Source organism: Sardina pilchardus, chromosome 16 (assembly GCF_963854185.1).
Source record: "Sardina pilchardus chromosome 16, fSarPil1.1, whole genome shotgun sequence".
Lineage (NCBI taxonomy): Eukaryota > Metazoa > Chordata > Actinopteri > Clupeiformes > Clupeidae > Sardina > Sardina pilchardus.
Window position 1 is genome coordinate 15,727,447 of NC_085009.1, and position 71,155 is coordinate 15,798,601.

Consider the following 71,155-nt stretch of genomic DNA (forward strand, 5'->3'; position numbering starts at 1 on the left):
TTCAATATTAGTTTGGACTCCCAGTGAGCTGGATTTTTCCACTGCAAGTGGCAAAACCATGCAGAGGTTTTTGTTTATAGTTTATGACCCATTCTATCTAGATAGGTCACTATTGACCATATGTCTACAGTACAACTGCAAGCGTGAGGGTAGAGATGTATTGTTGCGCTCTAGTTTTTTCTAAACAAAAACATCTCAAGGAAAAGTTGGAATAGTTCACATTGCACTAGACAAAAGTCTTGTTTTTACTTTTCTCTGCAGAGAGAGCAGACATTTCAGCCATTAGGCTATTCTTAATGCTCGCAAGCGTCACATAGAAATACCATTTTGGCTCTCTGGGTCCCCCACCTTGTGTTAATCTGCCATCATAGACTAGTCTTACTGGTAAACACATGTCCATGTGTCTCAGTTTTGGGTTTATACTTTCAAATGGCTGCTTGATTTTGTTTGTAGAGATTATAGTCTCACCACACAAACCAGCCACTTTGAGCATCTTTAGCCACAGTCTCAATCTCCATCATTGGTGTGTGCATGTGCATGCATGCTGCATGTGTGCTTGTGTGAATAATATGCATGCGTGTGTATGTGTGTGTGTGTGTGTGTGTGTGTGTGTGTGTGTGTGTGTGTGTGTGTGTGCATGCGTATGTGTGTGCCTCTATTGCTGCTGCTGTATTGGTGTGTGTGTGTGTGTGTGTGTATGCGTGTGCGTGCGTGCGTGCGTGCGTGCGTGCGTGCGTGTGTGTGTGTGCATGTGTGTGCCTCTCTTGCTGCTGCTGTATGGCTGGGGGGGGCTCATAAGGGGCACATCCAGGGTTCACATACAGGAGCATGAATGAGGAAAGGCCAGAGATGGACAGGGGCTGCAGCAGAGGAATAGAGGGAAGGAGAGATGGAGGGAGGGAAGGAGGGGGGGAAGGAGGGGGGAAGGATGGAGGGAGAGAGGGAGTGGGTGAAATAAGTGAGCAGATCAGCAGTCCTATTGGCTCGGCAAAGCTCTGTCGGAAGGGCTTTTTTCTCCTCCTTCAACCTTCACGTTGTTGATCCTTTTCTCTGGCCTGACATTCAGTTTGTTTTTCCGTCACATGGTGCACCAGCTCTCTGTCTCTGTCTCCGACTCCGACTCTCTCACTACATCTGTCTGTCTCTCTATCTCTCTCTCTCTCTTTCCCTCCATCTGTCTGTCTCTCTTTCTCTCTCTCTCTCTTTCTCTTCCGTCATTCCTCTGCAGGTCTCTGAAATGCTGAAATGTTGATTTTCTGGCTCAGTGATACCCCCCACTGATCAGCCAACTCACTTCAGACCCTTTATCAAATACACACACACACACACACACACACACACACACACACACACACACACACAGAGTGCGTGGTATTGTGTACACACAAGCATAAGCAAGCACACACACACACACACACACACACAGACACACACACATACACACACACACACACACACACACACACACACACACACACACACACACACACACACACACACACACACACACACACACACACACACACAGGGACTCTACACACACACCCCGCCGATTACTTTCATTGAGACTACAATGTTGGCTAAACTCTTCGATACTGTTCGTTAGGCTTGTGATTGTAATGCTCTGTGTGTGTGTGTGTGTGTGTGTGTGTGTGTGTCTGTGTGTGTGTGTGTGTGTGTGTGTGTGTGTGTGTGTGTGTGTGTGTGTGTGTGTGTGTGTGTGTGAACTGAGAGTCAGACCTGTTTCATTTGGTCCCCTACCAAGCATGAAACTGTGGTCACATCTTGTCCCCCCAAAAAAATGTAATGAACTTTGGTGCAGGGACTTCTCCTCCAACAAAAGCCTGTGACACTTGGGATGCATGGATTTGATCCAGAGGTTAAATATTGTCAGCAGAAGAGGTGACAGTTGCAAGGAATCAACAGCCACTACTGAGAAATAGGAGAGCACTATCGCCATCTAGTGGATCTTTAGAGAAAACTGCATGATATTTTCTTAGTGTGGTTACTTTCACATTTAGATTAATACTTTAACATTTAGATTATATGTTTAATACATTAACATTCTTCTCGGACTTCTTTGGTGATTGGCAACTCTGAGTGGTCAACAGAATGCCTTGTTATGTAATATAAAAATCACTAATTCTTCACAAGAAAGCAACTCAATTTGCATCATGATGCTCAGTGCAGCCTGCTCATAAAAGCCTGTTTCTAGCATCCCAACATCCATAGTAACAGCTTGCATGTTCATCATGACATGAACAAAACTGTGTTTAATAAACTCTTTTATTGTCATTATCTAGACAGTTTCTGCACGGTAGCTATCAGGGATAGATTGAAAACACATAGAGAAAATAAAAAAAACAGGGTCAGAAGACATGTGCCGGAAAAAAACATCAATGAGAAAAACAGACACGTACTGTACTAATACAGCAATTAGCTTTCATCAAGTGATTCATTTTGGTGTTGTCTTTAAATACATAATTGTGTGAGGTCATGTGCAGGACAGATACTGTATAATCCAGTGTTCCCACCAGATACTGTATGAACTTGCTTTGTGTTCCGGGCTGGGCTACAATATTGAAAGTAAACCTTTTGGAACCAAAAGACACCAGTTAGCGTGTTGGCAAGCTCCTATAGTAGGGCTAACAAGGTTCTATGAAGTATTTGCAACATTTTGCATGTCTTTACAGTTAGCTTACTGAGGCACTTGCAGTAACCAGTAGACGGCTCAAGAGACCATGTCAGAATTGGAGGCCACAGACATCAGCACTATTAACAGGAAGCTCTGTGTGTGGCTTTTGTGACCCGAGTTTCCTGTGTTCTGATTGGTCCCCATCCCCTCCATGCCGTTACACAGGTTCCCCTCGCAGCAAGCCAGACCATCCGCCACGCTGGATAGGAAGTGATTCGAGCCCCTCGGCCGGCAAATGGATCTCGATGCACATCCTTTCTGAATACCCTCTAAAAAAAGACAGCGGGTTATTTTTATTTTCGAATGTTTGCATTTTCAGATTCTTAAAGTTGACTCCAACAAAGAGGATGCTCTGCGACAAAACATAAACAATCAACTTTTTTTTATTTGACCTCACCTGCAGATGTGGATGTGACACAGAAATCTTCATCGCCCAAACACCGTATAATTGAAGTGCAATCTCCATTTCTGCAGGTGTAACATCTCATCCCATTAGAGATGTCTGTAAGAGATTCTATAAAGACAAGAACACAAGTCTCCTGTCATGTGACGATTACTTTACAAATATGTAAGATACAGAATGATGTGATTTAATGGTAGTTTTGTGTTTCGCAAATTAAATGAAGTACAGTGCACCATTCAGAGCTGAATCAAGTGCTAAAGAACAACAGACAGAAAATATATGCTGAATGGGTAAGTTGAGACAGTAGCCTACAGTTTTAGAAATAATAAAGATGTTCTACGGGGTCATTTTCTTGCAGAAGAGACATGCTCAAAGATGTCGGACCCCCTAAAAGAGCCCCTGAGTTCCTGTGATGGAAACAGCAATGCAGCAGTATGCAGACTGAGCTGTAAGGCATGTTTATAAGGTTACCTGGAGGAGCTTCGTCATTGCAGAGGTCCGTGCCGCAGCAGGTGCTCTCCGCTTTAACCCTTGAGGTGCCAAAATTGAGCGAGCCTGTGACACACATGTCAGAGGGCGTACAGGTCTTCAGAGTCATCACATCTTTCCTCCTGTAATCTGTAGATGAAACATATACAGTATATAAACCTTCAACTGGTTGACCTTTCTGCTTTACTGAAATTAGAATTAGTGGTAAAACTAAACACAAAGTTACTCATTAAGGTCGTCAGTGAAAATCAGCAGACCATTGTGTTTACAATAACCATTTCTTTTGCACATAATACTACAATCAAATTGGTCTCTTGCTGTGCAAAGGTTACTTTTAGCAAACTAACAGCAAATGTCACTAGCATTGTAAGACCCTCAAAGCCTACTCTTATCCTAACACACATGAAAGTCACATGAAATATCACTTTTTCTGATTTCCGGCAAAGGTCATTACTGGAAATGGGAAATAAAATACAAAATAAAAAACGCAAGGAGTTTGCTTCTTAAGAATTTACAGGGAAATGTTTTTTTTGTTTTCAAGATGCATCTGAAATTCCCATACGTACATACAGTACCATTGACAGCATCTGACCTTGGTATGTGGCGATCCTTACACTGGCACACTGATCAGGGCAGGGTCCCTGGACATCGTGGCAGGTTCCAGTGGCGTCAGAGAAGCAATTGTTGCACATCAGGGAATAAACTGAAAACAGCCAGAGGTGATTAGTTGTCGCTGTATTGTACTCAGTGGGCTAAGAATAGTGCCCATATTACTAGTGCAAAGGTTATTTCTGTGACAATAAGTATCTTTGTTGTAAATTTCAATGAATGCAACTGTGATGTCAAATTAATAACTCACTCAGTGACTATAAAGTATTCACTCCCCTTGGATATGTCCACCCTCTATTGCAGTCAAAAGTGCATCTACTAAATAAAGACTTGAAGGGGCTGAATATTTATGCAGCCACTTATTCTACATGTCACATTTCTTATAGTTGCTTAACAGTACTTTGTAGAACTCTGAAATCTCTGTTTTCACTTTGACATTATTGTCATTTTTATTTATTTATTTTTAAAGGGCCAATTAAGTTAATCAAGATTCTGTTAATAAAAGGAAAAAACATCCAAGGGATGCTTTACTTTTTATAGGCACCGTATTACTAATAATTCCTTATCACTATGTATTAATTTAACACACTCAAGGTCGATGTCAATGTACTGTATACTGTAGGGCCATAGCTTATTGTTATCTGACACAGAGTACATGAAAGAATATTACAGTATTACATGCAATATGATCATGGATAAAACAATTGGCGCATGAATGTGGAAGTGAATGGGTCAATTTGATATTACTGATATGTGTAAAGTGCCTTGAGTGCTTAGAGGAGATCTAAGCTTACGGAGTCCTTCTATAGTTTATCATTTTACTGAAACAACCCTCTACTGCATGGTGTTGCCATATGGCAACAGTTAGTCATTCATAGAATTTCTAATGGGTAGTAACAGACAAACCTATATTTTACTATTTAAAACTAAAGAAGGAGACATTAATTTGTGCATGAAAAAAAAAATTACTGGGATATGTTGTTAGTACTTTAATATTTCTACAGAAAGGTACTTTTATTACCACAACCACCTGTCCATTACCTTTGGATATCCAAAATTCAGAATGTAGGCGTTATTTATTTGAAAAGAAAAAAAACCCCACAGGATAACATAGCACTAGGATAATAGGAAAATGTACAATGTTCAACAATATTTTAAAGTAAAAAAAACATTATTTGCACTTTTATTTGTAATTCCAGAGATTTTGGAGCATAGGATTTTGTGAATCTTTACAAATTTGCAAATCATCTGCAGAATAAGGTCCAGATATTATAGTGACTGGAGCAGTAAGATGTGTTTTGTTCACTATACAGTCAACTAGACATGATTTTTCATTTTGTTTCATTATTTCTGGATTTTGGGAAAGATAAAAGCACATTGTTGGCTCTTCCATCAATGAAGTGTCAGGAGAACAACATTGATATAGTCATGGCTGAAATTGTTGGCACCCATGCTAAAGTTGACTAAAACGAGGAATATATAACCATCTTTTGGAAAGTGATTTTAATGGCTTAAGTTATAAAATGAGGAAAATCCAACCTTTAAGGACACCAATTTTCTTTGTGAATGAATAATGTATCATAAATAAATAAATGTTCTTCCCAAAATGCCGGGGGCCGGCTTGCTATAGAGCCATCCAAGGCATGCCCAGTGCCTGTAGTATAAACACACCGGGGACCCCTAGGTTAGGTTGATCCTTGTGTGTGGGACTCCAGATATGGATGAGGCATGACTTTACTGGGCAGGAGAAATGTGTCAGAGGGACATGTGAAGGATACCTATCTCTCTACAGCATATATTTGCATGCTTTCTGAGTGGGAAGGCTCTCTGACTGTGATAGAACCCTATGAATACAGAAAATGAAAGTCATCATAATGAAACATAGTCATCTAAATGATGACTTTATTTAGCATAAACTGGTTTCGATCAAAACAATTACTTTGTGTCCCTGGGTTATTTCTCTTCCAAGGCAGACTACACTATGACAATATGATATCAGTTTATAGTCCAAAATACTGTTGAATTTGTATTACGTTAGGCATTACCAACTAACTTTTTTTTTACGTTCTGTTTTTTTAATTTATTTAAACCATTTGAAAAATACATTAAAACGTTTTTTTTTAAGTATAGGTGATAATTCATGCAGTAGAAGTATTAGCAGATTTGTCACTTAATTTATGTATTTATTTACATCCTCAAATAAGAAGGAACGACCAAAATATCATTCATCGCCGAAAACGTCACAAAGTCCTCGATGGAGAATTTGATAGCCTGATTAAACAACATGTTGTGGTGAGATGACCTGTGCCCTAATGCGCCAAGTTTTCCTGCTCTTTCTGATGGTATCCTGGCGGAGACCTCCGGGCCTTTTGTGTTAGACTGGCCTACACTGCCATTTGACCCTGAGCCAGCCAAGAGATGTGGATCAGAGGTCGGCACACTTCAGCATGCTAACAAAGCAACAGCTTCCTCTTTCTCTGACGCTGTCCTTCAACCCCAACCCCCCCCCCACACACACACACACACACACACACACACACACACACACTCCACCCCGCATCCCCAGCTGTATCAGTTTTAGTCCTGGAGTGAAATAATGAGTGAGGGTTTTTTGTTGTTGTTGGTGTTGTTTATTTCTAAAATAAGTAGCGTCTCCTCAAAGCTGCTGTTTATAGCAAATATTGTTATGCTCATTTTCAGTGGCAAATTGTTTCCTTGAGTTAATGACACACTTGCTCTTGTTAGGTCTTAAGTTTGTTAAGTTTATCTTGATGTTTACTCTAAAAACAATGACAGGAAAGTAGAGTTGTGACAACAATACAGGATTTGTATGTGAACACAGAGATCAAGATGAGACGATACTAAAAACTATTAAACAATCAGTATTTAATTTAAACCAGAAACAGTCGATATAACACTAAGCCATCTTCTTAAATCATTTAGCAAATGCAAAATGCGTATCACTGCTTCAAAAAATATGTGTTTTCATTTTGTTACCTTGAGCGATGAGTGCACTTGTCAAAATGAGCACAATCCTCAGGTCCATCTTGCAGGGGCAGCTTTGGCAGAATGAGAAAGCTAATCACACAACCTAGAGGTCTTGAGGGGAGTGGTTTTATAGAGGGATAGGTCAGGACCTCTGGCATTATTAACACACAATGCCCTATTACTCTATATTACAGTACACTGACTGCTCAAGTGGTGGTCTATTTAGGAGCACTAATCCCAGATCATGTTGAGCGCATGTCTTCAAAAGTATTTTTTTCCCCAAAAAAATAAACAGATAGATAAATAAATAAATCCCATTACATTTTTATTTATTGAACCTTGTGCAACACCTTTGTTGAACCTTATCACAATATGGACATAACTTTGTGTGGTGGCAGATGCAACATCTTATCATAAGGGAGAGGTCAAGTGACAGCATAACGTCATGTTACCGTGAGAGCCGAAAGTTAGATGTCATCATAGCCACATGTCAGCATGACAGTTAAAGCACTCTAAACAGTTCATCATGAGATTAACATCTGATGATATTCGATATACAGATATTTTCAAACTCATTTTGGCTGATTGCCGATACTGATGTATAAACACATCTTTTTTTACATTTTCTTTAAGGGTTTGTTCTGCACTCAAATTAATGTATTGTGATGGTCTAGTTCATGCATATACAGGCATACATCTTCCATTTTCATTCATTTTGCCCACTTATACTTTACATCAACAATAAGGACATCATTGCAACATGGTGTAGATGTAAAGTATTTAATTTTATGTATTATATTTTCAGATAAAAATCAAATTGTAGATCTCATCCTATTTGAACAGTTTTGTGATACTTCCTGTGACACCCAAGAAGGTAATGCCGACTATAGTCTTGGTGATTTATCTGATGGGAATATCTGCAGAAATGTTTAACACATGGCATGATATATTTTTTTTTTCGTATATCACATACTAGTGTTCAGTTACGCCGTGATATGCTATATTGCTCTAGTTAGCTAGCTAGCTATAGTGTATATATGTCATGCAATAGTGTGACCCAAGGTGCATTGTTACCAAAAACTACAAAGCATAACTATGCGCACAACACTTGAGTATAACCATATGAGAGAAGATTCAGGAATGGAAAAGAATGTAGTCCCAAAAAAAAAAAAAAAAAACCATAACAAAAATTGAGAAAATGATGGTCCATGGACATATGGAGAGATCAGAGAAAGACAGGGAAAGAAATAAGGGGGAAAGGAAAAATTAAGAGAGGAGAAGGACGATTGCCAAAGGTGCCAGTAAGGCCTGTACTTTCTGTCCAGTTCCCATGTCTCTGTTTGGCGGGACCGTCTCACCGCAGAACCGATCCATGCAGATGGGACCCAACTCAGGCTTCTGCTTCTATGCACAGATACACCAAGGGAGGCATGCCTTAGCCATCAAACCTTCACCATTTCAATATGCTTCGAAAATTCAAAAATCTGTTCGCAATTCCTCTCGGGCAACCCCTCAAGATCATTTTAATGCTCATATGACATGATTTCGATAAACCATCTAGGAGAAGTGTTTCAAAATACATGATGTGCAAAAATCATAATCATAATCATAATAACTCAAGTTCTTCTAAGATTCACTGTGTAGTTTCAATGTACAAGTTGTTCAGATTGATACAGCACATATGCCCGTCACACTAACCGTCTCACAGCAGAGCCGATCCATGCAGATGGGACCCAACTCAGGCTTCTGCTTCTGTGCACAGATACACCAAGGGAGGCATGCCTTAGTATCAACATGGTCACCAACTGATGGAGAGAAGAATTTAAAAAAGAGAGAGAGAGAGCTAAGAAGGGCACACACAACGGTGATAGGCATGCAACAAAAAATCTCTTGGTTAAACTCACTCTCTGAAGACAGACAATGCTCTTCACTGACAAAAGAGAGAGAGAGAGAGCTAAGAAGGGCACACACAACGGTGATAGAGAGAGAGAGCTAAGAAGGACACACACAACGGTGATAGAGAGAGAGAGAGCTAAGAAGGACACACACAACGGTGATAGAGAGAGAGAGAGCTAAGAAGGACACACACAACGGTGATAGAGAGAGAGAGAGCTAAGAAGGACACACACAACGGTGATAGGCATGCCAAAAACATCTCTTGGTTAAACTCACTTTCTGAAGACAGACAATGCTCTTCCCTGACACATTCCAAGGTGCATGGCTGGACTTTTCCATATCGGCTAAGACATTTCTTCAAGTCCAGAGATATGTTGCAGCGCAGTTCTATGTTCAAAAAGACAAATTGATCAGCAGAAAATAACAATGTTTATTTTTTTTATTATTATTATTTCTGTACATTTCTTCCTTTTCCTTGCAAATGGACTATCTCTCTAGGCTTATGGTTTCTGCTCACAAATACTGATTCTGAGTCATTAACAGTACAAAACAAAGAAGAAAGTCTTTTGAACTTTTTTCGGACGGGTACCTATAATTCTAGAAACGCAGCACAAATGCAGCACACAACACTTGCACTTTTTCGGAGACCTCCCATCGAACCACAACGGACAGTCCGCACACTCTTTACATGGCGTAAGACTCCTCTTGCACAGGTGCACTTCTTCTCCGCAACCTACAGGTGAACAAACAAGGTCAGAGAACGTAAATCTCATTATTAACATAAAGTTGCTATTTTAACACAAAACCTATTTTAATGAGTATGGTGTATAGGCTAATTTTATGTTGAATATGTACATATTGTTATATTGGAATGACAAAACCAGCAAAAGTAGAGTCACAAGATTGTCAACCACTCACATCAACAACAATGATTATCAACCATTCACATCAACAACCTTTAAACTGTTCTTTAAAAGATATATATCGTTTCTTTTTACATGTATTTTTACAATGTACTGTACCACATGCAATTCTTTCCTCTTCCACAGAATGGCAGATGATTTTGGCATAAATGCAAGCAAAACATTCCCTTTCGTCCACATCTCTGGTGGGTCTGCAGTCTGCTGGACAACAACAGCAGGCCAGGGACCACACTGGAAATAAATCAAGTTGTTCAATGTGATAAACACCTCAGTGAAATAAGAACAGAAAACAAAAATCCTGAAATCATGTCCACATTACATTGAAAGCATTTAATGTAGTAGGCATGTTGGCACAGCCTCTAAAAAAGATTTACAAAAGCTAACTCCTAAAAAAACATAATGTGTGTGTTACCTGCAGTTAAAAGTGGTGACATCAGAAAGAACATAAGAGTGAGCTGCAACTCCATAGAGTCTGAGTTCAATCTTCAGCCTGACTGGCAGAAGTCAGATGGGATTCCTCCTAAAGTAATACTTGTAGTGTTCAGTCTGGTGTGAAAAGGCATGTAGAGGCAGAATAGCGGTGGCTGATGTGGTTCAGTTAATTCTATAGAAGGATCATGTTTCACTTGTATCAACATCTGTAAAGTGCTTTCATTTACTACTGATGTCATGGGAGGGTGCAAGGGGCCTGGATCAGAGTTGTTGGCTCGTCAATCTCAGACAAGACAAATGAAACTCTCTCAACTAACTTGTTTTGCTCCACTATGGAGTGGTTATGGACTGGCAGATTAGGGGTGTCAAACTCATATTTGGCACATGGTCACATTTGTTGGAATGAGCCCATCAGTACACTGAACATGAAATCATCAAGCTACCTGAGATTGTGCAATAACTGTGTTTATGTTTACAGCCTGTGTACCTGATGATAGAGTGAGTGTTGGTGTGTGAGGAAAACGTTTTACTGCACACTAGGTGTGCACATTATCTATAGCCGTTTAAACCATTTAAACCATCTGCTACATTTTTAACCATCTCCTATAGAGCATAGGCCTACATTTAGATAGTTAAAATAGGGCCCCAAATGTCACATCAACAAAGACATTCTCACCTTCATGACACTTATCCTGAGACTCAGTGGTATTTCTGTCTGCCAAACCACTAGAGGGAGACAGATAGCAACCTAAACAAATAATATCTGAAGTCACCAATGAAAAATATCTATGGGAATTTGTATTCAAAGACAGACAATACTCTCTTGTGCAACCAAGGGGGCTTTTGGCCACATTAAGGAATAATTGAGTAGACGCTGTTAGAATTGTCTGGGTTACTTACTGGATACAGAACAACACAAGACGCAATAAATGGCAGAAAATGAGAACACATCTAGCTGAGCCTCTAGCTGTCCACTCCTACACTGTAAATGGGAAGCAAACAAAATGGCACATAGAGCCATAAACAACTTCACAAACATGGACAAGAAGGCTGATTGGCTGTTGAGTTCAATTCTGAAAGATTCTCAATTGTAGAATCGTTGTCTGTGACTATAATCTCTATAAGGAAACAATATAAAGTTGTTGGTATAAAAAAATCTATGAGAAATGGACCTGAAATCTCTGAAATCTGAATTGCACAATTTACTCACTCCTGTTATCAACAGGAACTGAGTTTCTGAGCTGTGTTGATGTGGGTCTCTCTCTTCTCACTCCCTGACACCATATGTCCCCTCATCAGAGTCAGTAGCTCTGGTGATGGTGAAGTTGCTCCCCTGAATCACAAGATTGTTTTCCGTATCCCTGTACCACTTATACAGTATGTCCAGTTACTGTGTGACTCACACATCACACATTTCAGAGTGACCAATCCCCCAGTGGACAGTGGACACGGGACTGTGTGGCTCTGCTGTGAGCTTAGCTTTAGGTAAAACTGTGGGAAAACAAAGGAGTTGCATATTTTCAGCTTGTTGGTTACAAACACACGCCCTCTGATATGCAGGCCTCTATGGTTATTTATGGGTGTATCCGTGTTACCGAAGTAAAAGTTTTGACTCAGCTGACTTAACTCACATTTTCCATATTGCCCCATTTTAAAATTATCTTCTGCAACTTAGAAAGGTTGCTAGTTTGTGTCCTAGATTCCCACCTCTACACCAAACATGGTGGTCAATTGGGTTGAAAGGCTCTGTTAAAAAGGATATGACAACAGAGAGGTCTGCTCTAATACAGCTGTGCTGCATGCATAAACTAGGACTCGAGACCACAACTGAAAACAGTGATACATACAGAAAGGCTTCTCTCTCTCTGTCTTACAATTGTATTGGTCACTAAAATATGAAACTTTTTTAACTATATTAAAATGTTTACATGTGTGTTAACACACTGTTGTGTACTATAAAAGTGGACATATAAATAGCCTGAGGAAGCGCAAGGCCTGAGGAGGCACATGGCGAAACGCATTGCTCAGAAATAAAAGCTTAAAAGTGTACTCCAATGGTGTGTGGTGATCCTTTTTTCTTTTTTTATTATATGTATAGATAGATAATGGGCTCTCAACAACAGTTAACTTAAAGCCAGACAAAGATGGCAACTAGCAGTCATTTTTAATTTGGCAAAGTATGTGTATGTCAACAGTGTACAGGTCAAAATGTACACATATGTGAACATTTTTAGAACATTCTGAGAAATCGCGTGTCCGATTCTGCAACACCTCTCCACCCACTGGGCATCAGACAGGAAGAGGAAGGGGCACAGATGTGTGACCTGTGTGACTGATGATATCTTTCTCTACTTGTTCAGTTACAAGGGAAGCGATTTAAAAAGTACACATTCAGGTTTTGTTTACCCTTTCTTAAATTAATCAGTGAAGAAAATAACATTGCAAGACAAATAACACTAAATACTGACATACTTACATTCTACGTGTGATTCACCTCACTGTGTGTTCACTGTGTGCTGTGTTCACTAATTCGGTTAAATTGGGTTAAATGCAGAGAACTGAATTTCCCTCACGGGATCAAAAAAGTATATATTCTATTATATTCTATTCATGCACATACACATCCATCTCCACACCTATTCTTCTCGGCTGCATAGCTCACAAACTCTTCACCCACCCATGACCGTACATAGCAAAACCAGCATTATCTTATAGAAGCTTCTGAAGGCTGATGTATTTGCATAGAAAAGGCATAAAAAAGAATGTGACGTGACGTTCCTTGCTTGAAAGTGAACTCAAACATTCTATTATTAACTTGATGCCTTTAAGCACAACAAACAGAAAGTACTGAAACATTGAACTGTTGGACTTGAGCATTCAAATGTTTAGAGAAGGTCACATTAAGTCCACCTGTAAAGGTGATTTTTGGCTCATCCTGAAATTTCTCCCGAAAACCAAATATCCCTGAGTTTTTGTGAGTAGTGTAAATCATACAATAACATTACACAACATACTGAAAACCAAATATCCCTGAGTTTTTGTGAGTAGTGTAAATCATACAAGAACATGACACAACATACTGCAACATTAGAGTATGTATAGCCTTTAATAACACATACACAATGACATACACAATGTACGATAATACTGTATAATACTGAATTGGGTTGTGATCTCTATAAAATATGAATGTGGTAAAGTGTTCTTTAGCAGTAGGCCTACACTATAGAAAAAGGAAAGGAAAGCTTGTGAGCTTGTGAGCTATTTCAGCATTAAAAATCATACTGTTGCAAAGCCTTCAACAGGGAAAATGAGTAACAATAATAACGACAACAACAACAACAACATCTACAACAACAGCAACAAAGCTCACATGAAAGTTCACGTGCACACAGTGAATACTGTTCACATATCAAGTAGCATACATACTGTATATTATATTGTTTACATATCTACTTTCATCAAAGTGAACAGACCACATGCATTCTGCTCTATTCCATTCCCAGCTTGTTCTCCTCAGAAACACTCAGAAAGTTCTCTCACTCTGCCAATGAATATGGGCTAGACAGTGGCAGTAGCATTTCCTAAACACGGGGAAAGATGCACAGAGGCATGAAAGTATTAAGATGGATATGATGTAGTATTGATAAAGTATATTACTGTTTAACTATGGGCTTTGAATGATTTTTTTTAGCAGTTTAATAGTGAGGAAGAAAACTAGCATTACAGTACTAACTTACTCACTAGACACACACACACACACACACACACACACACACACACACACACACACACACACACACACACACACACACACACACACACACACACACACACACACACACACACACACACTATTGCACTCTAGGACTCATACACTATTCCACTCTAGGACTTTGTTGCTACAGTCCTTACCTCCGAAAGTACATAGACCTGCATCCAATGGATCCTCTAACATTCCTGCTGAGAGGTTTAGGAAATATATTTTAGGGTTTAGAGAGTAATCTTCTCCCACAATAGCATATAAAAACATACAGTAATTATGAATCAGACAAATTTAGCATGGTAAATGTAGCTCCTTGGTGGTGCAGCTTAAGTTTAGTACATATAAAATAATACTGACCACTTGCAAATCTGGAAATGAATTGCAAATACTCTAGTATAGTTCATATACACTGTTTATGTTTAGTTTGCAGACATTTAGAAAATATCTTTGCTTTACAGGCAGGCTACATCAGGCAAGTAATTGAAGCATTCTGTGTAGCATATTACTTGCAGCATACATACATACAGTATATACATACCCATTCTGCTCAAAGACAGTTTGTCATACACGGTATCCAACACTGTAAAAAAATAGATACCAATGAGTACTGATACTGTACAGTAAGTGATAAATAAAGCTTTAGGTTGTCTGTTGAAACTTCACCTGGTCTGGTTGGTTCTGTGAGCTCGATAGTTTCATAGATAGGAAGCCCTTCTAGAAAGAAGAGCATTTCAAGTATTAAATTACAGTGCAAGTCATCATACTACCTTTGAAATAGTTACTTTTGATGTCTTACAACCTGAAATCAAAACCCATTTTTAAAAAAAATGTAATCCAGTTTTATTACCAAATTTAGCTGTACAACATAAAAAAAGAATGAAAAAAAGATAACAGTTCTGAAAAGTAATAATAATAAAAAAAAAAATTACAGGGTTTGGAAAATTCATCATACCCGTGATTTAATACTTTGAAGAAGAGCTTCCTTTTGTTTGCATTACAGCAATCAATCTGTTTGGATATGTCTCTAGCTTTGCACACCTAGATTGGGGAATATTTGCCCAATCTTCCATGCAGAATTGTTAAAATTCAGTCAAATGCGGGGAACGGTGATGAACTACTCTCTTCAAGTCAATCCACAGATTTTCTATACGATTTAAGTCAGGGCTGTGACTTGGCCACTCAAGGAGATTCACTTTCCTATCCTTAAGCCACTGCTTTGTTCTTTTGGCAGTATGTTTAGGGTCATTGTCGTGTTGGAAAGCGAATGACCCACACAACTTTAGCTGCCTAGCAGAGGGACGCAGGTTTTCCTCAAGAATTTGGGTGCACTTGGCAGCATCCATTTTCCCTTCTAGCCTGACCAACTGCCCAGTCCCCGCTGAAGAGAAACATCCCCAAAACATAATGTTGCCCCCACCTTGCTTAATAGTAGGTATGGTGTGTTTTGGGTGGTGTACTGTGTTTGGTTTTCGCCAAACATAGCGCTTGGAGTTCAGTGCAAAAACACATCTGGAATATTCTGCTATCATGTGGAAAAACATTTTATGGTCAGATGAGACTAAGATTGAACCTTTAGGATTGAACTCCAGGCGCTAACCAAACACAGTACACCACCCAAAACACACCATACTTACTGTGAAGCATGGTGGGAGCAACATGCTTCACAGTACACACATGTTGTGGTGATGCTTCTCTTCAGCGGGGACTGGGCAATTTGTCGCATGTTACCTACAGCCGTCTTCAAACCATCTGCTACATCTTTAAACCATGTCCTAGGGGTCAGATTATTGAAAAAAAGGTCACAAATGTCACTGAAACAAAGACATTCTCACCTTCATGAAATTTATCCTGAGACTCAGAGGCATTTCTGTCTGCCAAACCACTAGAGGGAGATAGCAAAATAATATCTGAAACTACCGAATTAGTTCAGATCTAAAGACATTCAGCACAGCATACAAATATCTATGGGAAATTGTATTCAAAGATAGACAGCTATGCAACCAAGGGGGATTTTGGCCACAGCAAGGAATAATTGAGTAGACACCGATATAATTGTCTGACTTACAGTGCTGCACTGGACGTTTTGGACACAGCACCTGCAGTGACGAAGACAACACAAGACACAATCAATTAATGGCAGAAGGAGAAGGAGAGCACATCGGAGTTCTGAAAGGTGTGTTTCAGCTGTTTCAGACAGCCTCTAGCTACACACCTACACTGTGAATGGGAAGCAAACTTAGGGTGCCTCTCATTTGTCCTCCCTCGCTCCTCGGGCCTCGATCCTCACTGATCGACATAAAGAATGATGGGGCTAAAACAATTGGATAGTCTATCCAGTGTTAGTTATAGATCAGTGGGAACGCCCCTCGAGGATCGAGCATCGAGGATCGAGGAGGCATGTTGAGAAGCACCTATAATGGCACATGGAGCCATCAACAACTTCACAAACAATTGAAGAAGGCTGTGATTGGCTGTTGAGTTCAATTCTGGAAGGTTCTCAATCGCAGAATCGTTGTCTGTATAATCTCTATAAGGAAACAATGCAAAGTTGTTGGTAAAGGTAAAGATAACTATGACAAATGGACCTGTTTACCTGTCTGTCTTCGGCAGCAACATGGTACAACTTTTAAAAGGATGATAGTGAGGACCACTCCCCCGGCCACACCCCCAGCCACAGCCACACCCATTATAAATAGACTGGAATCAGAATCTGAAAGACCTTACGTAAGGACAAGTTGCATAATCAGATTTCAGGGATTTCACATCATATATAACAATTAAAAATTACCATGGAATATTGAATCACAGTGAAATGTAGAATATTAATTTAGCTTAGCTTTAGCTTACCCAGCTAATCTTGTCTATATTTTGGAACAACATGAAATGCACAATTTACTCACCCCTCTTGCCAACAAGAACTGAGTTACTGAGCTGTGTTGATGTGGGTCTCTCTCTTCTCACCCCCTGACACCAGTATGTCCCCTCATCAGAGTCAGTAGCTCTGGTGATGGTGAAGTTGCTCTCCTCAATCACAAGATTGTTTTCCGTATCCTTGTACCACTTATATGTCCAGTTACTGTGTGACTCTATCACACACTTCAGAGTGACCGTCCCCCCAGTGGACACAGGACTGTGTGGCTCTGCTGTTAGCTTAGCTTCAGGTAGAGCTGTAGAAACGAAACAAACATTGACACATACTGTAGAAGAATTGACGCTGTTCTTCATTGAGTAACTATAATTCTTCAATATGATTTGAGCCATTTATGAGGTTAAATAAAGTAAAATGGCTCTTCTTTCAGCAAGGGACACCAACTTTAAATATTTTGTACGTAAAAGAAAAAGTGCATTGTTTTAAGACTTGTGGATTGTGAAATCCATGACATGACTTGCAGGGCTCTGGTCAAGTCAGCATGAAATGACCGGGTCTTAATTGACTCACGCATTATATGAAGATGAGCTTCTTTACTGGGTTTTGATGATATGGGTCTGTCTCTCCTCTCTCCCTGACACCAGTAAATACCAGCATCGGTCTCAACAACGCGTATAAAGGTTGTGTTGGTGTCTGATGTAGCGACTGGATCAAGATTGTTTTTTTTAAACCATTTATATTTCCATCCATTTGAGGACTTAACCTCACACTTCAAAGTGACATTTTCTCCAGGAAACACAGGACTTGGGGCATCTATTGTTAGTTTAGGTGTAGGCAGGGCTGTGGGAATAAGCATGTTGGGTATAAATAGAAGCATTTGATGTGCATATCATGGATGTGGAGTTTAAGAGAGTGTAATCAAAAATAATGGATACACTCACCCTTCACACGAATATGAATTTCATCACTCAGTTGTGATAATGTGTCTCTGTCTGTCCTCTGTCCCTGGCACCAGTAAGGACCCTCATCAGATTTAGCCACCACTTTGATGGTGGTTGTGTTGCTTGTCAATGTAGGGATTAGGTGAGAACGGTTGCCTTTATACCATCTGTAATTCCATCCAGGTTGGTTCTTAATCTCACACTTCAGAGTGACGTTCTCTCCAGTGAACACAGGACTCTGGGGCTCAATGGCCAGTTTAGGTTTTGGGAGAGCTGTGGGAATAAGCATGACATTAGAGCAGAGCTTAATCTACAGTACATGTCACATATATGAAACTAAAGACACACACACACACACACACACACACACACACACACACACACACACACACACACACACACACACACACACACACACACACACACACACACACACACACACACACACACACACACACACACACACACACACACACACACACACCCTTCGCGTGAATAGTGACTGTATTACTCCCTTGTGAGGCTGTGGGTCTGTCTTTCCTCTCCCCCTGACACCAGTACTGGCCTTCAACAGATTTGGCATCATTGACAGTGATGGTGATGTTTCTTTCGACAGTTTTATTCACTAGTTCAGATATATCTCTATGCCACGTATACATCCAGCCCTCAGGTGAATCTATCTCACACTTCAGAGTGACATTCTCCCCAGGGAACACAGGACTCTGGGGGTCTACTGTTAGGGTAGCTGTAGGAATGGCTGTGGAAAGAAGAAGGACATGTTTTAAGGTTTGTGCATCTCAATAAAATGACTGCAGCACATACACAAGAGAAAGACTTGAAGTAGCTATGTGTAATCAGGTAGAATTGAAAACAGCTACACAGCAGTCTAGTGCTTGCATTGCATTTACTACAACAGCCATGTGTTATAACATGGTCTTACAAAAGAGCCAGGCCATCGCCATCTACAGTGATTTGCTAACTTCAGTAGACATCACATCACCAACACAGAGAACATGCATCACATGCTTTTGCTTTTCTAGGTAATTTGTGGATGTTCTAACTTCGTAAGGGATATGCCATTTCATCAAATCAAATACATTTTTATCAAATGCTTGACCCCTGTAGAATATAATTGTTTGTTATGAAACTACAGAAATAGCTGTGTGAAGTACTGGAACAGAGCGGGTATAAGCTCTGGAACAGAGTTATAGAGGCTAGAATATGGTTTTTAATTTCTACCGGGTTACACATATCTACTGTATGTACTGACCACATTTCAGCCCTCTAAGTCACTTGAGTCACACCAATGTCACTGAGAAACACAAATAAGCCCTAGCACCAGGTCTTGAGCTGGGTGTAAAAGTAGATCAATATAAAGTAATAAAAGATGAGTAGTTTACAAAATTATTCTTAAAGGTATGTCCATGTGTTTTGCTCAATGCCCTGTAGAAACTATCAATAGAAACCTTTGTTATACCAAAATGCAATCGTGCCATTGGAGGCACATTGCACGCCAAGAAAACTCCAAATAGAAGCTTTTAAAACATCTTTTGAGCAACAAATGGATCTTTAATGGAAAACATACCTCGGAAAAAGATAGGAACACCAGGACTGTCATAGATTCGGAAATGTCTCCTTATTCCAAAGCAACAGTAGAGACCACTTTCATTAGAAAGTGAAACGGTAATGGTTCTGTTAATCAAATCCAGTAATCTACTACCATTCCTCTTCCAGTGATACTCCCAGCCTTCACCCTGTGTGAGGTCACACCTCAGAGTGATGCTGTCTCCACGGTAGAAGGGCTGTTGAGGACTCTGTATGATGATTGTAGGTTTAGGTATTCCTGTGAAACATTTCAGACAACAAATGTGCTCATCTCTTTTTTGAAAATACAGACTGTCAAAAGTAGTTTGAAGAACTCTTAATAACCATGTGTTTCATGGCTAACAAATAAATGTACTGCACACTGGACAAGCGACTCACCCATTACAGGAATTTTCATAGGTTCACTTTCGAGCTCATTCCCAGGACGCTGTGATGCTGTACATTTATAACGACTGTGGTAATCCCTCTGAATTAAAATTACTTCCTTCCCTGTGTCTTGCAGTAGAGAACCATCTCTGTACCAGCGGTACCACCACGGACCATTGGTTGGTTCTCCCTGTATGACACATTGAAGGCTGACTTTCTCTCCATAGAAAACTGGCAACAAGTTTGGCTCCATAACGACTACTGCCTTGAGACTCTCTGGAAAAGAGATGCATTTATAAGCGAAACTTTTCTATGCAAACAGTCTGTGATGTGAGATTAACAAGATGTTCTTTTACCTGCTTTGTAACAATAACATTGGAATCCCAAAACTGAAACAAAGATAGAATCAGTGAATAATTTTAGCATCATAAATGATGTGTCTGTTGATTAATTTTGATCTAATGCATCAAACCATCAGATCCTCTCTAAAATTGTCAGTAATGTTAGCCACTGTAGTTTGTTATGTGTTTCTTATAAGTTTCGGTTTGTATGTCATAGTATTTATTTATTATGACCGTCGCGCAGCGAAGCGCAGCAAAGTCGCTTTTTTTTTTCTTTTTTTCAAAAAAAGGTGGAGGTATGCTCACCCTGAGCCAGCAAAAAAATCTAAAATCCTGTCTGGTGAGAGCAGTGAGGGAAAAGGAAGTTGAGGAGCAGTTTCTCCTGGTGCAGCTGAGGGGAGTGGCCTGATCCTGGACCACCCGGCAGGGAAGAAGATAGAGCAGCTTCTGGAGGTTTTACTAGAGCTACTCTTCATGGACAGAGCTGGGCAGATTTATATTGTCTAGCATCATATTGTGCTAAATTATAGGCCCATTCAAAAGGCACTATACTGGGTTCCTGAATGTCTGCTGCCAGTTCTGAAGGAGGAGCTGGAGGCCAAGCAGGACCTTGGGGCGATCGAGCTGTCTACTAGGGAATGGAGCAGTCTGGTGATTCTGGTGCCCAAGAGGAGTTAAAAAACTCAACAACATGATCAATTTGGCCCAAACCTATGCCATGGGTAGGTGACCTCATTGAGAAGTTAGGGAAGGCAAAGTTTCACAGTTCCCTTAACTTGTGTAAAGAGCAAAGAGCGGACGGCCTTCAAAACACCATTTGGCCACTACCATTTCAAGCTGCTCCCTTTGGACTCCATTGGGCTCCAACAACCTTCCAAAGGAAGGATGGATGGTATCCTACGGAGAAAGCTTTGCTGTTGCATATTTGGACGATACAATTATCTTCAGTCATTCCTGGGATGATCACTCAGAACATCTACATGAGATGCTGACCAGGATAATAGCCGCCGGTTTGACCATCCGACCAGACAAATGCACTCTGGCTAACTCTGAGATGCAGTATCTGGGGTTTGTCCTGGGTCATGGTGTGATCTAGCCTCAGGGGGGAAAAGTTGAGGCCATTGAAGGCAGCAGAGAGGCCAATAACCGAAAAAGAGATGAGGTTTTTTTTTAGGACTAGTGAGCTGATACCGCCAGTTCGTTCTTAACTTTTCTGATAGAGCAGTGGTGCCAACAGCCCACACAAAAAAAGGACCAGCCTACCAAGATTAACTGGACTGTTGAATGCCTCGCTTTTCAAGATTTTAAAGACTTTCTTTGTAGGGAACCTGTGCTACAGAGCCCTGCCTTTTCTGATCTTTTCACAGCACAGACAGATGCTTCAGAGAATAGCTTGGGTGATGTGACTTTGCAGGGGGAGGAAGTCTGAAGCCGGTTGACTACATCAGCCAGCTTCTGTGAGGAGAGGTCAGGTACTCCACAAAGAGTGCCTGGTCATTCTGCTATTATCTGCTGCTATACATTTCCTTCTCGCTGTGCTTCTTTTCTCTGTTCACTTTTAGCTAGCTAGGCTAACTGTTCTAACCCAGTCCAATGAATAATACCAAGCTAGGCTAACAGTTTCAGATTTGGTTACTGCACACACACAGAAGACAAGAATCCTGTTATCCAACCGTGGGGTAGACAACAATTAAGCTATCAGTAATAACAAATAAGTATCAACTTCATGATGTAATGTCCTTAATCTGTTATTTTTAATGTCCTGTTTTCTAGTAAAGATATTAAGAGTAACTAACCCTATGTCAGCATCTGAGGCGTTTCTCTAAGGGGACAACAAAACGAATTGTCGTTCAACAAATAAACAAACAAATAGATTAAATAACTGTGACTTTTTAGTGATGTGTCTGTATGTCCCAATATCATCTCTGTTGTCAACAAATGTGTGTGCTGTGTACAACCTCATAAAGGGTTGTTTGTGTGATAACTTCCCTTTTGTGTTTCTCAAATGTTTGCTTGTCAATGCTTGTCAAACACCACAGAGAAACTCAACCAAAAGCCATTCATTTTTGAGAGCTTTGCGTAGTCAAGTTGCATGTACAGTAGGCTACATTGTCACATCCTCTATTTTCAGCTTGTTGGTTACAAATATGCTCACATCCTCTGATATTCAGACCTCTGTATGGGTGTATCCATGGGAGTTGACCACTGACCTACAAGTTCTGACTCCGCTAACCTAATTGGCATTTTCCATTTTTATTTATTTATTATTTGTTTGTTTTGTCTGTTTAGAACGGTTGCTGTTTTGTGTACTAGATTCCTAAGCTTTTGGGAAATAGCCTTATTATTATATTGCTGGGTACCGTAGAGTTAGCTAAGAAGATAGATGCCCTTAGCTTCTCTATACTCCTCTAGTGCTTCTTTTCTCTGTGCTCACCTTTAGCTAGCTATAGGCTAACAGTTCTAACCCACTTTAATGAATAATGCTAAGCTAGGCTAACAGTGTCAGGTTTGGGTTATTGCACACATGCAGAAGACAAGAATCCTGTTATCTAACTGTGGGGCTGACGTCAAATAAGCTAATTTCCCAGAAGGTTGGTTTGTTGTTTGTTCCTTTAATATTGGCGACAAAAATATGGCACTAATATAGCATGTTATCAGTTGTGTGCAGTAAATTAACTGAACCCACTACGCAAAGACATATCTTTTGGTGCAAAAATAGTAATTGCAGGTGAAGACTGTAATGGCAAACAACATTTTTTTCTGACATTCTGTATTGAAATCCAAAGGACCTCTGTAAAAAGTCCAAAAAAAGGTTACACTGTAAAAGGGCAAGACTGTCCAATTTATAAAACCATATTATGGTACAACTGCATGAAACAGGTCAATGTGAAGCACCCAAATACTGAACCAAGGCAAATGAATACATTGGTTGCAGTGATGCGCTGGTACGTGTCTGAACGACCCGCCCCGCCCCGCCGTTTACAACTAACCCGACCGCAACTCGGACCGCAAAAAATAATTATTGAAATACAGGACCCGACCCGCTTCCCGACCCGCTTCCCGACCCGCTTATTGTAAAAAGTAGTCTAACTTCGTCGTAGCGTCATTGAGCTACGCAAAATTGGTATCTCATACTGTATGCATGTAAAACAATAATATATTGCCTAATTATATATAGCCTATAATTGCTCAGAATTTGGGAAACATGCATTTAGTCTACCTTTTTTTTTGTTCCGTGTCAGCATTCATCCAAAAATGTGGCTATTTGACTCAACATTGAACATAATTAGCCTAAGGATTTTCCTATACAAATTCTGTTTCAGCCGTTCCTCACATGAATGCCTTGAAGCTCTCCCAAGCATTAAATGCAGGCATAGAATATTATTAAGAAACTCTTTATTAACGTATTCATCAATGGACCAAAACAAAAACCAAAACCCATAGAGCCCGATTGAGTGCGTCATTTCTCTGCGATTATAAATTGCAGCGAGATGAAACCTTTATTGCACGAAAGAGCAGACGTGGGACTTTCCAACGAGCCACTAGGCCTATAGCCTATAAGTTGCGCAAGGACGCACATTGCATGCTCATACCAATTGTAGGCTATATGCCTTGATGACATTAAATTAAGAAGTATTTCCTGATTTGGGAAACTTTTAGTTTATTTTTCTTTCCATAATACCATTCGATCTTGCTGCAAATTATCAGACTTGAGAAGCACGCATTGCATCGGCAACTCCGCTGCTTAGTAGCCGATTCTGCCATTTTCTGTCGAGGCTAGCAGTTCGAGAAAAAAGCTGCAGATCATAGACAGAGAAAGCATATGCTCTGAGAACCTAACACAACTGCATGTCAAGTGTAGCCGAGGGTCTGTCTACGCAGAAACAACAAGTGCATTTCTACATGTTCGTGACAAAATGTGGGGGATAGAATCGCGTTTCAGTGGGAATGCTGCAACTTATGTCTTTCTCTTCTAAAGACAATTACGTACGATATAAATGACAAAAAAATAACGGCATATTTTTTTTACCGACCCGACCAAACATGACCCGCATATCATTAAAAATATGTTTTCTTGACCCATAACCGCGGATGACCGCGGGTGACCGCGGTCGCCCGCTCGATTTGGATCAGCCCGCGCATCACTGATTGGTTGCCTTGGTGTTACCACTTCATGGTGTTCTCATGAGCCTTTGCAAGAACACTGAGATTATCATGCAGCTAACAGTGTTGTCAAACAAACATTTCACATGAGTTTTTAAAGAGTTGTATTTGCTTTGAGATGAACCATGCATTGTTCCCACCATGAATGCATTAGGTATAGAGCATTCACACATCAGTGGTTACACATGTTTCCAACATCAATACTGTGGCACACACAAAGTTGTCCTTTAACGTTGATGTTGCAATACTACTGTAAGTACATCTGAATGTCTACTTTCCGTGCCACCTGTATAACTCAATGACGTTAAAATTACAGAAATACAATCAACAATCAACTTAACTTAATCAAATTCATTGAAATGACTTGATCAAATTGGGTTATCACAGCTTGAGCTTCATAAATCTAAACATTTCATTCATGTGTAACTGATGAACATAACAAAATCAAGTAACTCCAGCGTTTTTTTTTTTTTTTTTCAGTGTAATGTAGTCCTCCAAATAGGTCATGATTAAACGTCCAAAGAGTGGACCTAGTTTGCACGTCGTGCAGTTGTCCAGAATTGGTCTTGGACTGCAGGCGCTGTAAAGACATGATCTGCACATCCATCAAACATCTAATGTTTTCATGGGAAGATCCAGTTATCTTCCTACTGCAACCAGTCAGCCACTCAACACATCAAAAACATACGTACAAATTTAAAGAAAATACTCACTGAGTGCTAGTATCAACTTCATGATGTACTGTAATGCCCTTAATCCATCTATTTTTTTTATGTCCTGTTTTCTAGGGGAACTAAACCTGTCTGTCAGTATCTAAGGAGTTTATGACATGACGTGACGTGTGTGCTATGATCAACCTCATAAAGGGGCGTTAGTCTGATAACTTCCTTTTTTGTTTCTCAAAGTTACATCATGTTAATTTATCATGTCTTTTTTTATAACTAGAACATTCTTTCAATTAACAACTAATAGGCTACTCAGACATACAAATGTTTACAATGCAATGTCCTTTTGGTGCTTGTCAAACACCACAGAGAAACTCAATCAAAAGTCATTCATTTTTGAGAGCTTTGCATGGTCAAGTTGCATGTACAGTATATCACATCCTCTATTTTGACTCTGAGGAAGACGCAGTGCGTCGAAACGTCAGTCTTTTGTGCACCACAATAAAAAAAGTTATTGCGTAATCTGAGTGCTCCGGTCATCTCTGGGTTAGTCTATTAGAAGTAGCCCAGCCAGCGTTTCACATCCTCTATATTCGGCTTGTGGGTTACAAACATGCACACACCCTCTGATGCTCAGGCCTCTTTGGCTATACAGGGGTTTTGGAAAGGAATATCATGTCCGCAACACTGATAAATGTCTCCCGTTTAATGAGAAAAAGCAACGTTTTTGCTTTTGCTTTTTTTTACTGGGGTAGGGTGGAAACGTTGCCAGTTTGTGTACTAGATTCCCAACTCCTCACCAAAGATGGTGGTCAGTGGGATTGAGAGGCTCTGTTGAAAAGGATATGACAACACGGGTCTGCTTTAAAATAGTTGTGCAGCATGCTTTATCTATAGACTTGAGACCACAACTGAAACTAGTATGCATACAAAAAGGACAACATGGAGATGCACATATATACTGTAAATATTTTTAGGACATTCTGAGATATTGCGCGTCACACTCAGCACAGCAGATTCTGCAACACCTCTCCACCCACTGGGCAGTTCAAGAGAACACTTGACCGCAACATCTCTCAACCCTGTATGTGTTTTGGTGGGAGTGTTTGATCGTATAATCTTCGCATTTAGTATCTAACACCTGTAGAGTGAGAGAATTGAATAGCAAATGTCACTTTAACTTGTCAATGACACATTTAAAGATGTTATGAAATTTGAGTGAATGTTAATCATCTCCTATTCCTTAGTCTTTTAAAACTATCTAAGAAATGCCTTTTCTCTTTTTATTTCCTACTCTATTAACATTTTTGTATTTCATGTTTGCATGAGAGGGAATAGGAATGCTGTTACTGTTGATGCATCTCATTGACAGCTGAATCAGTTCCTTTGTTACTACACATGTCTTTATTCTCAAACAGGTTCCTGTTGTTGTTCATATAGTCAGTAATACCTTAAATACATTCAATACCTAATAGTTTTGTTGAACATGTTCCTGTGCTGAGGCCATCCATGTCAATTCAGGTTTGGTCTGTGCAGTTCTGTGAAACCTCATGGAATATCATACACATACAAGTTCACTTGTGAAATGTAGGTTTTAATGCACTGCAAGAATAGCATCACATAGTTGGATGCAGCTGGATGCATCCACAACAAACTAAAGCAAATTAAATCAAATAATATGGTGCAATTTCCAAGGTTCCTAGAAATATTGTATTGTCTCACAGTGTTGATAATAGGGTTCCTCAATGTTGTGTTTTTTGATTTTCATATATTTATAACATAATATATTTACACTTTGGTTCAGCTAACTCAAAAGTCCCCTCTAGTGGCGAGAAAGGTTATTTCTAACAAGTCTGGTTTAACAGATTCTTGATACATTATTCAATATACTGCATTTTCAATATACAACTTGATCAACATTGCTCACAATGACACAGCTCACTGACACACTGTAAAACATAACAGCTTTCCAGTATAGTTTACTTGATTTAAATGTCCATGTTTATTTTTCCACCTCCAAAAAAAATGACACTCATTTTAGGCAAGTAATCTCAACAAAAGACAAGACACTGAGTGCAGTGCATGACTGAAATAATAATTATATGCAGTAAAAACAAATGTGAAGGTACAGAAAGAGTGCCATATACCTCTCTCTTGCCAGCTTCTGAATTCAAACTGAATTGAGAGGTGGTGATGAAGACTATGATGATTATGGTGATGAAGATGATGATAAAGGCAGTGATGATGGTGATGGAGGTGATGAAGGTGATGATGGTGATGAAGAAGATGATAAAGGCAGTGATGACGGTGATGGTTATGGTGATGATGATGATGATGATGATTGTGGTAATGATGGTGATTAAAGTGATGATGATGATGGTGATTATAATAACGATGATGATGGTTTGGTTGGTTGTGGTGATGATGATGGTAATGATAAAAATGGAGAGGATGAAAAGTACCTCTTACATTCAATTGACTTTAATTACTCTGTTGACTGTTTATTTTTTCTATATTTACTTTAATGATCCTATCTGTGTCAAAGGGAAACTTGCCTCATGATATTCTAGAAGACTGCTCACTATCTGGGATTAAGAAGTGAATATTTAAGCAATATAGCACGAGTGGGAGTGGGTTGTTGCTGGATATTCCCGCTGGTGTTGTTCGGCCGGAGGCAGGCAACACTACTATAGGCAGGCAACACCACTATATTGCTTAAATATTCACTTCTTAATTCCCGATAGTGAACAGGCTTCTACAGTAGAATATCATGAGGCAAGTTTCCCTTTGACACAGATCACAAGTGCTATATCGCTTTTATATAAACATTAGTGTTTTTGATTAAATCCAATATGGCAGCCGAATCAATTACGTTGATGTCATGACTTGCCATCTAAGGATCTTCCACAGTATTACTAGACCTCACAAATGCGCTTCTGAAAGAATGGTCAAAAAATCCCATACACACACTCCTAAACCTTGTGGAACGTCTTCCCAGAAGAGTTGAAGCTGTATAGCTGCAAAGGGTGGACCGACATCATCATAAACCCTATGGATTAAGGATGGGATGTGACTGAAGTTCATACAGTACAGTATGTGAGTCAAGACAGGTGAGCGAATACTTTGGGCAATATAGTGAATATTAAACAAGCACATGCAGTCTGCATTCTTAATCTTACCATAGCATGTCATACCCCAAGCTCACCACCAGGACACAGACATAACAAACACAAACACAAACACAAACACAGACAATCACCCTGTGACAGTTATACATGGGTGTATCCATGGGAGTGGACCACTGAATTAAAAGTTCTAACGCATTTTCCATATTGCCCCTTTTAAAATTACGTTTAGTGTCTGTTTAGAGAGGTTGCCAGTTTGTGTCCTAGATTCCAACCACCATACCAAAGATGGTGGTCTGTGAGGTTGAGGGGCTCTGTTAAAAAGGATATGACAACAATATAAACATGCAGCATGCATTAACTAGGACTCGAGACCACAACTGAAACGCATACAAAAAGACAAAACAACATGCACGCAGGACAGGCTTCTCTCTCTGTGTTTATTACCATTTATAGGTCACAAAAGGGATGACTGAAGTATAGATACAGCCAAATGACATATGACAGCAAACAGAAAGGTACCTCAAATATAAAACTTTTTCAACTATGTGAAAGGAGTTACATGTGTATTAACACACTTTTATGATGTACTATACAGTGAGTCTCACTTGGAATTGTCTGACTTCACGTGTGATTCTCACACGACCTCATGTGTGAATCACGCACATTTTATTTATTTTTCCCCAGTGAAGCTGCAAAGGCCCAAACATCCAACAGGTGGCACTTGTGAGCAGGGTTCAGAACGTCGGCATTTAGCAGGGGAGAACCTGAATCGAATGAAAGCAGGGGGGAACCTGAAGGGGCCTTTTTAATTAAACATAATGAACTTAAGTGACATCCCATTCTTAATCAAAAGGGTTTAATATGAGATCAGTCCACTCTTTGCTGCTATAACAGCTTCAACTCTTATGGAAGGCTTTCCACATGGTTTAGGAGTGTGTTCATGGGAATTTTCGACCATTCTTTCAGAAGCGCATTTGTGAGGTCATACACTGATGCTGGACAATGAGACTGGCTCTCAGTTTCCGCTCTAATTCATCTCAAAGGTGATCTATTGGGTTGAGGTCAGGTCTTTGTGCAGGCCAGTCAAGTTCATCCACACTAAACTCTTTCATCCATGTATTTATGGACCTTGCTTTGTGCAGTGGTGCACCGTCATGTTGGAAAAGGAAAGGGCCATCCCCGAACTCATTTTACTATATTGTGCGCACGTTTTACTAAATAATGCGCTCATTTTGCTAGATTGTGCTCTCATTTTAATCATTGTAAATTGAGCGCACAATTTAGTAATACATGTGCACAATATGTAAGGGATAATCAACGACGCACCGTGCGTTTATAAGAAAATAATGCACGTTCGAAGTGGTAATAAGGTCCCGACGCCGCAGATAAGTGCATTATTTTCCTATAAATGCACGGCGCAGAGTTGCCGCTGCCGCTGTCTTAGATACAACGTGGCTGTTTTTACTGTTATATTCACATTGGCCAGTTAATATTCAAGTGTACATATTCAAGTGTAATATTTCACTGTGTACATAGTCTGATGAAATGAGACCACAATTTACTAAAATGAGCAGACATTCTCTTGATACACAAAAATATGAGAGCAGTCATAGAACCACAGCCTTCCTATGTGTGTGTGTGTGTGTGTGTGTGTATACACTGTAAAAAAGAACTAAATTTACGGCAGCTGGGGCGGCAAAAAAATACTGTGCGGTACCAAAAAAATACCGTGAAGTAACAGAAATGTGCTGTTATTAGTTGGTTTTCATGGATATACAACCAATATCCATGAAAACCAACTAATAACAGCACATCTCTGTAAATATGTAAGCATTATTGCTAATACAACATTAACCATATTTGTAGGTAATTTCATTGTTTTAAAATGTGAAAATGTTTCTAATTAAACATTAAAAACATGAAAATACTGTAAGGCAAAATCTTTTAAAAATTGCAACTACAAACTGTATTTTAATTATGGAAAATAACTGTATTTTTACGAGAAAGAAATTTTCTGTTACTTCACAGTATTTTTTTGGTACCGCACAGTATTTTTTTGGCGCCCCAGCTGCCGGAAATTTACTGTTTTTTTAAGAGTTTTTTTTTTTTACAGTGTACTGTATATTGTCACTATTCCTCTAACGAACAGCTATGTGAATACATGCAGAGACTATGTGACCACATGCACAAAATGAAATGAAAGCAGACATAGAACCACAGCCTTCCTATTTGTGTAGAGATGGGCTGGACTAGTCCACTGAAATCTTTCCACACTGTTAAACAATCTGTATAGTATAATCATGACCACATTTACATTAATTCATTTAACACACACTACATATAATTAACCAGTAAATTGAGCCCACACTATACCAAACAGTACACACAGTCTGGTGAAATGAGACCACAATTTACTATGAGCACACATTCTCTTGATACACAAAAATATGAGAGCAGTCATAGAATCACAGCCTTCTTATTTGTGTGTGTGTGTGTGTGTGTGTGTGTGTGTGTGTGTGTGTGTATATATATATATATATTGTCACTATTCCTCTAACTCCTCTAAGTTACAGCTATGTGACTACATGCAGAGACTATGTGACTGTGCACAAATTGAAATGAAAGTAAACATAGAACCACAGCCTTCCTATTTGTGTCGAAATGGGCTGGACTAGTCCACTGAAATCTTTCCACACTGTTAAACAATCTGTATATAATCATCACCACATTTACATTTAATTTAGCACACACTTTTATCCAAAGCGACTTATGAGGCATTCTCATCAGATCAACTCAGTACACATACAAATCGGGAAAACACGATCAACATAAGAAAACATCTTCATCTTTTTGACAACAACAAAAAGTGCATAGCCTACTTGTCGTCTTGCAGGCGGACTAAACCACTTTTCACTTTAGCAAGGGGTGAGTGTGACCTTAGACAGTCTTCAGTTATTCAAGTTGTTCAGTAAATACACTTTACAAATTAACTTTACACGTCTTACATGTATTCTGCCATTTCATCTGGAAATGAAAATATTCAGATAATCATGAGTCATGAAAGGCAGATTTGAAGGTAGGTTGGCGGTGGGCCGCAGGTAAAATCAACAGGCCACATTCGGCCCAGGGGCCGCTAATTGAATAGCCCTGCTCTAGTTGGTCAAGGACCTCTTGTACAAACGGTCAACATGGACTGTTCCTCTCAAGCTGCATGTAACGGTGCTGACACCATCGGGAAAAATCTCCTGCTCCTACTGTTGCCATTTGCCTCCATCTGTCTGCTCTCCTAAGCTGTCAGCCGGTCCATCCTCCATCCTGCTCAGTAGCTGTTAGCGAATCAGCCACAATATGAAACTGCCATTGTTGCCAAAAAAACAGGGGATCTCCTCCCTGGGAGAGAGTGTTAAAGTGGTATGTAAGTATGCCATGCCTTTGCCACACTGAAAATACAATACATGTTCAAAGAAATGGGGAGAAACTAAGGCATAGGATGCCTTTTGAGGTCCACTTTGACCAGTAATATCAAAGTTGAGCTGACTAAATGTAACCTTGCTATGAAACATATAAACCCTGCTAGAGTATAAATTGTGTTTTTGCTATGAAAGTATTATGCCAAATATAAACATGTTTTGTGTATGATTGTTACAGTATATCATTTGCTATGAAATATTCTCCTGTTTGGAAAATAAATATAAAAAGAAACATAATCTACAAATGTTGCTTGAAACGTTATCATGTTTGAGTGAAACATGTGTGGGAAAATGTACGTGTGTAGCAAACTGTTTGACAAATACTATGCAAAGGATGTGGTTAAGACAGTTGCAGCCTGCTAAGAGGGCTCACGTAGCCAAACCACACGTGGACAACCCTTTGAGAGAGAAAGTGATGAAATCTAGCAGTTAGGAGGCACAGACATAGACAATAGTTGCAAACATATAAAAAGATGAAAATCGTTTGAGTATAATGTTGAATCCTGTTTGGTAAATGAGCATAATCATATATATTATGTTTAGTGTCGCTAAACATAATCGTGTTTGTGTGAAATGTATGGAAAATGTTCTGTGATGAAGTGTTGGGGTAGAAGAGCCATTTGTAGGACACAATTGCAGTTAGGATGGTAGACAGCAGATACGGATGATTTACTCATCTGTAAATCACAACTTGACCACAACGGGTGGGGTACTCAGAAAACCTGCTCGAACCAGAATCAGGTGCATTGTTAAGCGTTCCCACAGTCAGAAAATGAAGTCTGTCTCGAGAGACAGCAAAGAAATTCAGCCAATCAGCAATGCGCAAATAGCAAATTACCATATACAGAAAAGGGGAAACTATAAAAAGCTAGGGGTGAGAGATATCAAGAGCCCTTTTTTTCTTGTTCTTTGTCTGACACATTTTACTATCTCAGACAAAGCTAGAGCAGGGACCTTATTTCAGGAGAGGACCTAAGAATTTTTACATTTTGTTTCTTTTTCTGTAATGTTTTTTTTCTTCTTGTAAAATGAACTACTTCTAGTCAGGAAAAGTTCAAAAAACATTTTGTTGTCTGGTCGCTCTTTTAGGACTAGAATAACCACTGATTTCCCTTTGATTGACAGCTGGGAGCCTTCGGATCTTGGAAATCTAGTAAGTTGTCACTCTTTAAAGATGTTTCTCCCTCTTCTGCAGACCAGAAGAGGCAACTCATTGACTGCATTGGTACAAAGGCGACTGGTCAGACATGTGACATGTTCAAAGTGTTTTACCCATGGTAACAGGTGTAAATCAAGTGTTAATTACTGTAGATGAGTATGCATAAATGCATGAACCTTTTGGTGAATAATATGTGAGTGTTTCTGCACCCTATACTGTAAGTCCCAGAAACAGATTTTAGGTATACCAAAACCCCCACTATAACCCAAAATGTATCACTGCACTCAAAAGTGGCGCTATTGACAAAAAATCGTGAATTAGGCTTATTTCTCCTTACCAGATTGACTCGAAACTAATTTAATCATATTAATCTCTAAAATCAGATGCATATTTTTGACACTGGTCTTCTGCTCAAAATGTTTACTTTTGCCATAATTTCATAGAAAAGCCAAAATCATTAAAAAAAAAAAAAAAAAGCTTCACAGGCTACAAAAATAATCAAATCACAACAAAATTGTCACAGAAAATGTTTAGACCAAGCCTCACAAAAGTTATCGAACAATTTTGATATATTGAGAAATACAGGGCAATTGACCTGGAGCAGTCAGCACATTTGTCATATGTATATGACCATTTTGATTGTATAACAACTATGACTATCATTAGGTAAATACCATTAAAAAGTGCAAATTTTCAGACTTGTACTGCTCTCAACTGGAAAGACTAGCAATAACCAGTTGAGAGCAGTACGAATCTGGTGTAACAGAGCCCCTGACACCTCTTGGTGCCTTGTTGAACTAAATAAAGTCTTATCAACTAAAGACTTTTGCTGGTGTAAAACTAACACAGAAAGCATTTAGTCTAATCATTACTAATTAATATGATTAATATTAGTAATGTTCTATCAAGGATTCCCGGGACAGTGAAAGTCCGGTTTGCACTAAACGCGGTGGGCATGTATCCCCACGAAGATGACACAGAACCATTGTTTTGATCCATTGCCTCCCTGCGGGACTGGACCCCCCTAAAAGGAGTGTTTTATTCTCGAGAATAAATTAATGTGCAATTTAGTAACTGTACTGGCCTGTATTGTAGATGGCAGGATACAGTTTTCTGTGAATATCTCGAGAACCGTAGGGCCAAGGATGACCAAGGCCATGTCAGCACATCCCATATCCACTCATTTGTGTCATGTGTGACAACTCTCCACTTTTATCTACAGTATAACCTTCTACAGGGCTCTATAGTACATGACTATTGGGCCACCAGATGCATTCACACTAAAGGATATATCAAGGCCTTTGCATTTCAAGAACTTAAAGAACGCTTCTCTCTCCTTGGCTTTTTAGGGCCCGAGCACCGAGGTGCGGCCACTGAAGTGGCTGCACCGTAGGTGCAAGGCCCTATTGTTTTTTTGCTCAGATTATTATTATTAAAGTGGAATCCTCATACCGGAAATGTTGTGCCCTTTTTCACCAACTTGGCATGCTCTAAAACTTGAAATTTGGCAGCTACCTGTGGAATTGATAACTCTACTGAGAGACAGACCTCTGGCCTAGGGTGTGGCTCAGGGACTATAGCGCCACTATAGCGCCACCAGTACTATAGAATCAATTGAGAAAAGTTTGATAGTGACCTTAACATATCGTTCTGGGTTTTGCCCTATCAATACAGCTAATAAGGAAACAGAATTATATTTGGACAAGGTGAACTTCTCCCTGCAGAGGAATGTAGAAAGGGGTGCTACATATTTTCAAATGCAAATTATGTTTCTGGTGAACAGTTGTGTGGGCAAATTTGGTGGGCATGTGTGTTATTGCTATAGCTATTCAGAGACAGAGCTCAGGCCAAGGGTGTGGCTTAGGGACTATATAGCGCCACCTAGTGTGTTGTCTGTTGTGGTTGACATACACATTCACGAAGATGAACCAATTTAGGTGGTCTTGTGTGTTATTGCTGCCGCTAGTCGGAGACAGAGCTCTGGCCTAAGGTGAGGCTAAGGGACTCTATAGTGCCACCTAGCGTGATGTCTAGTATGGTTGACACATACATTCACGACAATTAGGAAGGCTTGTGTGTTATTGCTGCCGCTAGTCAGAGACAGAGCTCTGGCCTTGGGTGTGGCTAAGAGACTCTAAAGCGCCACCTAGCATATTGTCTGTTGTGGTTGACACATACATTGATGAAAATTAACCAAATTTGGTGAGCATGTGTGCTCACAAAACAAGTAGGTATTGCTTTGTTAGATTCCGAAATGTCACGGGTCCGCACCGCAGGTGCTCGGGCCCGCCATCGCCGCTTGCGGCTATATATATGGTTTCCATGTTTAGTGATGGTTGCAATTATGTGTTACTTTACCTCAGCCAGGAGATCTTGCAGAGATGAGATGTTACTGGGGCTCCACCATCAGGTCAGGCATTGCAATTGTCATCGTAACTGGCCTATATCTTTCAGTTGGTCAGATTCCATGGAGGAAAACCGTAAGTCTAACATTTTGTCCAAGACTGTATGTCCAAGTTTTTATCTGTTTCCAAATCAACCTGTCATTAATGTGTGTTGATTGTTGAAGCACTTACACATGGTGCATTGCTGTGTCCATTTAAAAGGGGTTATCAAATTATATCTTTGACTTTACCTTACCTTTAAACTTAAGTTTGGTGCTGCAGCAACAGAAGTCATTACTTTTTTGTTTGTTTGTTTGTTTGTTTTATTGAATATATGTTTATTTTTTTGTCTGCACAGAGTTGGTCAAATGGTCATGAGTGGTCTTCAATTGTCCCGGACACTATCATGCCTTTTAATGTAACCTTAGACCTTCTTGCCGGCACCCTTCCACCAATACAAAGTAAGCACCGGCAGAGAAGTGACTAGTAGTTAATGTTGATTACAGCAGCTGAATAACAACCACGTACGTCTATTGATTCTGTTACTTACTGTGTGTTAAGATCAGTTTTATCTGTAAATCATCCTGATGCGATGTGGCTCTTTGGCACTTTTAAAATGATAAAGTGTACAGTATGGCAGTCAGTAGCCATTTGTATGATCTTTTCAGTAATGACATTTTGTTTGTTTGTTTGTTTTTTGCCTGCAGAGTATCTCACAGTTGGTCTTTCTTCAGTCAAGAGAAAGAAAGAAAACTACTTAATGGACACTCTAAATTCCATCTTCTCCCATTCTTCCAAAGAGGAGCTCTCTGAGATGGTGGTGGTGGTTCTCCTTGCTGACTTTGACCTGGCCTGGGTAAAGGAGACCAGGCAAAAGATCACCAGTGCGTTCCACGTTCATCTGAACCAGGGTGAGCTCCTGGTCATCCACGCGTCTCAGGATCTCTACCCTCCCCTGACGGGACTGAAAAGGAACTTCAACGACGCTCCGGACCGGGTGACCTTCCGCTCAAAGCAGAATGTGGACTACTCCTTCTTGGTCCACTTCAGCGCCAACCTCTCTCAGTATTTCATCATGGTGGAGGACGACGTGTTGTGCGCCCAGGGTTTCCTCTCTGCCATACGCAAACACGTGCTCAAGATGGGAAGCACCCGGTGGACGACGCTGGAGTTCTCCAAGCTGGGCTACATCGGGAAGCTCTACCACTCGGAAGACTTGCCACTGCTCGCCCGCTTTCTTTTGCTCTTCTACCAGGAGATGCCATGCGACTTCCTGCTCTCTCACTTTCGGACACTGCTCATGCAGGACAAGGTCATCCGCATGCGCCCATCCTTGTTTCAGCACATGGGCAAGTTCTCATCCTTCCTGGGGACCTACAATGGCCTCAAGGATGACGAATTTGTAGAGGAGCCAGCAGATATAACCCACCTGCAGAGGTCCTGACCAACATTGAGCCTTACAAGGACAAAAGCCCCGTGAATGCCTACAACCAAGGTTCAGATTTCTTTTGGGGATTGTCTCCCAAACAAGGAGATTATTTTATGGTGATGTTCAATCAGCCCGTGCTGCTCTCACGAATCTCCATTGAGACAGGATCTGAGAACAAGTATATTCTCTTAAATGCTGTTGTTGAGGTTGGACGTGTCATTGAGAAGTCACACACACCATCTTCCTGCTCAGATCTCCACAGCTTGGGGTTACTCAATGCGGGTCAGTTTGAAATGAGGAATATTTACGAGACTGTTAAGTCAACTGTGGCCTGCTTAAATATTCGAGTCACACAAAAGCAAAATGACTGGGTGAGGATACAGAATATTCGGGTTTGGGAAAGAAGTTAAATAAATAATAATAATAATTACTATTACTACTACTACTACTACTACTACTACTACTACTGGTACTATTGTTATTAATATTATATGTTGATGATCTATTTATACATCTCAAAAGGGGACTTTCTCACGTCCCAGCAGCTGTTAATGAACACTAGATAGAGCCCTTGCAACTCAATCTGGGCTGTGAGTACACAATGGCTTTATATGCAAGTTCACATGCAGGGCTCTGTAAAAGACATACAAAAATGCAGTATATTACTGTTGTAAATGTTGGTATTTTTCCTAGATATTGTACCATTCTCTATAATAGCTTAATATTTAAGCACATTTCCAAAGTACTGTACACTATCCAATCCAGTAGTTCACTGTACTTTTTGTGAAACAACAGAAAAATACATCATCTACGAAAACTGCGTTGAGTTGTTATTTCACGAGATGTCATGTCATGTCTGCAGACGCCATGTTCTGCTTGAAACTTACACATTAGCTTATAGGGGTGGGAATCTCTTGGCACCTCATGATTCAATTAGATTCCGATTCAGAGGCTAACGATTAGATTCTCAACCGATTATCAATGCAGCTCGATGCAACAATTTTTTTTTAGTTTGCTTCTCACTTCCTACTTCCGTGATGATCATTAAAGAAAATCAACAAATGAATTACGCTCTCTTTCAAATACATTTTATTAGTGAAAAATGAAGGGGAAAAAAAATGTTATGGGTCGTGAAGGTGAAGCCAGTGGTATAGACAATAGGGCTACTACAAAGAAAAACATCATGGTTGTAAATACAAATTGTATTCACCAATAGGTCAATATTCACCATATGTGATGTTCAGCTATTAGGGGAATACACCTTTAAGGACACAGGGAGTTGTGGGATAGTAAACAGAGCCATAGGGTGGGAAGGGGGCAGAAGTGTAGATTGGATGTGTGCATGTTAGGTGGGAAATAAACATGCCAGAGTATTATGACTAGTACAGACACATTGTTCTTATCTGCCAGAGTGACTATTATAATAGGCATCATTACAAAACAGTTATTTTTTGGTAGCGGGACTTTCAAAAGGAAATCTGTTGTGGTGGTAGAAGTTATGAGTTCAATCCCAGGGATAACCACCATTGTGCCTCTGAGCAAGGCACTTATGAAATGCTGCTACCTCACCCCACAAGCTGATATGGATTAGATGGTGATGAAAGGTTTCCTGCACACAGACGCAAACTCCTTAATGAACATCAACAACGCTAATGTTCATATTACTACATTATGATCAAAGTGACTAACTGAATTGTGTCTATCTTGGGTGTTAGATACATACCCATTTTGCTGAGTGACAGTTTGGTATACACTGTATCCATCACTGGAAATAAAGATACTGGTGAGAACTGGCACTGATATAAGTAATCAGGTAGTTGGGTTTCTGTTGAAATCTTACCCGGTCTGCTCCTCTCTGTGAGTTCAATGGTTTCATAGATATGAAGCACTCCTAGAAAAGAAAACATATTAAATAGGTCATGTTAACATAACTCATTTTACACACTCCTTTTTGGAGTATTCAAGAATTAATTGGTATTGGAATGCACATGTATGTAGACTGTAATGATAAGAAATGCATGTTTGTAAAAATCGTACAAGAGTGCTTGGTGGAAGGCCTTATACTCACCCCCATCAGACTGTCCCTGGTGCTCATTGGCATTTCTTTCATCCAGGCCAATAGAGGGCGACAGAGATCTAGCAGATAGAGAGACAGATCAAATGCATATCACATTTTGCAGTGTCCCAAGATACACGCCACAGGAAGTTTGTCACACTGAAAGTTACATCAAAGATTGTCTAGTAACAATGATCAATCATAAAGGCCTCTTCTCAAACATCTATTTGCATATGGCCTCTCTCCTCAGTCCACAAATATGGTGCCATATTGTATCTGAAGTCATTCATCTCATTACACTCTAAAGTAGAAAATAGGTTTCTTTGTAAACTATGTTGTGCTCTATTTGATACAGAGCTAGCTTGTTTGTATACACAGAGCAAAGGTGTTTTCTGACATTACGTCAAAACTGATAGCTTTTCACCTGCTGTTGGTCTTGATCTGTAATGTCTAGCAGCTATAATGAGGAGAAAAACCTCAACATAGTGGTTACTCACAGCCCAGCATGGGAGAAGTGGGTCACAGCACCTGCAGATGTGCAATCATAACTCCACTGAATGACTAAAGCAACAATCCAAATTTAGACTCTTTCAGTCAAACCTATAATTTCATCTTACAAAAGATAACCATGACAAATGGACCTGTTTACCTGTCAGTCTTCTGTAGTAAAGTGGTACAGCTTTTAAAAGGATGACAGTGAGGACCACTCCCCCGGCCACACCTCCAGCTATAGCCACACCCATTAACAGACTGGACCCAGAAACTGAAAACAAATCAGTCAAAACCCTCTGAAGAGTGCAAGTCACACAGTCAGATTTGAGAGATTTCACATCATGTACTGGGAGGGATTCAACTTAAGGGATCCATAACTAACGCAACGGTGTTAGGAAGATTTAGGTGCTGTGTCCACCAATCGCGTTTTTTTACGCTGAGAGCGCCCTCAACCTCCTTTTTAGCCCTTCTGTGTTATATTGCCTTTTATTGCATTCTGAATCATCATTTGGTGCGCAATTAGTTGGACATTTTCTGTGTCTGACATTTGCTTATGTAGTGTTTTTGTGTATTGCGATAATAGGTGTGGTCACCTGTTTTACACAGAGAAGGGTGTTTATTTTTCGTGATTGGATCTCTACTCAAGTAGACAGACTGCCTGATACCTAATTTTTTGTATATTATCATGTGTGCCAAGAGTATGGGTGTTTTCCTCAATGGTAGCTTCAGGCTTAATACGTTATATAGCATTTGACCATAAAACTCAAAACAAACTCTAGAGAGAATGAAATAGATGCATTTCATGTGAAGCTTACCGGTCATAGAAATAGTCGTGTTAGGACTGTGAAAACTTCGTAGTTGCCTGATCACTCCAAAACATTCGTAGTGACCACTCTCTTCAGGGAGTGAGATGGTGATGGTTCTGTTGGTGTGATAATCAATATTATTCCTGAACCAGTGATACTCCCAGCCTTCACCCTGTGTGATGTCACATCTCAGAGTGACGGTGTCCCCACTGTAGAAGGGCCGTTGAGGACTCTGGATGGTGATTGTAGCATGAGGTATATCTGTGAAAAATGTCAGACGGCAAATGTGTGATCTCCCTTCTCTCTTGAACATGCAGGCTGTTAAAAATGAGTTTGAAGAGCTCATAAAATAGCTAAAATACCTTCAAATGGATACATTTGGGTATGTTTGACACATACTTTATGACTGACAAAGAAATATATTTTCACACTGGAGACTTACCCATTACAGGAATTGTGATAGGTTCACTTTCAAGCTCAACCCCATGTGAAAATGCTGTACATTTATAACGACTGTCGTGGAATGTGTAGTCACTCTGGTCGAGTGAAATGACATCCTGCCCTGTGTCTTCCAGTAGAGTCTCATCTCTGTACCAGCGGTACCACCACTGACCATTGTTTGGTTCTCCTCCTCGTATGTCACATCGAAGGCTGATATTCTCTCCATAGAAAACTGGCCACAAGTGTGGCTCCATAAGCACTACAGCCCTGAGACTCTCTGAAAAAGGCACACATTCATGAGCCCTTGAGGACAACTTTCCATACAAACAGCCTGTGAGGCGAGATTAACAAGATGTTGTTTTACCTGCTGTGCAAAAAGAATAATACAGGGAGCCCAAAACTGAAAGAAAAACAGAGTTAGTGAATCATTTTGGCAGCATTATACAGTTTGATCATTCCATCCAGCTTTTATGTCTCATTTGCCTGGTTATTCAAACCGGATTGTTTCAATATGACAAAAGGACATTTCTTTTATCAAAACTGATCAACAATGTTGTTTGTTTTGTTGTACATGACACCAGTTGCAAAAGTCCAGTTACTCATTCTGTTTATGTTCAGCACCTTATTCTCTCACTATGTGTAATGACACTAAGGGCTCTATTTTAGCGATCAGAAACGGAGAGGCGCAAAGTTTGTAGCCATTAAAGGCGTGTCCAGGGTTTGTACTGTACCAACAGTACTCGGTGACCTTGAGAAACAATGAGCTATAATGTGAAAAATTGCCCATTAAAAGCTACCAGGCTCTCTTGCTCTGTACATGTGTGTACACAAAACACACTTTCTCTCTCGGTCTCTCTCTCTCTCTCTCTTTCTGTCTCATCACAGGCACAAGCACATGCACATGTGCACACACACACACACACACACATTAGTAAAATGGTCCACAATATAACACAAGCCATTTAAGTTTGTTATCACTCTATGCACCTGACGAGAACTGCTGATGAAGGACAAGCATCTTTTTTTAAAAAAATACTCCTAACACACATTCCACACTATAATGGAAGACATACTCACAGACAGCTAGAATGAGCTTCATGACGGTCATGGCCTTGATCTGAAGAGTGTCATCTTCATCTGCTTCCTCTTCCTCTTCCTCCTCATCTGCTGTTTCCCAACCGCTGTTTCCTATAGATCCATTAGAGGAACTGATACTGTCTGCATCTGTCTATTTCTATTTAGCCCTCTGACTTAACACATGTGTCATTTCTCTCCTCAATAACCGTGATGTGAGATCAGTTGACATGTACTCTGGCGAGCTAGCCTGGTCAACAACAACAGACCACTTCTTAGATTGAAGGCTTCATTGACTTCCAGGGGTGTAACAAGCAGTGAAATGAAACTTTAATTGGCACATTCATGTTGATGTGTTCTCATTGACAGCTGAGCCATGTCCTATGCTATTACACATGTCTTTACTCCCAAGCCTGTTTCTGTTGTTTAGTTCCCTCAATGGTCTTACTGTAAGTCAGTAATACCTTTGGAAATAAAGTCAACAAGTTCATGTGATGAGGTAAACCATCTCAGTTTAGGTTTGGCAATGCATGTGAGGGAAATTTCCAGATATTAGACAACACTTCAGCTGCTAAATGTCTACTCGTGTTGCTGTTGTCCAAATGGCTACACTTAAAAAAAAAATGTAGACATTGCAAGAAGTTGTTTGGGTTTCGCTTGTCCATGACCTCTACAGTAATACGGCCTTTTTATGATTAACTTTCTTTATTATGACAACTTTCTTTTACGTTCATTGCATATAATCCATCAAGAATTCGCTGTTTTGTCCTATAAATAATGGTAAGACTTTGTCTACGACAGACTTGTTGCTCTCATGCTGGCCTAGGATGTTTGAGTGTTTGTGAACTGTCTCTGGCGTCGTAAATAAAGCTTTGTACTCTGCCAGATGGTCGGATTGCCTGTGCGGTACTTTTTGCCTCTTTGTGGATTAATACTGTATTTTTACCACATGTTTGTGAAACCTGGAATATAGACATTCAAGTTGACTTATGAAATTAAAGCTTTAATGCACTGCGAATAACGAACTTGGCTGAAGCATCATGTCATCCACAACAAAACAAAATAAATCTAATCAAATCAAATCATATGACAAAGGTTCCTGGAAATGTCTCATTGTCTCACAGTGCTGGCAATGGAATGCATTTACACTTTGTTTCAGCTAGCTCTATTGTGCCCTCTAGTGGTGAGAAGTTATTTCTAAACTAGTTTGACAGCACTGAAACAAAGAAATGCAGAATCTTGATCCATTATGTTTACTGCATACTCAAAAACACATCTAAACCAACACCTATTTGCAAGGCTCTCACAACTCACAATGTGTCACACTGACATAATTAAATTAATGATTATCAATTGAAGGAAATTTGAAGTAGTGAGAATGTTGTTTATGCCCCATGCCTCACTTACTGCATTTGGCAGCTTCTGAATTCAAACTGAATTGAGAGGTGGTTATGATGATGAAGAAGAAGAAGATGATGATGATGATTGTGATGATGATGATGATGATGATGATGATGATTATGATTATGTTGGTGATGATGATGGTATAGATGATGATGGTGGTTGGTTTAGGTGATGATGATGATGGTGGTGATGATGATGATGATGATGGTATTAATAAAGAGAGAGATTAAATGGTTTGGTGGACCCCCTGCTGCACCTCTGCGCCCCGCAGTTTGAATATCACTGTTTCGCTGGCGTCCAAAATCTGTCTGGTATGTGTTCTTGATCACATGTTAATTTAATCCCATTAACAACTAATCTGTACATTTTATCAAACATGGCTTACTTGAGAACCCACCATAGCATATATTGTGAACAATATAAGAAAATCATATACTGAGAAGTTAGTTTTCTGAATTCTGAACCCTTGCAGATAAATGACTTCTGGTTGCAGTAACAGTTATTTGACAACTGGGGGCGGCAACCACACTTTATGATAAACGGAGGGCCCGAGTTCAGCGGTGATGTAGCGGGAAGCTATATCAAGTCGTGTATTCTGAAATGGGCGAGAACTCATAGAATAAACCAATCATATGTGATCCATGTTGGATTCTCATCTGTCTATCTTTTATCAATTACAGTTTTTCACAATGGCACTAAGTAGCCAACCATTCTCTGAACCAAATTCTCATTTCTCTGAACACATTTCTTGAATCGATTACCATTTTGGCAAAACCTTAAAGGGATATTCCGCCATTTTTGGAAATACGCTCATTTTCCACCTTCCCTCGAGCAAAACAATCGATATTTACCTTGTTCCCGTTCATCCAGCCATTCTGTGAGTCTGGCGATACAACTTTTAGCTTCAGCCTAGCATAGATCATTGAATCGGATTAGACCATTAGCTTCTCGCCTGCTAGCTTCATGTTTAAAAGTGACTAAGATTTCTGGTAATTTTCCCATTTAAAACGTGTCTCCTCTCAAGTTAGAAAGTGCAATAAGACCAACTGAAAATGAAACCTGGCGTTTTTCTAGGCTGATTTGACATGGAACTACACTCTCATCTGGCGTAATAAGCAAGGCAATTTGCAGCTACTGGCACTACTACTGCTTGTTGTCTATGGGGACTATTTTCAGATGTCGCGTAAGATATCACTGCGCCTATGGTACGTTTGCAAGTTGCCTTGATTATTACGCCAGATGAGAGTGTAGTTCCATGTCAAATCAGCCTAGAAAAACGCCAGGTTTCATTTTCAGTTGGTCTTATTGCACTTTCTAACTTGAGAGGAGACACGTTTTAAATGGAAAAATTACCAGAAATCTTAGTCACTTTTAAACATGAAGCTAGCAGGCGAGAAGCTAATGGTCTAATCCGATTCAATGATCTATGCTAGGCTGAAGCTAAAAGTTGTATCGCCAGACTCACAGAATGGCTGGATGAACGGGGAACAAGGTAAATATCGATTGTTTTGCTCGAGGGGAGGTGGAAAATGAGCGTACTTCCAAAAATGGCGGAATATCCCTTTAAGTTTTCACATATAAAACAAAACAAAACAGATCACACATACTCTTTTTGCAAATCTCTAAGCACTTTCTCATACAATAAAACACATTTTGCATTTTGGTGAACTTGAGGTAACCACAAGAGGCAAAAAGTAAACTTGAAGAAAGCACAAATGCCACACGTTAAACTCTCAAAATCAATCACACTTGTTTCAAATGATGTGACACACCCAATATAAGCTAATTCAGAGTGTAAACAGGTTGCTGAACAGTGCAGGTTTATATCAACAATGCAGAAACTATCACTGAGGCATTCAGAGTACAGTGTAGGCTGTAGACAGCAATGCACTTCTCATTTGCAATACTGAAATGCTTGTCTTTTCCGATATACAGTCTTTGACAATTGCTAAAACACATTTGTTTAAGCCTTCCACCCTTCTGCCCCAATATGCCGTTAAACTCACATCCTGAGAGTTGCCTATAGTGTAGCATTTGTTAAAGACTCGCTAACCATAATCATAAAACCTACTGAATCCACATGTAAAGGAGCAGTGAGCAATCATATGTGATTTCAAGCCCATAACATTTTTTGTCTCATTTAGGGAACATCTGCTCCAAATCTGCAAGCTGCTCGTCCCAGGAGTATACTATAATATATACAGTATATACACTGATACACTGATACACTGTGTATACTGTATAAAGCGAGCAGATCTCTGTTGATAGCTGCAGGCTGAAAAAAAAAATGAAATCAAACACATTGGGGGCAGACTGTCCCCCAAACAAAAATGTGGAGTTTCTCTGGGAGTAATGAAGGTAGTACGATATGAAGACCAGTCCAACAAAATAATAATAATAATAATATTAATCATAATAGTAGTAATACACTCTATTTATAGAGCACTTTTCTAAATTCAAGTTGCAAAGTGATTTGCAAAGGTATCAGAATAAAATAATTAATGAATAATAAATAATAATAAATAACAATAATAATTAAGTGTAGAAATAATGGATGGATGGGAGATCTGTAGAAATGATGCCTGCATGACATGTTGCACTGTCTTCACTGTCTTTCCTGGCACATCGATGCGGTTTCATCAGTCATAGTAAACTGCTTTTCCTGTTTGTGTGCGGTTGTGACCTTTGAGGTTGAGTATAGGCTCAGTCTTCAATAATGGTTGCTGATGGGTGGTCTCTCAGTGGAATTTTTTTTTGGGTTCAATACCACTAACCATGCAGCGCTGTGGTGATGAGTAGAACACACGAAGATGGAGAACATCAATGCGTGTCATGTGGAGCTCCTTCACCACTGAAACTTTCCATCTCCTAGTCGCATGCACGTACACACCTCATCTCTACTGGAGCAACTTGTCCCTGTAATCGTACAGGAAATTGACTCACAACTGTTGAAAGTGATTTCTTTGTCCTCTACAGTACCTGAGGTACATTTCGATAGTTGTCCAAATTAGGCCTACATTTCTTTTTTTGTAATGGTTGTTGTGATGTTTTTGAATTGAATACCAAAGTTGTATTAAAAAAACCTATGTTGTATAAAACAAACCATGTTATGAAAGAAGTTCAGAAGAAAATGTGTGTGGTCCAGTTTCCGTACTGTACTGAGTAACTTTGAAAAACACAGTTAATAGCAATAGGCCTTCGATACTTAAATTTGGCATGAAGTACATTGGCTCATTTATTTGCATTAATCGATATTAGCATATCAGAGAAGCCTATTCCAGGGTTTCTCATGCAACAGCAATAATGAATTGGTCATGAGAAGCCATCTCTCGAAGACAAGCTCCTGAGCTGGATTTTCAATACATACCCTCAGGCCAAGAGAGCACATGGGGTATCTTGCACCTACTGTACTGTAAGCTGACAACTGTTCAGTTGTTGCCAAACAGACATGGGGACTTCTTCTTCTGCTTCTTCGTCTTTCCTTGTTTTGTACTTTTGACTTTCGTTTGTATGCATGTTCACATGAAAAAACATAACAATTAAACACATTTTCTTTTGAACAATTCCTTTCCCATATAAGTTCAGATGAGAGGTTTGGAACAGAGATAGGGGTTCACTCTGTCACGTGTACATAGACTATCAAACTGGGGGGAAGATTGAGGAAGATGACTTTTCAACACCCTAAGTGAAGCGGTTTAACATTAAGCGTGTTTGTCACAATTAAGTGGCACATTATGCCACAGCGGTGTGGTAAAGAGGCTGTTAGGCTGTCCCCACACACTCTCCCCGTTTCTTGCACAATGTCTTGCCACATGTGTCAGGATTGCTGAACCTGTTAACTGCACAATTGAACCATCATAATCAGGAGATTAGAATGAGTTCGGAATAGTCAGTCAATAATCAGTCAAATAACGTTTGTTATATTATTCACCCTGATATATATGGTGCCCCTCAGTCAAATAAAACAGGTCACGCTATGAGTGATAATCATGCTTTGTAATTGCCATCTTCTTTCACAGCAAGATGCTTAAATGTGTTGATGGTTATATTATAAGTCTCAATCTGACCTTTAATGGCACAAAACTTGCCACAAGTCATCATTTAAGGGGTTGCCTTTTAGTACACCCAACTGTGACCCTAGCTTAGACCCTAGATGCTAGAAAATAAAATGGCTGCCTAACGTTGTCCTCTTCATGAGAGTGGTTCTGTACAGAAATACAAGACCAGTTGATAGTCATAATTTGTGTTTAAAAGGGGAAGTAAAGGCTACATACAGATAGGTGCTAGAATGTAGCAGAACTAGTGTGACCTCCTATCAGACTCTGAAAAGGAGGACAAGTTATCTATAAAGTGAGGACAAATTGGCTAAAATGAAGCCATCCCCAATGTCTGGTTATAGGTGTTGGCGCAGCCATATTCGTTGTGTGTAGAAAACCAATAGGATGCACGGAGGCAATCACTGCTCACATCGGTTGTAGGTCGGAAAAGAGAAAGACTTTATTTGTGCGCCAGCATTTATAGAAAACATTACGCATCACGTACGTACAACGTATGACGTATGAGGTCACTCTTAAGGGAATAATGTAGTTTAAAGTTTCAATCTGTTTTCAAAGTCATGTTGGCTTGTGCCTTCTTTTTTATATATAAAAGAAATCAAGGGGTTTTATATTTCTAAATCAATCGTAGTGCCTGGATCTGAACGTATTATGCAAAGAACCCCCCCACCCCCTTCTTGTTTTTTGTCCTAAAGTTGCCCAAAATGAAGATATCCTCCTCCAATTCCAGCCCACGTCACATGAGATATATAAACAAGCACAAAGCATTCTGCACTTGACTGTGTTTGTTGATCCACGTCAAGATGTTTCTGAAGATTACCCTCATCATGGTCATTCTGGTCAGCATGCTGTCCATTACAGGTAACTTAACCTTGTACAGTTTATCCATTTGTCATTTGTCACCATTTGTCACAGCAATTACTTTGAGATTTCTTGTAAGATTATTTGACTTAAAATGAGTCAAAATCCTCTTAAAGGGATATTCCGCCATTTTTGGAAATAAGCTCATTTTCCACCTCCCCTCGAGCAAAACAATTGATATTTACCTTTTTCCCGTTCATCCAGCCATTCTGTGAGTCTGGCGGTACAACTTTTTGCTTCAGCCTAGCATAGATCATTGAAACGGATTAGACCAGTAGCATCTCGCCTGCTAGCATCATGTTTAAAAGTGACTAAGATTTTCGGTAATTTTCCAATTTAAAACGTGTCTCTTCTCAAGTTAGAAAGTGCAATAAGACCAACTGAAAATGAAACCTGGCGTTTTTTCTAGGCTGATTTGACATGGAACTGCACTCTCATCTGGCATAATAATCAAGGCAACTTGCACACTACTGGCACTACTACTGCTTGTTGTCTATGGGGACTATTTTCAGATGCTGCGTAATATCACTGCGCCCATTGTACGTTTGCAAGTTGCCTTGATTATTATGCCAGATGAGAGTGTAGTTCCATGTCAATTAAGGCAACATTTTCTTGTTCCATTGGCAGACAAATTTGCTTGTTTTTGTGTGTCTTAATGTAAGATTGTAACACTTGGTAAGATTTATTTTTTGCAGTGTATAGAAGTGAAAGTATCGTTGAGCTGTCTTTGGCATGCTCTTTTTGGCCTGTTCTTTCTATCACATTACTGTCCAGTTTTGATTATCTTTGTTTGTTCTCAGATTCCCTTAAATGTTACACCTGTGCTGGGAGCAAATGTACTGAGATGACCTGTCCTCCAACAGCTGATCGCTGTTTGAAAATAGGTGAGTCGTTGGCACTACACTGGCATGTTACACCATTTCTCTTTCACTGTGAGTTCACAGCAAACACATGTTGTCATATCTCTTTCTTGTTCCTCAGAAACCTCAGAGAAAGGTGTATTCGGTAAATCCTGTGCCCCAAAAGCTGTGTGCGATGTCAAAGGACCGTTTAAAACTTGGTGCTGTGAGGGGGATTTGTGTAACGGTGCTGGAACCATCGGGAAGAGCCTCCTGCTCCTGCTGGTGCCGTTGGCCTCCATCTTCCTGCTCTCCTGAGCTGTCAGAGGCTGCATCCTCCATCCTCCTCACCTCTGGCCTCCATGCACTGCTGATCAGTCATTTCCCATCTATAACCAGGGTTAATACATATACTTTGCAACATCTCTTTAGCTATGAGGTTAATCCATGGGGGTGGGCTATGCATGGTGATGCATTTATTTTCTTCATTCTTCTTTATGATTAAAGCATGATTCTGATTTATTGGGTTACTGGGCACTGTGGATGATACATGGGTGTGGTAAACACCTGGTTTAGTTTTTCTTTTTTTTTTACTTGCATAAAACACTGTCCTTCGGTTAATACGGCTAAAACACAGGATTTACTGTGGGCATTATGCTTTCCTCAGATATACCATATCATGTGATGTCTGGTCATATATGTTTTTTTGTTAGGTTGTTTCAGATATTACTGATGCCATTTGCAATCACTTTTATATACATTTTCATCACGTGTCTGTTGTAATTGGTGATTTTTTTTTTTTTTTCATTATTGATGCTTGCATCGCAGAGATATCCTATCCTAATACCTTAAACTAATGAATCTTTGCTTCAATCAGTGGTCAACGTGCATCATACATTTGTGATAAAAGGCTGAATTTGTGATAAAATAAGAAAGGAATGGACATTCCAAAGTCTCAAGTGTTTCCCGTCATCATGGAAACCACAGAAGGATTCTAATTTAAAAGTAATGTACTGTATAAATGGTCAGTATATGTCCTGTTTGGTTTTGAATTGGCCTGTTTGATGTTGACAATACAGCAATGGCTGCATATGAATCCAATGGATCACAATAAAGTAATCCAGTTCAGTATAATCCAGTCTAATCCAGTCTCACCAACGACAATACAAATCACCCTTTCGACACCTCTCTTGCTCAACATTTTCCTTTGACCAATAACGATGTTCCTTGGGGGAAGTGTCTCAGGTTGCGTTTTGAGAACAACATGACACTGGTGTGTTGCACGTGTATGGAAATAAAGAACTGTACATTTTATAGACAAAATTATTGGGCCACTTGGCCATTAAACCACAGGAATGCTTATGACAGCTAATTGGCATAGGGTGGGATATAGGCCTAGCCTGGCAAGCCAAACTACACAGAAATGTATAGTCTGGGGTCGGACCATTCACAGAGTTGAAGCCTGTGGGTGGGATGAACAGTTGTCTTTCAAACTGCCTCTGCACGTAGGCTAATAGGCCATCATTTGTGACCAATCGTAGCCAGTCGGCAAAACGGCAAATACATCCTTCTTTAAAACGAATGTCTTGAGTGCTTCTTTCTGCTCAAACTTCAAAGAAAAGCCCAAGTCTAACTCTTCCAAAGCCGATTCAAACGAGCGCGCTTCGTTAGCCTCATCCATCTTTTGTTTTTCTCTATGGTGCGATACGGTCTCAAACCCAACTCGTCGAACAAGGACGCATGGTCCAGCCCCCTGGCGTATTATCGGAAGCCGAAGGTGAGCTAAGGCGGGCTCAAGGACTCCGTACACAGATAGAGCGTTCTGATCCTCAACGGTGCGACCCTAGACCATCCCGCTAAGCAAAAATATGTTTGGCCGCTAGGGTACGTCTAGATTTCTAGGCTAATATAGGCCTGCAGTGCAATAGAAAGTGTTCAGAACCTTTCAAGTTTTTTTTACATTTTGTTATGTTTTATTAGACTGGTCTTAAAATGGATTCAATTAAAAAAACAATCTCATGAATCTTCACACAATAATCCAATACTTGGCAAAAAAAAGCAGGTGTTGCTTTTTTGCATGGTGTCCATCGAATGTACAAGTAGAACATGAACCTGCACCAGGTTCTGGCACCAGATCAAGGGCTGCCCACTGCTCCGGGTGTGGGTGTCATGTTGTGGGTGTGCTCCTAGTGAACTCACTGCTCCAAGTGTGTGTGTGTGTGTGTGTGTGTGTGTGTGTGTGTGTGTTTGAATGTGTGTACACTGCCCCCCGGATGAGTTAACTTAACATGCACATGAACAACTAGGTGTACCGCAAAGCGGTACTAAATATGTCCGCCGCTCAGTCCTGCACATTCTCTCCGCAAAAATAAATCATGCTTGTCAATTTGTTTCCATCTCCTACTCCATCTCCTGCTGCAACTTTTATGTATGTAAATGAGTGTGTGCATACTGTATGTGCTTCTCTGTGAGTTTTTCGTTTGTGTGTGTGTGTGTGTGTGTGTGTGTGTGTGTGTGTGTGTACAGTATGTGTGCGTCTGCTTGCCTGCATTTGTGTGTGTGTTTTATGTGTGTGTATGTTCACTTGTGAGTGTGTGTGTGTGTGTATTGTTATGGGAAAATAACATTTGGATTTGGAATTGTCACACCTATTAAACTCTCGCAGGGATGACAAAATCGTGAATTTCCTGAACACACTTTTGTCCTCTGCCTTCGAAAGGATACTGTGATCTCGGCAGAAGGCGGCAGACTTTGATTTATGCTACCCCAGAGCTAACTTGCGATGCAACTTGCCATTACTGTAAGTTAGTTAGCAAGTTAGCTCTGGGGTATGATGGAGATGATATCTCACTCTCAACCTCTTATTGCGCTGGCTGCCCCACCTTGTTTCCATCTTAACTAACTAGGCTACGCTGCCATAGTAGCCTAGGCTATTACCTCCTGAAACCCGGGGTGTAAACGCATTTTTCATTTCACTCAGTTATTTTGGCTCAGTAAGGCTTCATAGATATACACAAAGAATTTCACCTCTGTACAGCAAGGAGTTTTTTAGAAAAACAATGTCCTCGTTTGAGGACATTTGGGTCTCTATTACCATGAAACACAATGAGATTGCCTGTCCAGAAAGAATGTGAATATTCATTTGTATACTACAAGTGCCTAAGATTCAACTATTCAGACAACAGTTTGTTTTTACTGAACAGAAATGACCTGTTATTAATTTGGTTTAAGTTTAATGTTTATTTGTATGTTAGTTGTGTGTGTGGGTCACACCCATGTGGAGAGAGTCTATGGCCCTTTCCGAAACCAGCCCCTAAACCCTAACACTACACACTTCCACTTCGTTTGCGCGTTCACGCGAGGGTCCGCCACATTAAGTATCATCCGAAACGAATTTTGAGTCGAGTGAAGTGCCTAGGGAGAGGGGCTACCACGCCTCCAGGAGCAAGTCAGCATCGATGCTGTCTTGAAACGTAGGTGCAACCGTTTTCAAGTGTTCGTGCAGCTCGCGTATCTCCATGCCAGTTGTTTTTTGGTCCATATGACAGCATTTACAGACAAAAGCGTGATTTAAGCTACATTGTAACAACTCATGTTTAGTTTGATACTCAGTAAAATGTGCAAGATCGTACAGAAGTAGGCTGTAATATTTAAACACATGTGCAGGTCGCATTTACAGCACTTTTATAATTTGATGTTAAATAAAGCATAAAATGCAACTCCTCACTCATAGTAATGAAAGGAGAGAAGAGGGATGTATATCCTAATACACAGGGGTGTCCAGAACATCTTAATTGGCGATTTAATATATATTGCCTTCATAATTTCTATGAAAACGAATATGACGTCAACTTCCTTCTCCCTTCAAGTGCATCCGAAATGTAGCGCTGTTTTAACCCCCTAACCCTTCAAATGCGAGTGTTCTCCGCACCCACGAGTGGACTTGAAAAGGAAGTTCACTCGCTAACCGAGTCGAAGTGAGTAGGGATCCGTTTCGGAAAGGGCCTATATCCACAATGAATTGAGGCAAAGCAGTTCCGCTCTGTTTGTCTCTCATTTGTTTATTTATTTCTTTGTGCAATTCCTTAAATGGATTTATTTATTCTGGCTACTCTATTATGTCTATGTCCACACTTTCACTTCCATTATTGTTTTACAGTAGTTTCTTATGGCAAATGAACGACAATGTTCAATGTAATATGTAGCCTAAAAATGAAATTAAGCGCACATTTCAATCCTAATGTCCTCGTTTGAGGTGGATATCAACACCATATTGCTTTTTCCCATGTCCACATGAGGACAACAGGTTTTTATTCATAAAAATTAAGCACAAGCAGGCCTGATAGAGTTCAGGCGTGGTGCCTGAATTCAGGCTTGAGCTCAGCCATGTACGATGTCAAGAAAGGCCATTTTCTATATTGTCTTTGAATGTAGTTGATCATTTCAGGCACAGATCATTTCCTGTCTATCAGCCCTGCACAAGGTAAAGCAGAGCCTAAATGTAATGTCCTCGTACGAGGTTGCAGGGTTCAAGAGGTTAAACTGTACTGTAGGCAAGCTCTGGTAATATCAGTCCGACTGTCTGACAAAGGGGGGAAGAATAGAACACTGATGTGGCATTTACAACAAATTATTCCGATTCCATTAGGATTTTAATAATTTCTCAATTAAGGCACAGAGATCCGGGGCTATCCCCAAGACATCCGGAGCTATAACCTCGAATGCCCAGGTCTAACCACACCACTGTTCACAGATGTTTGCCAAAAATGGAACACTGTTTGCAAACTTTCGCCTATATTTGTGATTTCGAATGCACCTCAAGAGTGAGGTTTAAACATGAACACGCAATTTTTGTTTTAAAGGGGAAGTGGAGGCTACATGTGTACCAATGTGGGCCATTCGCTCAATCCAGCTATCTCTAACTGTAATGCTGCCCGGGAGGCACTAGGGTTAGGCAAGGGTTAGGTTTAGGATTGCGGCAATGCTGCCTTGAAGTTAACGGTGGGGGCCCAGAAGACCATCAAGCTGTACTATTTAGATGAATGGTGATGACCAGACAAACAGGCTAACTACCTTAGCTACTGTGGCTAACATTATTTTATTGTTGGATGTAATATGGAGCTGGAAAGACAATATTGGACATTTAAATGAGGGATCAATATTTGTCTTTTTATTTGACTTAATTGCTAAAATAATTAGCGGACTATATAAACACAGATAGATCGGCAAATAGCTGATAATACTGTATCAGCAGTGATTCATCAGTCGAGTTCTAGTTGTGAGCCTGCTTAGGCTGGATAAACCCAGCTTGATCTGCCGGTGATTTGGATTTTGCCCGGCAGCAGGCTGGAAACCTGCACATCTACAGTGCCTATAGAAAGTCATCATACCCTTTTGAAATAGTTACTTTTTTTGTCTTACAGCCTGAAATCAAAACCCATTTTAAAAACAATCTTTTCCAGTTCTATTTACAAATTTAGCTGCACAACATCAAAATAATGAAAAAAAAGTCAACAGTTCTGAAAATTAATAAAAAATTAAAAACTAGAAAAACAGGGTTGGAAAAGTCATCATACCCCTGACTTAATACTGTGTAGAGCTTCCTTTTGCTTTCATTACTGCCATCAATCTGTTTGGATATGTCTATTATAGCTTTGCACACCTAGATTGGGGAATATTTGCCCAATCTTCCGTGCAGAATTGTTAAAATTCAGTCAAATTCTGTAAGGAACGGCGATAGACTGCTCTCTTCAAGTCAATCCACAGATTTTCTATAGGATTTAAGTCAGGGCTCTGACTTTGCCACTCAAGGCTACTCACCATCCTATCCTTAAGCCACTGCTTTGTTCTTTTGGCAGTATGTTTAGGATCATTGTCGTGTTGGAAGGCGAATGACCTGCCCATCTTTAGCTGTCTAGCAGAAGGACGCAGGTTTTCCTCAAGAATTTGGGTGTACTTGGCAGCATTGATTTTCCCTTCTATCCTGACCAATTGCCCAGTCCCCATTGAAAGTGTCCCCTCTGTTTTTCGTTGAATCAACGTTGGATTTTCAACTACTGTACAGTATACTGACACAGGTGATCTTGTGAAGTGCTGTCCCAAATACCTATCTGAGCCCATGTGGCCTAACACACTCACTCACTTAGCACCTGAGATCAATTAAGTCTGAGTCTTCTCTGGTCTTGCTTAGTCTTCAGGGCTCACCAGTACAGCAGTTAGGGATTATTATGGGTAAGTGTTAGTTTCTTGTTTATAATGTAATAATGTGCACGAGATGGAAGGGGTACAAGAGAGAGAGAGAGAGAGAGAGAGAGAGAGAGAGAGAGTTCCAGCTGCCTTGTCACATTGTTGACAATTGATATCTCCTTTTGGATATAAGAAACTTGGATATAAGAAGTAAGTCTTGAAGGCAACAGAGACATGGCTCAAGGAGATTTTGAGGCTACCCAGTTCCCACTAATGACCAATTATAAACTGCTACTACGTATCTACCACGTATCTACCACGGACACGAGAGCGGTCATGTCCTCGGTATTTCTTTCTTCAAGTTCCGTTTAATTTATTAAGTAAAACTTGCTGACGAGACCATTATCATTGCCTCAATGCACCATCAGTTGTTATGGAGCCTAGTTGCAGTCATATATCCGTATTTTCTCAATTCATCGCAGTGTTTTACACTGAGCACATCAGTGTTCAACTGGGCCTTATAAATGTCTTGATATATGATGGTTTGTGTGTCTTTTCAGAACAAAAGACCATTTTGAGGAGAAAGTACATTGTTTTGAAGGTAAAGTTTCATTTCGCAGGAGAATTCAAGAGTTTTGCCCGTTGTGTGTGTGTTTTTGGATTTTTGTGTAGAGTTCTGAGAATATGAGGCATGTTTTCAGAAAATGTGTGTAGACAATCGAGAAAAACTGTAATGTGGTGAGACCTGTTTGAAGCGGTTTGAAGTTGGAGAAGGCAAAAAAGTTGTCAGGCGCTCAATTTAGTAAGAGAAAAAAAGTAAAGGAGAAAACGTCTGAGGGGATGCGTCAGAAAATGATGAAATGGATGAAAGACAGCAACAGGTAACAATGAACTATAAGCTGATACAGTAAGTTGATATGCTTACCCTATCAATATTTTTAAATATCTCATTGTTTCCTATCATTTTTCTTTGTATTTGCCCCGTAATGTTATGGCGTTTTCTTCTAGGACAATGCTCATGATTTCAGTTTCCTGTTCAGGAGACAGAAGCCTTGTGTTGGTAATCCTTCAGCTGCCAAACAAATAGTAAAATAATGTAAACTGTGTAGGAATACAAAGTAGGAATACTTTCCCCAAATACTTGAAACCTACAGTACTTTATTTTTACAGTCCTACAGAACAGCCCACAGGCAATACTGTACTACTGTGCTCATTGAGCTTGTACTGTACAGTACTGTACTGTATTGATGCGCAGCACTGCAATGTTCTAGTGGCTCGGATCTCATCGGAGATTACAGTTCTTGGCCTCCCTGTCCTCCTCCTCTTACTCTCACTCCTCTGGCTCTGGCTCTGCCTCTGCCTGTACTACTACTGTATACCGAAGCTGTGATTGATAATTGTAAAACTGTGTGACAGGTGTTTGCCCATGTGATGAGTCAGTGTGCATGGCAAGGCAGTTAGCTTTAGAATTTGAATGGCAGTGTGTTCCTTGTGAGAGGACATTTTCTTCATGAAAATTGTGTCAAATGCAGAGAATTGTGTGTAGTGCTTTGAAAACAGTGTGTTTTAGAACGGCAATTTGAGTGTAAAGCAGAAATTGTGCTTATAGTTCAGCAGAATCGGTTCAGGAGGTTGGTGCATGAGCTACATATTATTGGAATTGTGTCTCAAGTACCAGAAATTGTGTGTAAACAATTGAGAAAAACTGTAATGCCCTTCAAATGAAAGTGCACCATTTATAAAATGTTATGCAGTTCTGGCACCCAAATGGCCAGCAGCGGCATTGCACAGAGTTAAAGAGACCCTATACAACTTTTCCATAGTCATAAAATCGCTTAGAAATAGTTGTTTTGCTTGACTGACCAGTTTTATCAAAAACAGTCATATTTCCTCCCGCCCCCAGTGTCCCTATCCGCTATTGCAACCTTGCAGTTTGTGCAGGAGGCGATCCCTCCTTGTTTACATCTGGAAGTCTGAGACGCGTAAGGAACAAGAAGGACAACGCTTGCAATTTATTTATATACATACAGCCTATGAATAAATATACACGCTAAATCTATAGGGGAAGCTCTGCAGAGAAATATGCAAGCATAAAACGAGTGAAAACGAAAACCGAAACCAGAGATGAATCCTGCATAGTTTCTCTTTAAGCGTCTTTTCAAGCGTCTTCTCCTCCTCCAATTCCAGCCCACGTCTCATGACATATATAACCAAGCACACAACATTCATCACTTCACTGTTTGTTGATCCACGTCAAGATGTCTCTGAAGATTACCCTCATCATGGTCATTCTGGTCAGCATGCTGTCCATTACAGGTAACTTAACATTAACCGTTGAATGTATTACCAACAATATGTTCAAATGCATGCAAATATAATACTGATCAATATAAATAATAGTAAATGATATTTTCTTTATAAATAATAATAATGATGATAATAATGATTTATTTATTAATATTTATTAATATTGGACAATATTTGTCAGTTTCTCGGTTTTAGGTTCGTGCATTGGTCAGCAAAAAAGTAGCCATAGCATAACAACATCCACATGCAATAATAGCCTACAACAACAACGTCTAACAGTGACCTATTTGGACAACAGCAGCCCTACCTTTAAGGACACCAATTGTCTTTGTGAATGCATAATGTTAAGTAAATAAATGAATGTTTTTCCTTAAAATACAGGGTCATATGGGGTTCCAATACTTATGTTAAATATACCAGTTTAAAATGTAAAACTTACATACTGCTCTGTAAAGGTGATTACAGTCGCAGTGTATTTTTAACAGAATTACTCTGGCAACCAGAGTTGCCAGTATTATTCTGTAAAAACGACAGGATTTTATTTACAGTTTAGCATAGCACTGATGTAAATATCACTGAATCCCAATGGTGAATTCACATGTTTAAAATGTTAAACTTACTCCACAAACTTGTTCACTTTAGTGTAATAATGATGTCAATATCGCTGAAATCCAATGTTAAATAAACATGTTTATAATGTTAAATGCACATGTTACACCGTAAGTATGTTTACGGTTTGATGTGTTTTTTACAGTATTGTTCTGGCAACCACAGTTGCCAGTTTTTTTCCGTAAAAACAACAGGATTTTTTTTACAGTGAACGTTCTGACAATATCCTTATTATTGCTCCTCTGGAATAACTAGCTTTGCTGCCTCCATCCTCCATCCTCCATCCTTTCTGTTTTCTTTGTTTAAAAGAACTTGCGATATCCATGATGAGTTTTGAGTTAATGAATTAGCTTCACATTGTGTGCTGATAACCGTACTGTAGATATCCGAGTAATTAAAGGAAAACAAGCAGCTTACTGTAGTTGCGCGCCTGCGTGCATAACCTCTCCTGCTCAAACAAAATGTGTGCGCGTGAATATAGCTCTGCATTAAGATAAGTTTGATAATGTGTTGAGTTGACTGACTTTACTTAAGATAAAAAAGTAAAAACATTTTTATCAGCTAATGGGATGCTGAGGCATGGTACAGTAGGCCAATTTAGTGTGAATACACACACACACACACACACACACACACACACACACACACACACACAGGAAATTTTCTCTCGTTATTGAGTAGCCTGATGGTGAGTACAGTGCGCACGGATGTACTGTACACCTGCTGCAGGCGCGCCTGGTGATAATGATCTGAGAACTGTCCGCAGGTTCATTCTGAAATCATCTATAATAATAATATTCACACATTATTTTCACAACTTTCCAGCATAAAATGTGGGCCTTCCCAAGCCTCCATTACGCGCCGCCCATGGTTAAGCTATCTTTATGCTCTTTTTGGCATGTTCTTTCTATCACATTACTGTCCAGTTTTCCTCACTGATTCTCTTTGTTTGTTCTCAGATTCCCTTAAGTGTTACACTTGTGATGCTGGGAGCCAATGTACTGAGACCTGTACTCCACCAGCTGATCGCTGTTTGAAAATGAGTGAGTCGTTGCCACTACACTGCCATGTTACACCATTTCTCTTTCACTGTGAGTTCACAGCAAACACATGTTGTCATATCTCTTTCTTGTTCCTCAGATATCGCAGGTATGATCACTAAATCCTGCACCACAAAAGCTTTGTGCGATGTCAAAACACCTAATACATGGTGCTGTGAGGGGGATTTGTGTAACGGTGCTGGAACCATTGGGAAGAGCTTCCTGCTTCTGCTGGTGCCGTTGGCCTCCATCTTCCTGCTCTCCTGAGCTGTCAGCGGCTGCATCCTCCATCCTCCTCACCTCTGGCCCCCATGCACTGCTGATCAGTCATTTCCCATCTATAACCAGGGTTAATACATCGACTTTGCAACATTTCTTTGGCTATGGAGGTTCATTGATTTTGCAATCTATGCGTGGAAATGCATTTTTTTTTCTCTTCATTCTTCTTTACGATTAAAGCATGATTCTGATTTATTGGGTTACTGGGAACTGTGGATTACATGTGGTTAACACATGGTTTCATTTTTTTTCTTTTTTTTTTAAACTTGCATTAAACAATCTAATTTCTGAAGTGATGTACTGTATAAATGGTCAGTATATGTCCTGTTTGGTTTTGAATTGGCCTGTTTGATGTTGAAGTAAAGAAGCGCGCTCAACACCTTAGTGCTTCAACTGGGTGCTTAAAACTTACTTGATACTAAATCAAAAACTTTGAAAATAAATAAAGCAAGCACTCAACAGTTTCTTTTTACTTTTTTAATCGCCTCACAGATGTTTCGGGTTGATACCCTTCTTCAGTGTGAGATATGCCATTTTATGCCTTTTGTTCAGAATGCTCTTGTATTTCATGGATATTTTGTTCACTGTAAGCAATACAAAACTTTTTTCAGTTCTATGATAGCCTGTAGCCTACTGGAATGCTTTTGAATGTGAACATTACATGTGGACATACAGTTCCCAATCAAGACATTTAGTGTAGAAATGCTGAATTGCATGTTTTGCATGCAAATACCTGTAAAACTGAAACATAAAAGTCTATGCGTTTTTTGTAATGTCAACAGTAGCCAGTATTTTGAAACCTGTACTCTGATGGACTGCAAATATCTTGCGCCAAAAGTCCCTGAACTGAGGAATACTGTTAAAGGTGTCGGGTTGGATTCTTTATGATTAACAAATAGGCCGTGGCCAGGGGCGGAGTGGTAATCGGGAGATTCGGGACATTTCCCGACAGGCCGGCCGGCCTGCCTACATTGCATTTGATTTGGCCCATGACGGGCCTGAACGGCCGCTAGTAGCCCTGCATTTTTATACTATCATGAAAGATTATTAGTCGAACTTCAGTCCCCTAAGAAGTCACCCAAAGTTCAATTGTCAAACTAAGGAAGCCAACCACTATATAAACCATTCAGTTGCGATATATACCTTAGTCATGGTTACCTTACATATTAATTACAGGCCTATTCATCTCAGTTCTCTCTCATCAGTGCATTAGTAGGCTATGTAGCCTTTGGGTGTTTTGATTTAATTGTTAATATATTATTAAAGTGTTATTTAACTCTTTTGGTCACAAATAAATTCAAAATAGAACAGCAAAGCCTCCTGGGAATCGCAAATACGTTTGCTAGGTCAAGTCTATTACAGAAATGTAGGGGGATAGATGAGCGGCCCCTCCTTTAATGGCATGGCCCTTTAGCCTGTATTAGTGAACGTAGCGTTTTGATAGGCCTAGTGAACGGATTAGCAGGTGCTTGCGTGATTAATATGGAAGGCAAGAAGAGGAAAGACGAGAAAGAGGGGACTGAAAAGGGCAGAGTTAAGAAGAAGGGACTGCTGGAGGAGCATGCATCTAAATGCTCAAAACAGATTTATCCGTAGCCAAGTCCACAGCCATCAACGAGTGCAGGTAAATTTGACAGAATGAAAAACACTGACACAAAGCTCAACTACGTTACTATTAGGAATAAGAATGTGTCGTCACAGCCGTGAGCCGAGCTCCTCCAAACGGAGCTCCTCCCCTGGTTGGAAGGGTGGTCCTGATACCGGGCGGCAAAGAATTGTTTAAGGTTGTGTGTTGTTAACAGGGGCGGAGTGGTAATCGGGAGATTCGGGACATTTCCCGACAGGCCGGCCGGCCTGCCTACATTGCATTTGATTTGGCCCATGACGGGCCTGAACGGCCGCTAGTAGCCCTGCATTTTTATACTATCATGAAAGATTATTAGTCGAACTTCAGTCCCCTAAGAAGTCACCCAAAGTTCAATTGTCAAACTAAGGAAGCCAACCACTATATAAACCATTCAGTTGCGATATATACCTTAGTCATGGTTACCTTACATATTAATTACAGGCCTATTCATCTCAGTTCTCTCTCATCAGTGCATTAGTAGGCTATGTAGCCTTTGGGTGTTTTGATTTAATTGTTAATATATTATTAAAGTGTTATTTAACTCTTTTGGTCACAAATAAATTCAAAATAGAACAGCAAAGCCTCCTGGGAATCGCAAATACGTTTGCTAGGTCAAGTCTATTACAGAAATGTAGGGGGATAGATGAGCGGCCCCTCCTTTAATGGCATGGCCCTTTAGCCTGTATTAGTGAACGTAGCGTTTTGATAGGCCTAGTGAACGGATTAGCAGGTGCTTGCGTGATTAATATGGAAGGCAAGAAGAGGAAAGACGAGAAAGAGGGGACTGAAAAGGGCAGAGTTAAGAAGAAGGGACTGCTGGAGGAGCATGCATCTAAATGCTCAAAACAGATTTATCCGTAGCCAAGTCCACAGCCATCAACGAGTGCAGGTAAATTTGACAGAATGAAAAACACTGACACAAAGCTCAACTACGTTACTATTAGGAATAAGAATGTGTCGTCACAGCCGTGAGCCGAGCTCCTCCAAACGGAGCTCCTCCCCTGGTTGGAAGGGTGGTCCTGATACCGGGCGGCAAAGAATTGTTTAAGGTTGTGTGTTGTTAACCCGGTAGGTTCTAATTCCGCACAACTTGACAATGATTGGAAATCACTGCTGTGTGAAGAACTGCCCCCGTACCTCTTCTTTGTTTTCCCACTTAAGAACTTAGCTAGATAAGAATGCCCTGCACCATTCGTACACTAAACGCGATCATACGGTAGAGTTTTGTTTACAAGTGGCAACCGTTGCTAAGAGGAAAAGTCATGCCTTCAGGCACTCCCGGTTATCTTAACTTTGAAACGCTTTTCTTTCTTGGAATTTGCCGTTTTTACTAGATAATACTGCCATTTCCATGGACTTTAGATATTTAAGAAATGAAACGTGTTCTACTCTGACGTCGACGTGCGCCGAATGCTGGCAGGAACCCTTCGGTCTAGCAGCTATGCGAGTTTTCAGAGGACTGAGCTACCGAAAACAATAGCAGCAAGCTAAAATTAGCAATAAATGTTTGGCTCATATATCGTGAGTACACATAATAAAGGCTGATATTTCAAACGAGCTGTCTAAAACTGGTAAATGTGTTTATATTTATGACTATAAGAGGCCCGACTTTACACTGTAACGTTTTTAAGACAGGTGCAGGGTTGTCTTAAAGTTGCGAGGAAAATTAAGCCTACATTTAAGATCTTTGTTTTCAAGAATACCATTTGTTCTTAAGTCTTTATTCATGAATATCAAATCTTCTTAAATTTGCTTTTAAGACAAAAGATAAGAAGAAAGCACCACTTAGGAAGTATATTTGTCTTAAAAAGGCTTCGTGAATCCGGCCCCTCGAGGCTTGTAGATCCTGCACCCAACCACAGCAGAAAGTCTCATAACTTTCTAACGACTTGTGGCTTTTGAACTCTTGCATAGTGTAGTAACTTGGATGCTGGAGAGCTTCTCCAAATATCGCTGCTTTGCGCTTGGTATAAGCTTGTCCTTGTACGGTCCTTGTAGACAAGAATCTAGACTACAGTTTTGATGAGTCTCTAAACGCGACTCTTCGGAAGGCGTTGCCCCTGGCAACCAATGATACACCCTTCCAAGATGGAGGATAGGCTCAGCCCCCTCCCAAATTGTCACGTGCTCGCTCATTCCTAATTGCTAGACGGAAAATATCACAAGCTAGTTAACTCATTTACATTTCAAACGAATCAATGGCTTAGCCTACAGTTTTTTTCAGTGGCTAACATAGCGTGAATTGTCCAAACAGTTGTCACATTTTCAAAACTCTAAGTCTCCCAACTAGCACAGCATCCGTCTTTTGTGGCCATACCATTCACACATTTCATGTCGTTTTCGCACAATATGTAGGCAGTGAACCATCCTTACATTTTCTTAACAGACAAGTTATACCTCTTAACAAAATTATGGATCGTTTTTCTATTATTTACAGATGTTAACACACAACACCCCACAATTAAAACAATATTCCAAACCTTAACGTCTGCTTCTGCAATGGTATCAGTTCAAAAACAATATATCTCAGCTGATAATAAACAAACAATTGAATAATTGGCACAAGGATGATTTATGTTGGGTATGGGGCCAACCACAGCTGATTCCAGTCCGTCTTAGACTCAGTGGCAGGGGTTATTTCTCCCTATTACATTTACACTTGAAGGAGGAGGTGATGTTTTTGGAAACAGAAACAGAAAAAGACAAATACTGTAATATATGGATGAGGAAGAGTAAGAACAAGGGGCCCAGGGAGAAGAGCACACCCAGTGAGAGATGCAGTGAGAGGTGCAGTAGGAGGTGCATGAACAGTTAGAGAAGCAGTGAGAGGTGCAGCAGGAGGTGCAGGAGCAGGCCCAAGGAGAGGGCAAGGTAGAGATGTAAGAATGCGTGGTGCTGGCATTTTTTTGGTTCGGTAGGGGGCCGGTGTGGTCAGAATATTCCCGGTGGATTTTTGTGTCCCACTCCGCCCCTGGTTGTTAACCCGGTAGGTTCTAATTCCGCACAACTTGACAATGATTGGAAATCACTGCTGTGTGAAGAACTGCCCCCGTACCTCTTCTTTGTTTTCCCACTTAAGAACTTAGCTAGATAAGAATGCCCTGCACCATTCGTACACTAAACGCGATCATACGGTAGAGTTTTGTTTACAAGTGGCAACCGTTGCTAAGAGGAAAAGTCATGCCTTCAGGCACTCCCGGTTATCTTAACTTTGAAACGCTTTTCTTTCTTGGAATTTGCCGTTTTTACTAGATAATACTGCCATTTCCATGGACTTTAGATATTTAAGAAATGAAACGTGTTCTACTCTGACGTCGACGTGCGCCGAATGCTGGCAGGAACCCTTCGGTCTAGCAGCTATGCGAGTTTTCAGAGGACTGAGCTACCGAAAACAATAGCAGCAAGCTAAAATTAGCAATAAATGTTTGGCTCATATATCGTGAGTACACATAATAAAGGCTGATATTTCAAACGAGCTGTCTAAAACTGGTAAATGTGTTTATATTTATGACTATAAGAGGCCCGACTTTACACTGTAACGTTTTTAAGACAGGTGCAGGGTTGTCTTAAAGTTGCGAGGAAAATTAAGCCTACATTTAAGATCTTTGTTTTCAAGAATACCATTTGTTCTTAAGTCTTTATTCATGAATATCAAATCTTCTTAAATTTGCTTTTAAGACAAAAGATAAGAAGAAAGCACCACTTAGGAAGTATATTTGTCTTAAAAAGGCTTCGTGAATCCGGCCCCTCGAGGCTTGTAGATCCTGCACCCAACCACAGCAGAAAGTCTCATAACTTTCTAACGACTTGTGGCTTTTGAACTCTTGCATAGTGTAGTAACTTGGATGCTGGAGAGCTTCTCCAAATATCGCTGCTTTGCGCTTGGTATAAGCTTGTCCTTGTACGGTCCTTGTAGACAAGAATCTAGACTACAGTTTTGATGAGTCTCTAAACGCGACTCTTCGGAAGGCGTTGCCCCTGGCAACCAATGATACACCCTTCCAAGATGGAGGATAGGCTCAGCCCCCTCCCAAATTGTCACGTGCTCGCTCATTCCTAATTGCTAGACGGAAAATATCACAAGCTAGTTAACTCATTTACATTTCAAACGAATCAATGGCTTAGCCTACAGTTTTTTTCAGTGGCTAACATAGCGTGAATTGTCCAAACAGTTGTCACATTTTCAAAACTCTAAGTCTCCCAACTAGCACAGCATCCGTCTTTTGTGGCCATACCATTCACACATTTCATGTCGTTTTCGCACAATATGTAGGCAGTGAACCATCCTTACATTTTCTTAACAGACAAGTTATACCTCTTAACAAAATTATGGATCGTTTTTCTATTATTTACAGATGTTAACACACAACACCCCACAATTAAAACAATATTCCAAACCTTAACGTCTGCTTCTGCAATGGTATCAGTTCAAAAACAATATATCTCAGCTGATAATAAACAAACAATTGAATAATTGGCACAAGGATGATTTATGTTGGGTATGGGGCCAACCACAGCTGATTCCAGTCCGTCTTAGACTCAGTGGCAGGGGTTATTTCTCCCTATTACATTTACACTTGAAGGAGGAGGTGATGTTTTTGGAAACAGAAACAGAAAAAGACAAATACTGTAATATATGGATGAGGAAGAGTAAGAACAAGGGGCCCAGGGAGAAGAGCACACCCAGTGAGAGATGCAGTGAGAGGTGCAGTAGGAGGTGCATGAACAGTTAGAGAAGCAGTGAGAGGTGCAGCAGGAGGTGCAGGAGCAGGCCCAAGGAGAGGGCAAGGTAGAGATGTAAGAATGCGTGGTGCTGGCATTTTTTTGGTTCGGTAGGGGGCCGGTGTGGTCAGAATATTCCCGGTGGATTTTTGTGTCCCACTCCGCCCCTGGCCGTGGCGATACATATTATTTACTGTTAAGTGATATTTCATAGCTAACAACGTGCCGTGGCTATAGCTTTAATACCATAAATGGAGTCAGGTTAATAAATAATTGCAGTTCAACTGAACATACATCAACAACATTGAAGCGATGGACATGCACAGAACACGTATTTCTAAACGGGAATATGCACTTTCATCGGTGACAGAAAATGATGGTGGATAGTAAATATTCAATAAGACCTACTACTGAGCAGGAAACAACATTGTGAAATAGACACTGAGCATGTAGTGTGTGAAAGTTGGCTCAAGCCTCAGATTTTGCTCAAGTTGGGTTAAATAATAAAACATTCTGCAAAATATACATTCACTCAACTGCTCAGTGTTGCATTGGCTTATGGACTTAGTCAGGCTGTGTCACTCTGAGGTAGGCCTATTGACAGTTCAACGGCTACTTTCGTCTTAGCATGTGGTTTTCAGAGTGGCAATTTGGTCTTACAGTAAACTGGTTGGTGCAAGTTTTTCCACCACAGTTTTTGATTCCACTGTTGCAAAGCCTACTTAATATCAGTTCAATCATCATTTAGCCTACAGTACATTGATATAGGATGCTGATTAATTCAGTTTACCAGATCTGCTTCATAGGAGCACCAATATACAGAATTTATAGCCCTCTGCCATGTCAGAAAATAGTGTTTCTTGTCTCTTGGGGGTACATTTTCAACCATATGCCTTTGAGTTTCTTTTGAAAGTTGGTATATGATTGTTGTGTGTGTATTTGTGTATTTTCAATGTTGGCGGGGAATAAAACACACAAAACCAACAAAGATATATTTAGGGTTCTTTATAGGATATGCAAAGAAATATTCTTTGGAAAAGATGTACAAAAAACAAAAATAGTTAAGCTTTGTAGCTCTCTATCTGATTCAGTACAAAAACAACCCCAAAATAAACTATTATTTGGGCAGGTGTAAGAAAAGAGAACAAAACAATCTTTAGCAACTGGTGCTTCAATAACGTAACAGTGCTAGTCAATAGCCTCGCCAAAGTCACTTCAAGATGGCGTATCAAAAAGTTATAGCCTACAACTACAACACAATAAACGAGCGCAGCACGGTGATACAGTGTAAATCTCTATGGCATAAAACGGTAGCGGTGATACTACAATGAGAGAAATACACAAAAAAATCATGAATACACATTACATCAAGCTAATACCATTAAATCATGAATACACATTACATCAAGCTAATACCATTAACGTTACATAGCCTAATACTATGCTTGAACATAGAGCAACGAGACATCAAACACTTACGACTTCATATGAATCACTGCATTGGAGAATGTTCTCAACGCGATACAGGGTTCAGGATTCAGTCTCAAAATCACAATATTACGGAGCTCCGGATACAGCTTCAAAACACACTATTGGCGACGATTATTCTCTATTTCGTGCCAGCCAGCCTCATTGTCTCATTTCTCTCGTTCCCGCTCTTCTGAATCTACCCAGAAATCACTACAAAACCCATTAGGGAACTACATCATGACATCACTGTAGTTTTCTGGCATTTAAAGGAGACACACACTTGTAAACTTACAAATGAAATAACCTCAAAATACGACCCGGTTACATCAAATTACTAATTACTTGTATTTTGATTAAACATATTTTTCACATCAGTATTTTGTATTTCATTTTGTTACATTTTATGAGCCAGTATTTGTAGTTTGTAACAAAATAGTTTTTTGATGTATTTGTGCCCACCTCTGTTCATTGTTAATTTGTTTGTCAATCCATACTTGTATTACGGAGATGAATAATAGGGGAGAGCCGGGTCAATTGAGACACTTTTCAGTTAAACGATCTTTTCAAAGATTACGTTATGTACACAAACATTTTTATCATGTGATCAACAACTCACATGTGTTGTGTCTTAGTTACAAGTGTAATTTAACACATATGTTGGATGATCACGCTGTTTTCAAACTTTGAACGTAAGTTGACATTTGTCTCAAATGCCCAACCTATGCGTGTCGTTTGAGACACATAGGAGGGGCAATTAATACAGCATGTTTTAAACAGAAACTACTGACCTTACTCACGTTTTTATGAAGCATATCGGACAACATACTAGTGTACTCGTCATCCCGTAAATGTCACATTATTTCTCGCAATATAACTAGGTCAAACAAATATTTTTGTCCCGTGCGTAACTCAGTTGATCAAAAAAAAAATCTACCGCATGTAATATTTGTTTCCCTCACTTCGCTGAATATCTGTGGATTCATGTCATACACATGTTTTGTTCATTCAAAATATATGTTGTTCATTCAAACAAGTTGTTGTTAACTCAAATCAGTTGTTGTTCCTCGCAAAACAGTTATTAATTCGGTGATTTATACAGATATTGATCGTGTAATGTGGCCACATCCGGGTTATAGCGTTAGGGACATTTAAACAGCTGTACCAATTGAACCTCCAGCGACTACTGACACTTAAACCTGTTTTGCTTCTAAACTTCAAAACTATGACATTGCATACTTTAGGGTCTGTTTAAGTACGAATTCATCTGTTGTTTGATCATATTATTATTGCATGGCACCCAAAATAGAACTTTTGATCACAAAAAAACTACCGCATGTAAGATTTTACTTACCGTAGACGAAAACTGGTTCCCGCTAATAACTTTTGAATGGCGTGACGTAATTTCACGAGATTTGCCAGGATTGGTAGGTGTTATGTGCTAGACGTAGTGTCAAAATCTGACGGCTCAAGCTTGGATGGTTTTCGAGGAAATCGCTGTGTATCAATTGCCCCATGTCCCAATCGACCCGGCGCTCCCCTACATTAAAATAAAAGCCTGAATCATTTGTTCAAAATATGTGCGCTTTGTCTAGTTGACTGAATGCATGTGATTGTATTCAAGGTGACGGTATAGAGGCCCACTTGTGAGTACTGTAATAATTGTTTCGTGGTCGGAGGAGGAGTCAAATCACACACAGAGACAGGGAGTCACGTTTTACAATTTATTTGAAGTTGACACACAACCCAACCTCCCGAATGCACCCACCCTGCATTCATCCGCACACAACCCACCTAAAACAGCCCTCTCTATGGCGGAGTTAAGCTAGGGGAAGGGACTGGCCATTAACCCCGGCCTGGGGCTAACTATGCCCGCACACACACGCACAACACACACACACTCACAGGCCTGTTCGTTCGTGGAGTCCCAGTTGCCACAGCTAGCCCACAGAGTTCAGGTAATCCACAGTAGCGATACAGTCCACAAGTAGCCACAGTTAGCTCACAGTTCAGGTAATCCACAGTAGCGATAGAGTCCACAAGTAGCCACAGTTAGCTCACAGTTCAGGTAATCCACAGTAGCGATAGAGTCCACAAGTAGCCACAGTTAGCTCACAGTTCAGGTAATCCACAGTAGCGATAGAGTCCACAAGTAGCCAAACGCACTGGCCGCGCGACTCACACCAGCCCGAGCTCTCTCTCGTACGCCCCAACTCGCAACTCTTTATCCCTGATCACCATCCACAGTCGACAAGCTGCAGGTGTACCACTCCTCAATCAATCAGTCAATCATTCAATTTGTTCAGTGGGGGCACAGCCGTCGTGGCCAGTAAACACCGTTCACTACACTGCCCCCCCCTTTGAAGAGGATGGCGCCCTCGCATCCGATATTCTGTACATCTACATCAAAGTCTTTAAACCAGTGGGGAGCTTTCCGTTGTCGCTGGGGTCGGGGCTGCTCGAGACTCCGTGGAGCAGGATCCCGTGCAGGTGGCCCCGGTCCCCCAACCAACGCCACCGGCTCGGCCTCCTGCTGCCGCTGCAGTGAAGATGGAACGGTACCTGTTGAAGTGTCATCCGATACAGGCAGCTCGGGCCCTCTGAACTCCCGCCCTGACTGGGTCTGTCGTTGGTCTCCCGAAAGGGAATCATGCAGGGGTCTGGGCTGATGTTGCCCTCCCTCCTGCACCGCTGAAGGCACCAAATGGTCTTCGCCTGTGAGGGTCACACCAGCCATGCTGCCCCATCCAACTGGCTGGCCTCCCCCCAACTCTGCAGCTCCTGCAGTGTCAGCAGGCGTTGGCAGGACCAAGACTGGTGGCAGGGAAGGCGCCATTGATCTTCCCCCTCGTCGCTGTCTGCTGTTCCCGAGTGGACGTCCGGCAGACTGTCCCCCCTCCAAGGCATGTTCCTGGAGCGGGACTAAGCTTTGGTTATCGTAACAGGGCTTCAGTCGGTTAAAGTGTATGATTGATTCCCCAGTACTCCCTCTAAGCCGGTATAGAACGTCCGAGAGTCTCTCCAAGACTAAGTAGGGGCCACTGAACTTTTTCTTAAGTTTGGGACATTGCCCTCTCCTCCTTCTCTGATCCCGCACCCACACTTTCTCCCCAGGCTCATAATACTGATGTGAAATTTTTAAATCATAAAACCCCTTCTGGCTTTCTGATGCTGCTTGTTGGTGTCGCTGTATAGCTCCTGCCACTGAACACAATTTTTGTTTCATACAGTGCACATACTCCTTCAACCCATCATAGCACTCATCATCCCGGTCCCACAATAAGTCAACTGGCAACACAATCTGGCGCCCAAAAACAGCTTCGTATGGTGTATATTTGGTGCTAGACTGTATGCTGCTACGGTAAGCCATCATCACATATGGTAAAATCACATCCCAATCTGATTGGTTGGAGTTTACAAAATTGGACAACATTGTGGTCAAAGTGCGATTGAGCCTCTCTACAAGCCCGTCTGAGCTGGGGTGATAGGGGCTAGTTCTGGTTTTATGTATATCAAGTAGAGTGCACATCTGCTGAAAAAGATGGGATTCAAAATTCCTCCCTTGGTCTGTATGCAAGGTGCGTGGTGCCCCGTATCTCAAAACAAACTCTGTGACAAATATTTCGGCAACAGTTTTAGCCTCCTGATTGGGCATAGGAAAAGCCTCTGCCCATTTGGTAAAATAATCAGCGATGACCAGGATATATACATTGCCTTTATCCGACAGTGGTAGCGGGCCCAATATATCCATGGCAACTCTTTCGAAGGGTCTAGAGGTCTGAGAGGTCTGCAACGGTGCCCTGGGCGCTGGCCCACTGATTTTACTTGAAGCACAGTCAGAGCAAGTTTTACACCATGCCTTTACACTTTCTACCCACCCCGGCCAGAAAAAACGTGTCCGAACTCTGTCCAGCAGCTTCTCAGTCCCCAAATGACCCCCGGTCTTGTTGTTATGTAGACTTTCCAGTACCACGGGAACCATAGACTCTGGTATAACAGCTCGACTTGCATTACCCTCCTCAGTAAATGCCAATACACCCCGACACAGCCGGAGTCTATCCCAAAGGGCCATGTAAACCTTTAAATGGGGGCAGGTAGCCCATTCGTGTGGTGCACATATACCCCCCCTTTCCTTACCAGAAATCACTTGTTGCAAAACTAGGTCATT

General features: G+C 40.4%; 6 protein-coding genes and 2 long non-coding RNA genes across 8 annotated transcripts; 3 read left to right on the plus strand and 5 right to left on the minus strand.

Annotated features, from left to right (window-relative positions):
* Nucleotides 1-2,268: 2,268 nt before the first annotated feature.
* LOC134060175 (urokinase plasminogen activator surface receptor-like) lies at nt 2,269-7,274 on the minus strand. Its single transcript, XM_062516798.1, has 5 exons — nt 7,194-7,274; nt 4,180-4,290; nt 3,570-3,716; nt 3,093-3,209; nt 2,269-2,964 (listed from the first exon to the last, which is right to left on the minus strand). Exons 1-5 carry the CDS (start codon nt 7,240-7,242, stop codon nt 2,732-2,734), a joined length of 657 nt encoding a protein of 218 aa, XP_062372782.1. The 5' UTR covers nt 7,243-7,274; the 3' UTR covers nt 2,269-2,731.
* A 674-nt stretch (nt 7,275-7,948) lies between these two features.
* On the minus strand, nt 7,949-10,485 carry LOC134060176 (uncharacterized). The gene is made up of 6 exons (XM_062516799.1): nt 10,416-10,485; nt 10,103-10,234; nt 9,670-9,813; nt 9,357-9,467; nt 8,883-8,989; nt 7,949-8,588 (listed from the first exon to the last, which is right to left on the minus strand). The coding sequence occupies exons 1-6, from the start codon at nt 10,468-10,470 to the stop codon at nt 8,451-8,453; spliced, it is 687 nt and encodes a 228-aa protein (XP_062372783.1). The 5' UTR covers nt 10,471-10,485; the 3' UTR covers nt 7,949-8,450.
* A 626-nt stretch (nt 10,486-11,111) lies between these two features.
* LOC134060335 (uncharacterized) lies at nt 11,112-16,917 on the minus strand. The gene is made up of 3 exons (XR_009935167.1): nt 16,795-16,917; nt 16,267-16,297; nt 11,112-11,161 (listed from the first exon to the last, which is right to left on the minus strand). It is a non-coding gene; the product is annotated as an uncharacterized LOC134060335 (long non-coding RNA).
* Nucleotides 13,556-14,784, minus strand: LOC134060334 (uncharacterized). The gene is made up of 3 exons (XR_009935166.1): nt 14,740-14,784; nt 14,351-14,398; nt 13,556-14,019 (listed from the first exon to the last, which is right to left on the minus strand). It is a non-coding gene; the product is annotated as an uncharacterized LOC134060334 (long non-coding RNA).
* A 176-nt stretch (nt 16,918-17,093) lies between the features above and the next one.
* On the minus strand, nt 17,094-20,235 carry si:cabz01036022.1 (immunoglobulin superfamily member 1). Its single transcript, XM_062515978.1, has 6 exons — nt 19,995-20,235; nt 19,732-19,854; nt 18,496-18,768; nt 18,012-18,284; nt 17,641-17,910; nt 17,094-17,368 (listed from the first exon to the last, which is right to left on the minus strand). Exons 1-6 carry the CDS (start codon nt 20,233-20,235, stop codon nt 17,094-17,096), a joined length of 1,455 nt encoding a protein of 484 aa, XP_062371962.1.
* Nucleotides 20,236-32,730: 12,495 nt separating this feature from the next.
* On the plus strand, nt 32,731-37,516 carry LOC134059962 (alpha-1,3-mannosyl-glycoprotein 4-beta-N-acetylglucosaminyltransferase C-like). Its single transcript, XM_062516522.1, is given in 5 exon segments — nt 32,731-32,903; nt 35,273-35,389; nt 35,652-35,754; nt 36,001-36,713; nt 36,716-37,516. Coding segments are annotated over 4 exon segments (1,332 nt in total). The 5' UTR covers nt 32,731-32,903; nt 35,273-35,290; the 3' UTR covers nt 37,133-37,516.
* Nucleotides 37,517-47,797: 10,281 nt separating this feature from the next.
* On the plus strand, nt 47,798-49,884 carry LOC134060077 (ly-6/neurotoxin-like protein 1). Its single transcript, XM_062516671.1, has 3 exons — nt 47,798-47,911; nt 48,712-48,795; nt 48,893-49,884. Exons 1-3 carry the CDS (start codon nt 47,854-47,856, stop codon nt 49,066-49,068), a joined length of 318 nt encoding a protein of 105 aa, XP_062372655.1. The 5' UTR covers nt 47,798-47,853; the 3' UTR covers nt 49,069-49,884.
* Nucleotides 49,885-57,126: 7,242 nt separating this feature from the next.
* On the plus strand, nt 57,127-59,785 carry LOC134060078 (xenoxin-1-like). Its single transcript, XM_062516672.1, has 3 exons — nt 57,127-57,252; nt 58,812-58,895; nt 58,993-59,785. The coding sequence occupies exons 1-3, from the start codon at nt 57,195-57,197 to the stop codon at nt 59,157-59,159; spliced, it is 309 nt and encodes a 102-aa protein (XP_062372656.1). The 5' UTR covers nt 57,127-57,194; the 3' UTR covers nt 59,160-59,785.
* Nucleotides 59,786-71,155: the final 11,370 nt, after the last annotated feature.

Excerpts from the sequence above, each read along its gene's own strand:
- LOC134060175 (XM_062516798.1), bottom strand. The coding sequence starts at position 7,242 with ATGGACCTGAGGATTGTGCTCATTTTGACAAGTGCACTCATCGCTCAA. Across the intron at positions 3,210-3,569 it reads CAATGACGAAGCTCCTCCAG|AATCTCTTACAGACATCTCT; the intron begins GTAACCTTATAA and ends TTGTCTTTATAG. Across the intron at positions 2,965-3,092 it reads TGTCACATCCACATCTGCAG|AGGGTATTCAGAAAGGATGT; the intron begins GTGAGGTCAAAT and ends GTCTTTTTTTAG.
- LOC134060176 (XM_062516799.1), bottom strand. The coding sequence starts at position 10,470 with ATGGAGTTGCAGCTCACTCTTATGTTCTTTCTGATGTCACCACTTTTA. Across the intron at positions 10,235-10,415 it reads GTCACCACTTTTAACTGCAG|TGTGGTCCCTGGCCTGCTGT; the intron begins GTAACACACACA and ends ATTTATTTCCAG. Across the intron at positions 8,589-8,882 it reads ATCGGCTCTGCTGTGAGACG|AAGCAGAAGCCTGAGTTGGG; the intron begins GTTAGTGTGACG and ends ATCTGTGCATAG.
- si:cabz01036022.1 (XM_062515978.1), bottom strand. The coding sequence starts at position 20,235 with ATGGAGCCAAACTTGTTGCCAGTTTTCTATGGAGAGAAAGTCAGCCTT. Across the intron at positions 18,769-19,731 it reads GTATCACTGGAAGAGGAATG|CCATTCCTACAGCTACCCTA; the intron begins GTAGTAGATTAC and ends TTCTTTCCACAG. Across the intron at positions 17,911-18,011 it reads AATTCATATTCGTGTGAAGG|CCCTGCCTACACCTAAACTA; the intron begins GTGAGTGTATCC and ends TTATTCCCACAG.
- LOC134060077 (XM_062516671.1), top strand. The coding sequence starts at position 47,854 with ATGTTTCTGAAGATTACCCTCATCATGGTCATTCTGGTCAGCATGCTG. Across the intron at positions 47,912-48,711 it reads CAGCATGCTGTCCATTACAG|ATTCCCTTAAATGTTACACC; the intron begins GTAACTTAACCT and ends GTTTGTTCTCAG. Across the intron at positions 48,796-48,892 it reads TGATCGCTGTTTGAAAATAG|AAACCTCAGAGAAAGGTGTA; the intron begins GTGAGTCGTTGG and ends CTTGTTCCTCAG.
- LOC134060078 (XM_062516672.1), top strand. The coding sequence starts at position 57,195 with ATGTCTCTGAAGATTACCCTCATCATGGTCATTCTGGTCAGCATGCTG. Across the intron at positions 57,253-58,811 it reads CAGCATGCTGTCCATTACAG|ATTCCCTTAAGTGTTACACT; the intron begins GTAACTTAACAT and ends GTTTGTTCTCAG. Across the intron at positions 58,896-58,992 it reads TGATCGCTGTTTGAAAATGA|ATATCGCAGGTATGATCACT; the intron begins GTGAGTCGTTGC and ends CTTGTTCCTCAG.